A 72,089-nucleotide genomic window follows, 5' to 3' on the forward strand; every position below is an offset into this window, starting at 1 on the left:
GGTGCTGCCCTTTGGGGTTACAATAGCCCCCTCTGTCTTACTGTTGTAGCCACTCCTCTCCGGAGGAACAGCATCCATATATTCTCTTAGATGACAGGATGATAAAGAGTTCCTCGAACAGCAGTGCTGGGCTCGGACCACTATATACCTCCTTCACTCTCTATGTTTTACCATTAATACCACAAAGTCCCACCTCAAGCCTATTCAAGTGCAGCCTTTCTTGGGGGAGTAGTCTAATCTGTCACTGCGAAGGCCTACCACAGCATATCAAAGGTGCAAGCTTTCAAATTGCTGCTTCCCCTTTCTCATCTAGATCATCAAGTAACAGGAAGGCTATGCATCTCCTTGGCATGCCTCTTGTATTACCATAGTTCTCTTTGCCCCGGCTACACAAACGCCAGTTGCATGAGTTCCTAGCTGCACAGTGGTCACAAGCACAAGGTCACTGAGAGGATCTAGTGTTGATCTGAGGCTGCACTCATCACTCTCTGAATTTGTGGAATCGCAACATCCTGTTTGAAGGTCCACCATTTAATAACCAGTACCCCAAGTGGCCATCACCAGGGGTGCTTCCCTCACCAGGTGGAGGCGCAGCTAAAGGATTTGACAGTTCAAGGGATGTGGACACCTTATCAACAGAGTCTCCACATCAACTTCCTGGAGCTGCTGGCCAACCATCTAGCCCTCAAGGCATTCTTCTCTCACATCAAATAGAAGGCTAAGAAGGATGTGAGTTATACCATCCTATATATAGAAAAACTTGAACAGCTTCCCTTCATGGCAGTGGAAACTCATTCAGTGGTTTGGTTAATACACAGGGTTATCTTGTTGCCCATCTCAATGTTTCAATTTACTTCTTGCATGAAACACTTCCTTATAGGTAGATATGAACCTCTTGGGAGCAGTTACATACATGAGTTATGGTCCCTACCTTTTACATATCATTGTCAACGGGCAGAAAGAGAAGTTGTTCTTGCAGGAGAAATATGCGACTCCACTGCTGGTCATTCCCTTGTCAGTCAATGAGTAAGCATCTGCAGCGTCTGTAATGTTTCTGCACCTAATCTGGCTTGTTATTTCAAAGGAACTTCAGTTCCTGCAACTATTCCCACCCTCAGATTGCTTCCAAACCTCAGTTATCTTGTTCTTAATAATCATGACTGTTGCGGTCTGCGGGCGGGAATCTTGTACGTAGTGTCTGTTTCTTAGTTATTTACTTGTTGCAACAACATTCTGTTTCCTCCTCCACATAGGAGTGTAGATAGTTTGTTGTGGCCTTCAATTTTAACCCTGAAAATAGATTTCAATAAGCTATGCAGACTCAAAGTGCTATATTTTCAACAAGAAGTGTCTCTCACTTCACACGCAAGACCTTCGAATTGCAGGTGGCATGAACGTCTAGTGAAATACAATCAATACTGAACACAAATCTTCCCCTGCATTTTGGAGAATTGATATATCAAATATTTAATGCGTCTGATACCATGGGCCTGGCACACTATTTTAAACATTTAGCAAGTACTGGGCACACGTGTGAGATAAACAGTATAGTTACTCAGGATTAAATACAAGGGTATGTTTATGAAAAAGAAAGAAACCTACATAAAACAACTTGTTTTTATACCACCGGTGTCGACCTTACAATCTTGTATTTAATCCTGAGTAACTATACTGTTTATCTCACACGTGTGCCCAGTACCTGCTAAATATTTGTCTGGCACCAGGGATCCTCATCTTTGGCGCCTTGAGGGGTTTTTAGGGTATTGCCCCATACTGGCTGCACCGAGAAAATTCCGTCTATCTTATGACTCATTGATTGATCATTCACACATCTGTTTGAGCGCCAACGTCCTGTTCTTCCCCAAACCCTACACAGCCTTACACTATTTTAAACAAGTGAGCTTCGGCCTCGTGACTTCTATTCAAACTATTTTTGGAGTGATCCCAGCTTTTATACAGTTTATTTTTTCTAACGTATTTGTTGTGTCCCCGCTGCTGCTCATCATGATTTTCGGCATCATCGTGCTGTTCCTTCTATTCTGCAATAGCTGCTCCATCTGTAGTCCTGCATGGACAGGCAATGTTGCAGCTGTACCATGAGCAAATGCTACAATGTTTTAGAATGGCGCCTCTAGAAGTAGAATTTTGTCTGACTTTCCAATGTGCTTACTTCACCTGTGTGCCACCTGTGTTTCATTGCATCCGGTGCCCCTTTCAGTGGGTCCTGGATATCTGCTAGGCTATCCTGGATTTCGAACTGTGGATCGGTCTCTTAGTGGCCCATAAGCTGGACTGCTCCTTGGATATACAGTTTGTATACAATCCAGTGTTGGGGCCAGTGGCCGGAGGTGGGCCCTATGCAACTGCACAGCGTCGCCTGTATCTCAGTTTCATTGAAGTCCACACAGGTTCTCCTTGAATGGTTCTATCTAAAACTGGAAATGAGGAGCATGTTTGTTTCTTTGCCCTGCTCAATTGGATTGCAACTATTTTTCAATTTGGGAGGCTCGGATATCTTACTAGAGTTAATGTCATTCCATTTGGCTTCTTACATCTTGGGTCCTGGCGATATGCTGTAATTGGATATGTTTTTGTGCACCAAACGTTCCATTATATTCAGCAATACTGTTTCAGACATTCTTGACCTGCAATGGCTTACGCACTGTGGTTCTGCTTATCATCTGATTTCTGCCTTCATTCAGTGCTACTATCAAGACCAACGGGAGGGTGGCACATGTCCCCTGTGGAAACATAATTTCCAACCTGAGCAACGCTAGAGGATATAAGTGTCCATATCAATAACACCCTTTTCCAAATCGTAAAGTTTTCGTTTCTTCTTTATTATTCCAAGTTCATGTATTTTCTATAATGTATCATTTCATAGTTCAGTCCAACCACAGGGTACAAATCATAAGGAATTCTTCAGCACTAGAAAAAGCCAACAGATTTTGCCATCACGTGTTTCGTCTGGCTTATATGCCAATGACTTCGTCAGGGCTGAAAGCAAACATTAAATAACCTTAGATTCATATTGATACAGACCATGAGAAATTCACATGAATGGTTATTAAGAAACTAAAAGAGAAGAACTTACAGGGAAAGGTGCTTAGTAAAAGTCGCTTCCCAAGTGAAAACCACAAACACTATCACAAAATTTAAACCAATATTAAAAATAAATAAAATTAAGAGAGAAAGAAGTAAGAGAAGTAGAGAAAAAACACACCTCTAGTGCCTTAAGTGCCAGGATGCATAGGCCAACCAATACAAAAAAGTGAATACATATAAACGGAAGGAAAATGCCCCATATAAGTTTGCAAGATATTCTGCGCTTTCACTGTGCCTAAAATTAAGAACCAAATCAACTTACCAATAAATTATATTAGAGCAATGGCAACGCAACGAAAGTGAAAAAATCCAAAGGTCAACTGAACAAATCAATTCAAAGACCTAAGAAGAGGGAAAATTCACAATACATTATTCGCCATTCAAAAATCATCATACGTATTCTCAATTGAAGCAATAATCTATATATTGCGTCAATAATTAATATGTATTTCAGAGTAAGACATCTGCAAAGTTACAAGGCTACACATCAAGACCAAAGGGAGGGTGGCACATGTCCCCTGTGGGCCCATTGTCGTTTTCCCTATGTTAGCATGAGCACATTGCAAATGTCCTCTGCTTTGCGCATGTTACTCTGCAGTCATATTTTGCTTAGTGCCACACTGTACTTTCACACAGAACATGCTGTTGTTTTTGCATTCTGTTCTTTTCTGGGATTTAATCTAAACATGTAGACAAGGTCAAACAACAATGCCCCTTTTCATTCTGTTCTGGTCAGACCTTAGCACCTAGACAAAACACGCTAATGCAGCTGTTGTTTGGGACCTCATACTTTAGTCATATAGGTATGCACATATAGGTAACACCCACACTTGGAAAGGACATTTTCCAGGGAAAATATTTTGACAGAACCTGAGGTGTAGAACATTTATCTGTGCATACTAAGGTACCGGGTCTGCTGCTAACACCTAGGGATTTTCTGATAAATAGTCATTTTGCTTCTGTAGAAGGGAAGGGTAGTTAGGCTACACTGTTGTATATAATGACAGCTCCATTTATGATTTATGGAGTACTTGCTATGCTAACCATATTTGTGTTGGGTATTCTCCAACTTGCTGTGGCACATATACTGCATACTAGAGCACATAGCTAAAAAAGCATTTTAAACCTTCCTTGTATCTTTGTCTGAACTTATTGTGGACTATTATGAGTGTGAAAGCGAGAGGGTGTCTCCTGCAACTGCCATTCTCAGACGGTCAGGAATGTTGTGTTCTGGGGTGTCTAATCATTTGGTTCTCTGTGAGTGTTTTGTGGGGAGTCTACTCATGCACAGAACTGTGCACAGGAACCCAGGACCTCAGTTAATTGTGGTGTTCCAAAAACTCACCTCAGTACCCAGAACCCCTAACCGACTAACATCAGTGTCTCATTAGCTCTCCGTCCTACAGCGAAGCTACCAATGATTAGACAACCCAGTACATGCGACTTAGGGTACTCTCGAGAATGGTGGGAATCAAGAGCACTCTTTCGTTTTTATTTTCATACAGTCCACAACGTGAGTAATTAGAGACATGGAAATGTTTAAAATGTTTATTTTAACAACGTGCTCTAAGATGCAGTATTTTTGCTACCATAAGTAGGCGTATGATTAAAAATAATACAATCAGCATTGTTACAATTGCATAAACCACAAAGGAAGAAGTCATGTTATAATGATAGCGGAAACAGGTCCTATAGCACCTTGTGAACCACCTTTCCCTGCTAGGAACTAGGTTTTATAATAATAGAAGGTCTCTTAAGCTTAAATGGGGAACCCCATACCTCCAAGATCATCAGAAGTGAATTACATCACAGGATCAGCAACGCTCTCTCTCACTGGAAAATGTTTTCTCCAAGTGCCCAAATCATGCATGCAGTGCAATATTAAAGGCACTAGAATTTCAGTTAGCTGCAGCTGTGTTCATGTTGTGTCGAGAGCGTGGGACGATCAACCCGAATAACAGCATACATTGTTATGGTGAACTTGAAGGCTTCGGCACGCAGTGTGCAGACTAAGGTTGCAATGTAAGTCTAGGGATGTTAAAAACAAGCCATTCTCATGCGAGAAAAATCATGCAGTTTAACTTACAACAACAGTTATATGTAGTTTTGTGTGCAAAAGCTGCAAAGTGGTATTTAAACTTCTAACAAGCTTATGCTAATATAGCAATGTATGCAAGCAGGGCCCTGTCTTCACTATCCCCTTCCCTGATCGGAACACGTACAAGAAGGGAGGCAGTTTTAGGAACGCAGAGTTCAAGTTCGAGTGAGATAGAACCAAGTTCAAAAATGGCCAAACTGGATAATTGGAAGTAATAAGTTCGAAATAGTAAGGAAAAAATAAAAAAAACAAGAAGGGGCGGTATACTGCCCATAATCGAAATGGAAAGTAATATAATTATTGTTTTTTTCTCTAGTACATTAAGCGTTGACGCTGGACATATGCCAAGTCAATCCATCAGCGTATAGGCACAGAACGTTGCAACTGTCTCCGAGAGGAAGTCGTTATCATCAGAAAACAATTCATCCATCCAATTTAACAATGTGAAGGAACATACATGTTCTTTGATAGCTGGAACCTCTAGCACCATCAGAGGACAACTTGAGTGTTCTGATATAACTGCGTGCCAGGAAGTCATGTGCAGCCGCACATATATTCCAATTCCCTAGGACTCCATGCGTCGCTGCACAGGCCATAATCCCGATACACGAACAGTCCATCTCATGAGCTACTAAGAGACTTATTAGTTGATCATAATCGGGGTTAGGAGACACCGTATTGCAGAGACACAAATCCAGAGCCCATTCAAAACAGCAATCCAGGCAATGAACAACAGGCTGCATGCATGTAAAGTACGAAAACCGGAAAGATAATCCATAGGCTACATTCAAGGTGACCAGAGGAAGCGTTCCATAGTATTCAGGCATCCGGTTGCGAAACTGGAGCAGCCATGGCAGCCTGTCTTGTAACACAGAGTGTGCAGCCTCTCTTTAGTAAGCAAAGCAACAGTAGTACACCGGTAGCCAAGGCGAGAATTAACTGTAAACTGCCGAAGATGCTGGAAAAAGTATAATGAACAAAAGCCACTATCACACCAAATATAGTTTGGAATGAAGTCACAAGGCCAGAGCTTACTACTTTAAAAAAATGTGCCAAGCCAGTGGTCGACGAGGCATTGAATATAGTGTGAATCAAAGCACCGAAATGCAGGGGGAGATCAGTATTTAAAAGCGCATGCATCTCGGTGCGGGTGTTTGCCACGTGAAGGACAAATGTTTCACGGGAAGAAGCAAGGGCAACTTCTTTCTGGGACAATAGAGCCCTTATTCAACTCATCTTGTTGAAGGCCAGATGGACACATCAAGCTTCCCATTCGGAGGCAGGAAAAACACATTTTACAGCAGACTACACGGTGGGAGAAGGTCACAATGTACGAAATCACTGCCAATGTACCGCAGAAATCTTTCTTATTTAAAAGTAAATAGCTACCGTTAGCTAGCAACGTGAAAGTTGGTGTTATTGTTGGGACAGGAATACCCTTTAAAATGCAGGTTAAGTTCGGAGCTTGCTTGTTACACGAGCCATGCAATTGTATGTTCTTGCAAACCAGTGAGTGATCAGGTGTAGAATTGCACTCCTCTCCCATTAAATAAACTTCTTTACCCTCCATCAGGCATCTATAGGTGAATGGCAGAGACCAAACGTCATGGAGAGAGGCGCTTCCCAATGGTTCATATCTGCGTATGGCATAGTGTTTCATACATGAACTGAATTTAAACAACGGAAAGGGCAGTGTTATTAACCCATGAATGAGCCATACAGCTGAATTAGATTCGGCAACAGAAAAAGGTAAAGGATCCAACTTTTCAATGTGCAAAAGTGAATATGCAGCATCCTTCATAGACATAAATTGTTGTTTTTCCATCGAATTAAACGATAGAGAAGAGGTATTCATGTAGTCCCAAGGCACTTTCTGAGATTTTAAAGCTCAAGCAAACTGCATTATGGAACATAATTGATTTTGACCATGGTACAAAACAGACACTTCATCCTGCAAAATATAAACAACAGATGAAACAATATTATCTAATGTGTATATTCGGGAAGAAAGAGTATTGATACTATTGCAAGCACTTTTTCTAAATTAGCTTGATCAATAGCTCTTAATCTAGAAGCAGCTTCAATTTGAGACTGTTTCCAAACCTCGAGGTAAATAGCATATATCCATCTTTTTGACCTGCCTCCTACAGTCCCTTTAACAAAGTCAATCAAATCAACCTCGTCAGTCAATTTGGACAAAAGATGTTTATCTGACGCTAAAGTGGAATGCCTAAGCCAGTTCAGACATAATTTGCCTACTAATTAGGTAGTAACAGAATGGGCGTTTTCAAAACGGGGATCCACCCTAACCTGTGGATAGCCAGGGGCCAGACCCAGAAAGCGATGTTGGCATGAATCTGAACTTTTTTGCCATAATAACCAACCTTGGGGATCCAAGCTGGAAATATTAATGGAGGAATTTATTAATAGGAACTGCAATTCATCAATGGACCTATCGGTGTGATTGTACCATGGAGGGTATTCCCCTAAATCAGGAATGCAAGGGGCATTCAATTTTTTAGATGTAGCCAATCCAAAGAAAGTAGTTTGTGAAATAGTCAAGTTCAAAAACAACATATGGTACAGGATGAGACATGCACGATGCAAAGCTTCAGTGCCTTGCACTTGTCAGCTTTTAGAACTCCAAACAGATTTCCGATCAATAGTATCTTTCCACAGCTCATAGCCCCCTATAGCTAATTGATCGATAAAGGACTTCGGAAGAGGACTTAGTAGTCATCTTAAAATAAAAGGCATCACGATTGGATCGATTCAAATCAGTAAAATAAGTAAACTTTTTCAAAAGAGTTTTTGAGCTGCTGTCAATGGGAGCTGGACAATGTTCCCATTGTGTATAATTAACAACATTTCTAAATGTGTTTGCTTTATGCAGAAAAGGATTGCCATAGTGTTGGTGGCAGAATAAGTCTACATAATTAGCTGAGTCTAAGTACAAATCTTCAGCATAAAAAGCTGTATAATATTTCAAATCAGAAAAAGAGCCTCTACGGCTTGGACATCACAATTGTCAGAGCATATGTTTTGTTTTACAACGTCCCCCATTGAAACATGAAGTACATTGGGGACATTTATAACCTCTGTAGGGCCGTGTATTTTAGATTTAACTGCATCCCACACTATCCCATTCAATACAGGCCAAGCTGTGATGATGACAAAAGTCTGATCCCTCTTCATGATGTGGGATGAGGAGTGGGTTGCCAAAGTTCCATCTATTAACCTAATTGAAGATCGTTATTTAACATAATGTCCATTTACTAGATGAAAAAACACAACCACAAATCCAATTGACAAGAATAAAAAAATTGAAAAACGCACCAGCCAAATGTAAGTCCATGGGGGTATCAAAAAATGTCTTTTAAACCAAACAGCAAAAATAGACATTTTTGATTGGGTACTCGATGTTGTAGAGTTAGTGTCAAATGAAAAGCGTGACTGACTAACAGCATCTGTGTGCACACCAGGCAACAACACTGTCATATGCTGAACAGAAGTTAACCACCCTCGTAAATCCGGATACAGCAGGAGCGATGTCTGATGCTTGTTTCCTACCTCCCCTGTCTGAAATACCTCCTGCGAGTAATGCAAACAACTCTAACAAGGGTATCACAACCGGGGGAAGGGGAAAAGTGGAGAAAGAAACCATAAAGTAGCAGCAGTGTAAATCAGCAGGTCTGGGTGGTATTGAAGACGTTAGAATCACTCCTTCCTAACCAGGACCCTGTAAGGACAAGAGAACAGGTCACACACACACACATACACCCTCTATGGATTCTATCAATCAAACTATGTGTGAAGATAACTTACTTTTGAACACTGCCACAGTTGCTATTACCACAAATCACAAAAATAGAAAAATAAAGAAAAGGTAAAAGAAAAAACACAAGAGTAATTTCTACTTCTTTGAAGCAGTTTGTGATTACTGTAAGGAGAAGATATGGCCACACTTCATTTGTTTAGAGTACTTATCTGGACCCGATAGCTATCTTGGTCTGCGAGTAACCAGCTCCTCAATTCCTTTGAGCGGTCCTGCAGCACAAACAAATGGCACGAATGCTGGCGGCTTTGGTACAACTCCCAAATCCTGCACAGTTCTCCTTTGAACACACGTTCAGATAACGCGAAGCAGAGCCTATCTAATCCAGCGCGGCATGCGCTTTCCTAACTAGAGTCCAGTCTCTGTGTCAGCGCGAACAAAACGCCACCTAAACAACTTAGTCCTCGCATTTCAGGTACATGCGCAACCTTCTAAACTTCGGAATTGCAAATACTTTAATCTTCCCTGCTGAATGCAGTTCCAGAATCCAGCGCGTATGTGCGCTACTGCATCAGAGGTGAGAAAAACAACTTTAACGATCAGGCTCTCCTAAAACACGAGTTTCTCCAAATGGGTCCACAGATCAATCAGGTGACAAGCCCCCGCATCCAGGAAGGCAGAGTCTATGTAGCCATGGAAAGAGAAGAAAGAGTGGGAAAGCCTAGCCCTATGAATTCTGGGACATGTAGTTCATCATGCATACCACACACATTACAGGGCGGATTGTGACAGAACCCCCCTCACTATGACCGACGTCCCGGCGGTCCACCAGGCTTCCCTGGAAACCGTGCGTGGAAACGCCGCAGTAAAGCCAGGCAACGCAGGTCGGATCGAGGTTCCCAGGAACGATCCTCAGGTCCATACCCTTTCCAGTCCACTAGATACAACACCCTCCTTCTCAATCTTTTGGAATTGAGGATGACCCTTACTTCATACTCCAACTCCCCTTCCACTACAAAGTGGCAGGGCCTCAAAGACAACCTAGCACGAGAATTACAAGGTTTTAAAAGGGAAACATGGAACACCGGATGGATATGCCAGGAAGAAGGAAGAGCGAGTTTCATCGCCACAGGATTCACAATGCTTTGGATAGCATATGGCCCTACATATTTGGGTTGCAGTCTGGTGTTTCCCTTGAACTTCAGGTGTTTCGTACTAAGCCACACCTTGTCTCCTATTTGATAGGATGGCTCTTCCTTTCTCTTTCTGTCAGCATATAATGTATCCCTATCTCGGGAATCACTCAAATGTTGCTTAGCTTCCTTCAAGACCGATCTAAGATGTTCATGGTGACCCTGTATTGTAGGATGAGAGGAAGTAATAGGTTGATCAATAGCAACATGTTAGGGTGATAGCCGTTTAAGCAAAAGAAGGAGGAACAACCCAAAGAAGAATGTGTGGCATTGTTATATGCGAATTCGGCAGTCCATAATAGAGTGCTCCATTCTTCACTATGCTGGATGGTAAAACATCGAAGATATTGTTCTAAGGTTTGGTTCAACCTCTCCGTTTTGCCGTCGGTTTGGGGGTGATAACTCGTAGACAGACGAGCATCGATCTTCATGCTGGTACAAAGAGCCTTCCAAAACCTGGATGTGAATTGCGTACCCCTGACAGTAATCAGGACCGAAGCCAGTCCATGTAATCTTACCACATGTTGCAAGAATATTGTAGCTAATTCTCCTGAGGTGGGCAATTTACTCAAGGCTACAAAATGCCCCATCTTAGTTAAATGGTCAATGATGACAAGAATGGTGGTATAACTTCTAGAGATGGGCATTTCAACAATAAAATCCATAGAAACTGTGTGCCATGGTGATGGAGGCACAGGGATCTGCCGTAATAACCCTACGGGGGATTGATGGCTGGTCTTGGCTTGAGCGCAAATGGAGCATTGGGTTACATATTCCATCGTGTCCTTCTTCATTGACACCCACCAAAAATAACGAGACAAATTCTGCAATGTCTTTTGTTGCCCCAGATGGCCCCCTAATGGAGAATCATGTGTCCATTGTAATACCAATTGACGTAAAGGACCCGAAGGGATGTATAACTGCTTATCATGAAACAGCATTTCATCTTTCATACTGTGATCTAAAGGATCTGCAGCCAACCATGCTTGTTCATCTGGGACATCGCACTGTTCTTTCACCTCATCCAAAAAGGTTTCGGTTGTTGTCACAGCTGGGATATCGGTTTGGAACGAAGCCTTGTGTAAAATAGAAGGAGGCTCTTCAGTCAGCAAAGGAGAATCAGTATTAGGCACTGGTCTAGACAGGGCATCCGCCTTCCCATTCTGAGGTCCAGGTCGGTATTTAATAACAAAGTCGAAATCAGCAAAAAACAGAGACCATCGGAGTTGCCTGGGTGTCAAGGCCTTAGAGCTTTTAAAAAACAGGAGATGGTCTGTAAAGATATCAACTACGTGTTTAGCCCCCATCAAATGGTGGCTCCATTCTTCGCATTCGCGTTTTATTGCGAGCAGTTCTTTATCCGTGATGCTGTAGTTGGTTTCTGAGGGAGACCGTTTCTTCGAATAATACGCAACGGGATGAATCTGCCCGGTATCAGGGTGCCTTTGAGAAAGGACTCCACCCAAAGCATAGTTCGAAACATCTGTTTCCAACACAAACGGTTGTTCTGGGTCAGGATGCCGCAGAATAGGAGCACTGGTAAAACACCTTTTTAACGTCTGAAAGGCTGTTTCTGCTGAATCATTCCATAGAAAAGGGGTTCCTTTGCGCAGGAGCACCGTCATGGGTTGAATAATGGAGGAGAACCCCTTGATAAATCTCCTATAAAAATTGGAGAACCCAAGAAAGCTTTGCAGACTTTTCACACTAGTGGGGGATGGCCAACTGATGATGGCGTCAATTTTCTTTTTATCCATGCAAATGCCCCCTGGGCCAATCACTTACCCCAAGAACTCCACCTCACTGGCGTGGAACAAACACTTCTCAAGCTTGACAAACAACGTATGTTGCTGCAGTCGTTGCAACACGGCCTTCACATGTTGTACATGTAGATCTTCAGTCTTGGAGTATATTAAATTATCATCAATATAGACAATACATGATACGTCCAGCAATCCTCTCAGTACTTCGTCCATAAAGAACTGGAAGGCGGCGGGGGCTTTGCACAGGCCGAAAGGCATGACTCTGTACTCGTACAATCCATATTTTGTACGGAAGGCTGTCTTCCACTCGTCCCCTCTTTTGATCCTTACCAGGTGGTATGCTCCTCTTAGGTCTAATTTAGTGAACACCTTGGCACCCTTTAACTGGTCCATCAACACTGGTATCAAGGGAAGAGGATACCTGTTCTTCTTTGTCACTTTATTGATCGCTCTAAAATCAATGCAAGCCCTTAAGCCGCCTTCACGCTTCGGAATAAGAAAAAGCGGCGACGATGCGGGTGATGAGGAAGGGCGTATGAACCCAGAGGCCAACAACTTCTGTAAATACGATTACAAGTAGGTGTTCTCAGCTTCCGTGAGTGCATATATTCGGCTACAAGGGATACTTGCGCCTGGTTCTAATTCAATGACGCTATCGTACTCCCTATGAGGAGGCAGCCTGCTTGCTTCCTGTTCGCTGAATACGTCCGCGAATTCAGAATACATTTCAGGTAACGATGAGACCAGACACACACTCTGCGCCTTGCATCCAAATGCCAACAACACAGCGGGATTGTCCTGTATAATATTGGCTGCTGTATTTCTTTCTTTTGTACAATTCTCAGCACAAAACGAGGAATTCATTTCGATGGTCCTTGCGGCCCACTGCACATGAGGATTGTATAGTCAGCCAAGGCATACCTAATATTAGTTTGAAATTCGAGGCATCGATAAGATCGAATTGAATGTGTTCAAAATGCGTCAATCCCATCTGCATAGGAATAGGGTGTGTATGATAACATACTGGTCCTGAAGTCAGCTCCGTGCCATCTACTGCCTTTACTGGTTCTGGCCTTAACTTCTGAATACAAGATATGCCCAATTCATGAGCATACTGCTGGTCAATAAAATTTCCAGTGGCCCCACAATCCAAAAGTGCATGAACCAATTCGACCTTTCCTGCTGACACTTCCAAGGTTACACACACATTCATGTGAGCCACAGAATTTTGTATGGTGTTGATTAATGCGGGAGAGACCTCACTTTTCTCCAACCTCAAACAAGGAGTCTCCGTCATGTTTGAGGACTTTAGTTTCCCGCCGGCTCATCCATCCATTCCACCACAGACACTTTCTTCCCTTCCTGCTTCTCTTTATAGGGGAATTTGGTTTTAGCGGTGCAGTTCTTTATGAAATGACCAGCCCTTCCACAATACATGCACAGTTTCAGCTGCCTCCTTCCTTGCCTTTCTTCTGTGCTAATGGGACCACGTATACCGCCAACTTGCATCGGTTCGGTGCCATCAGCGGAGGTGGTATGTTCATCTACCATCTGACGTGGTCTGGTAAAGAAGAGTCTAGAATCACCACGCTGTTTGTCTCCCTTTCTCTTCAGCAAACGATGATCCAACTGGACAGTCAAATCAATCAGTTCATCACAGGTATCGGGCATATGAACAACCTGTGCCAACACATCCTTTAATTCACTGCGTAGCCCTTGATAGAACAATGAAGTACGTTTCTTCAATGGCCACTCAGTTTCTATGACTAATCGGTTGAAATTAGTGATATATGTCATAAGGTCTTGTGTTCCTTGTCTCAATGTAATGAGTTCTCTATCTAATGACAGCGAATGAGCCTTCCTATCAAAAAGTTTCCTCATCTCTTCACAAAAATCAGAGAAGTTCAACAGGACTGGGTCATTCCTTTCTATCAATGGAAAGGACCAGGTGGCAGCGTTGCCTCCCCAAATTGGACATGGCAAATGCGGTCTTTGCCTGGTCATTTGGAAAGACAGCAGACTTACACATGAAGTGCAATTTGCACTGCCCCAAAAATATGCCAAACTTTTTTGGATCCCCATAAAATCTTTCAGGAGGAGAGAGAGGTAATTGGAGCGGCTGAATGACCTGGATAGTGGAAGGGCTAGCTCCCTCACTCTGAACCTGTGTAGGGTCCCTAGCGGCAGGAGGAGGGAGTGTCCAGTTTCTGATGTAGGAACCCCCTTGTGTTCCAGAAGGACCACCCCGGTCCTCCCTCCTCATTGTGACCATTTCATTACGAAGTTCAGTGTTTTCCCCTCTAAAGGCATCTACTTCCTTTCGCAGGGCCGTTAATGATTCCAAAACGGTTGTCAAAACAGTGTTAGTATCCATCGCTCAGGCTGTAATATACCGTGGGCTTGTCACTCTGTCATATGCTGAACAGAAGTTAACCAACCTCGTAAATCTGGATACATCAGGAGCGATGTCTGATGCTTGTTTCCTACCTCCCCTGTGTGAAATACCTCCTGCGAGTAATGCAAACAACTCTAACAAGGGTATCACAACCGGGGGAAGGGGAAAAGTGGAGAAAGAAACCATAAAGTAGCAGCAGTGTAAATCAGCAGGTCTGGGTGGTATTGAAGACGTTAGAATCACTCCTTCCTAACCAGGACCCTGTAAGGACAAGAGAACAGGTCAGGCACACATACGCCCTCTATGGATTCTATCAATCAAACTATGTGTGAAGATAACTTACTTTTGAACACTGCCACAGTTGCTATTATCACAAATCACAAAAATAGAAAAATAAAGAAAAGGTAAAAGAAAAAACACGGAGTAATTTCTACTTCTTTGAAGCAGTTCGTGATTACTGTAAGGAGAAGATATGGCCACACTTAATTCGTTTAGAGTACTTATCTGGACCCGATAGCTATCTGGGTCTGCGAGTAACCAGCTCCTCAATTCCTTCGAGCGGTCCTGCAGCACAAACAAATGGCACGAATGCTCGCGGCTTTAGTACAACTCCCAAATCCTGCACAGTTCTCCTTTGAACACACGTTCAGATAACGCAAAGCAGAGCCTATCTAATCCAGCGCGGCATGCGCTTTCCTAACTAGAGTCCAGTCTCTGTTTCAGCGCGAACAAAACGCCACCTAAACAACTTAGTTCTCGCGTTTCAGGTACACGAGCAACCTTCTAAACTTCGGAATTGCAAATACTTTAATCTTCCTTGCTGAATGAAGTTCCAGAATCCAGCGTGTATGTGCGCTACAGCATCAGAGGTGAGAAAAACTACTTTAACGATCAGGCTCTCCTAAAACACGAGTTTCTCCAAATGGGTCCACAGAGAAATCAGGTGACAAGCACCCGCATCCAGGAAGGCAGTCTATGGAGCCATTGAAAGAGAAGAAAGAGTGGGAAAGCCTAGCCCTATGAATTCTGGGACATGTAGTTCATCATGCATACCACACACATTACAGGGCGGATTGTGACAGACACATATGTGGGATAAGTATACTCAGTATCTTCATTGGGATCACCAGTCGGTGAATTCAATTATGGATTAGTAACTGTATGCATCTCGATGGCAATGTCAGGCCTGTTAGTACTCGCCGTAGCCAAAACAGAATTTCGCAGCATTGCAGGACAAGAGACTGCTGGTGTTATACTAAGAAGAATCGGCCACTCATTGTAATTTGACATTGTCAATGGAGATGTACCTGTTATCCTTGCGACCAGGAAGTGGAGAGAAAATGACTTTTCTTGTACCCAGCACGCCAAGCACAGGAACTGGTGCACAATATGAGGAGCCAAACTCCTTCTTGTTCTCCACCTTCTCAGGGACCAGGTCACCGATTCGGGGTATCCAGCCAACTACCAGAATCTGAAGTGAGCATCAGCTGTGGAGGGCAAGTGTTCCTTTGCAAGACTGTCACAAGTCTCTTGTAGGTATCTCTAATACAACAGAATGATCATCTACGTCAAAGGGTGCCGCAGACGCTGCCATGTCTAGACCCTCAAGGTCCGGGACAAACATTTTGATGCCAAAAAGCATTTCGTATGGGGTCCGGCCACCCAGAGACCTTCTAGGGAGATTATTAAGTGCACGTTGAACACTATACAGATGGCCCAGCCAGTTCCTGCCAGTACCTAAAATCCTAGCTGTCAAGATTTGCTTTAAGTCAAGGTTCATGCGCTCCACAACTGAATTCTTCGCGCCAGGATACTCCGGCAGTAATTGAGCACGTTACAAAACAGCAGAAATAAATAAATAAATAAATTGCCCTCAGGCCTGTATGGAGACAAAAATTTGACCTGCACCCCTAGAGACCTCACTGCATCCTTGCACGCCTTGGAGGCGAATGCTGGAACCTGGTCCGAATGGAGGGTGGCACATGCAGAAATTCCCACAAAGAGACGCAAATCCCTTACGACAGTTCGAGCATCAGCACTACGTTGCGGCGAGAGCCAAATAAAGAGTGTGCACGAATCCACTGCAACTAAGATGTACTTATACGCAGTATCTGGGGAGAAAGGACCGCAGTGATCTCAATAAATACACCCATGTCGTTTATTAGATCTGTACAACTGTATTTGTGGTGGACGTGCAGCAGTTGAAGGTTTGATCTGCTGGCAAATGTCACAATGCAGGACATATTTATGCGTCTGTTTGCACAATCCGCGCCACCAGTAACGCTGCTGTAAGATAGAGACAGCTGCTGAAACGCCAGCATGCGCCGAGGCCATGCCCTCATGAGCGGCTGTTATCAGGGATTGCCTGAAGTCTGCGTTGGGAATCAATCTGTCACCAACTACGTTAATTCTCACATAGGGAACTTTATCAGGACTTAAATGATAAGAGTATTTAGAAGGGAAACCTCTAGGGTAATTACCTCCCTTCTCTGTTGCAGCAATGGCTGCCAAGATATCATCATCAATCTTACTTTTGGAATGTGTAGCTGCTGCTACTACATATGTTGCTACTGCTGTTTTTGCTGCTTCGTCAGCAAGACAGGTACCAATAGCGTGTACTCCTAGGCGCTGGTGACTAAGACTATGAATTACATTCACTAGAGGCAGACGCTCTTTAAGTTCTGTCACTCGAACCCAAAGCATTTTGTGTTTGATTGTGCTACCTTTGGAATCATGATATTAATTTTGAGTCCAAAAGAATAAATTGTCATTGAAAGACTGATAGTAGTAAGAGTCACTTACAATAAGAGTAGTCACATGAGGGTCAGCATACTCCAGTGCAAGCACCAGAGCATGTAGCCCTGCCAACTGGGCTGTACAGTCCCCTAATGTCTTTGTGTGCACGACATCAGACTTAAACTCTCCATTCACCATGGCACCCACCACTATTGCACACGCTGCTGAATAAGCATGCTTAGATTCTGTTGCTGGTTGCGCCAAACCGTCAGTGTAAATGGTACAATGGTCCATCAACACTGGTATCAAGGGAAGAGGATACCTGTTCAAAGGAACCAGATGAACAAATTCATAATGCAAGTACTCCTGATTCTGCAAAGAGGAATCAAAAATGAACGTGACATCCGGAGCAGTCAAGGATGTGGCCCATTGTATCCAACGTGGATTTAAAGCTTTAGAGTTTGGTAAATTGGCTTTCGTCACTGCCTCAAGGGCAGGATAAGGTGTAACTACCAACATGCGTTTCCCCTGCGACAGCGCTCTCTCTTTTAGAATCGCCATCTGCTCTGCAGTCAAAACTTTTTCAACAGAAGAAAATCGCATTTCAGCCGAAGTGTACAAGTGTGACTTGTAATAGGAACTGTGTCTGGCACATTTCTGATTACTAGGTTTGTGTGGTTGTCATGAGTCAGTAAGTATTTAGATTGAAGAAGATCAGACTGCAAAGAATGCAGTATAACTGAATAATCGGGCAGCCAGCAAGATTGGGTAAAAGTAGGTTGTATCAAGGCATATAGCAGCTGTGCATATTCAGGAATTTACATACGCCCGAAATAAAAAAAAACAAGCAAAGATTGTAGTTTTTCAGAGTTCTTGGAGCGCGCAACTGTGCGCGCTTCTCCAAGTAGTGAGGTGCGAAACTTCTACCTTCGTTGTTGAGCTCATAGTTCAGGAACAACACTGTGTACTCTTCAATGTGTGATTTTGCAAAGTTAAATTTGCAACCGAAGTATGCAAACATAACAATGATGCGTTCAACACGACACAGATGCGGCCACAATTCGTCGTCTGTGCGGTAAATATCATCAACATACGAGCACGCGTCAGGATCGAATCTCTCTAACAGCGAGACTACAAGAGCGGCAAAGACGCCGGGGCTGTTTTTGTAGGCCATGGCTAATCTTTTGAACTATTTTTCTTTGCCACCAGAAGTGTAAGCTGTCCATTGACTACTGGCTAAAAAAGACATTTGATATGTCAAGTGTGGCCTCAAACCTTTTTCTCACAAGACTATCCACAAGGGCAGAACTGTGAGTATTCTGTACCGCGAATGTCCGACAATGAGAGTTCAAATGTTGGTAATCCAATACCAGGCGGTACGACCCATCAGGTTTGGTCACAGTAAAAAGAGGATTATTCATTAGTGACACACATGTTTCAATCACACCTTGATATTCCAATTGTTAACCCCTTCGACGCTCATGACGAGCTCAGCTCGTCATGGAGTTTCTATTGATTTCAATGGAAATTGGTAGTAAATCTTTCCAGGGCCTTAGCATCCAAGTGGTTAAAGGATTTCTGCCATGGGAGCTTTTGCTTCACGCTGCATGGGATATTGAGGTTGAGGCTGTGGCATAGACCGCAATGGAATCTCATGTCTGGGCAAAATTTTGTCCCATCCACATTGAGTATGGTACAAAGCCGGTGCAAGCACCTTAGCCCACTCTTCTGCAAAATTCTGTGCCTGCTCCTTCGGCACAGCGTGTGCGAAACTAGGGAGGATCACCTCCTCCCCTCTCGGAGCGGCCAAAAGGAAAGGCGGGGACCAGTCTGCCTCCGCTAACAAGATGTCATAAGTAGAGGTCATATTTTCCCCCCAAATCCCTTTTATTTTACGCTGTATGGTACCTTCAGTTAAAAGGACTATCTCATATAGTCTGTCAGGTGGAGCCACTTTAGTGTCAGCTGTCTCTACAGTGATGAATGTCTCAGTTGCTGTCACCTTCGGACATGGACGCAGTGCTTGCCGCACTACTGTAACCTCCGCTTCACTGTCGAGATGTGTTAGCGCCCAGGTTATGAAGCTGTGTTCTCACTATCCATGGCATATCTCGCGGTTAAAGCAGCAACCTTCTTTTTCTGAAGCTGAGGGCATTGACATTGGAAGTCGTCCTGCTTGCCTTTACCATCCGTCTGGCGGGGCTGTTCACATCCTTGTAGGGCACCCCGGCTTCTGCCGCGTTCTCCACCGGTTCATTGCACCGATGTTTCCTGCAAAGAATGAGGAGAACGTTGATCAGGAACCTGAAATCGATCAGGTGACTTAATACTCATGGGGTCGTGCAAATCATATGTGCGCTCAGTAGACACAGGTATCGGTGACGCAGGACTCAATCCTTGTTTCTTTTGCTGCTTCCCCTGTTTTTTAGATTTCCAATTTTGTTTAGGAAAAACTGGATGGTTGTCTTTATTAGACTTAGCCATCTGAGTATGCGGATGAGCTGCTACTTTGGCAAAAGGCTTAACACCCAAACTATTGCGGCCAATGGTCTTTTAAGCCTCCGCAATTATTTTTGGTAACTGCCGGGGTTTATCGGCATCAAAGACATTGCACAAAGCATTAGACACCTGAAAGTTTACTGCATCCCCCTTAACATTAGCAAGGATGAGTTTTTAAACTACGTCAAACACTCCAACAAGTCTCATTCCCAATTCCACAGCCATCTCCGTACTGTGTTGATCCTGTATTGATCCTGAACACGCTTGATCACGGAGGGAATGACAGTCATTGACGCTGTGCCGAAGCACTTCACATAGACCACTGCAAATACTTTACCCGAGGTCTCGCAATCTGTTACCTCTGGTACTAAATCTTTCTGCAAACTTTCTGCAAACTAATGGTCAGAACCCTGTGTTTCTCAACAGGAAATACTGCTTCCAGTCGGTCAAATTTCTCTGCAAGCCAAAAAGGCATATCGTCCTTATCTTGGGGGCGCTTGCCCATACCCGAATTAATCATGACAGGACACATTTTTATTCCGGCCGGTCCAACTGGTTGCTCCACAGCTCCAGGTGCCCCCACCTGGATGTTGCGGGAAGCGTATTGCACTAAAGCCCTATGTACTCCAATGATGGAGGCATAGAGTAATCGTAACTCAGCTATAGTGACTGTCATATAGCGTGGATGCGGTGTGAACCCGGCCAAGACTGACCACGTGGCCCCAGGAATAGACAAGGGACCTATCCAAACCAGCGTGACGGAGTTGGGAAGGGCCCCATCAAACCAAAGTTGATGCTGCGAAGCCGAAAGTGGAATCTCCTGTGTCCTATATGATGCATAGGCCACAAGCACCACTGTGTGGGTGTACTTATGAAAAGTACCATCATCCGCATTAGCAGCAGGAAAAGTAACCCAAGAGTAGAAAAGCTCAAATGGGTGCGCTGCATCTGCACTAAACACAAAGAGCACCGCCATACCTTCATAGGTTACCCCATACTGAAATAAGTGATTCCGAAGTGGCACGCGACTATGCTGAGCCATGTCAACGTCACCCATAAGGACACAGTAGGAAAAACAATTTAAATGACTTGTAGCACAAATGGGTAATAATTCAAAGTACAAACCTTTTTAAAATATCAAACTTGAATGAACCTATAATTAATTCATATAGGTAGGTTAATCCGTCACCACTGTCAACTGGAAACAGGAGTGAGGGTGTTGTGGGCTCTTATAAGCACTACTCGAGAGTCTCAAATATAAGACCTAACGTTAGGTGCGCCATGCTGCAGGGATTCTGCTCATGCCCAGAACTGTGCACAGGTACCCAGGACCTCATTGAATTGTGGTGTACCAAAAACACACCTCAGTACCCAGAATCCCTAACCCACTAGCATCAGTGTCTCCCTAGTTCTCCCTCCTACAGCGAAGCTACCAATGATTAGACAACCCAAAACATGCACCTTAGGGTACTCTTTCATTTTTATTCTCATACCAGTCCAGAACGTGAGTAATTAGAGACACGGAAAAGTTTAAAATGTTTATTTTAACGACGTGCTTTAAGATGCAGTATTTTTGCTAACATAAGCAGGCACATGATTACAAATAATACGATCAGCATTGTTACAATTCCATAAAACACAAAGGGAAAAATCGTGTTATAATGATAGTGGAAACAGGTCCTATACCACCTTGCGAACTCCCTTCCCTGCTACGAACTAGGTTTTATAATAATAGAAGGTCACTTAGGCTTGAATGTCGTGTTTTGGCAGCTCCTGAGTTAGCGTTTAGCACAGCTACACGGTCTTTTCGTTAACTTGACCAAAACGAACGGGGGCCATTTTGAATCCTTCTGGCTTCCATTTTCTATGAACACACTGCCTCGTGGTCAGTGTGCCCTTTCGTCCTTCCTCGATACCCATGGTCACCTATTCTGCTCGGCAACAGGCTATTTTTAGTACTGGTCAAGCGCACATGCGCACTATGCATCAACTGGTCACTCTTTAGGAATGTTAGCACTAACTGACCAGTGCTATTGAACTCCTCCCACATGCTGGCTGTGTTCCAAAAATGACCTTATATGTACCGAAAATGTGTAACTTGTAACCGCCTATCTTTTTATTGCTATTAAACTGTATAGAAGAGGTCGCGCACCGATGTTCGGTGTGCTACTTCTTACATTGCCGAAGGGTGCTGTAGGAATGTATCACCACCCCATGGGGTCTTAATAAACTTGTCTTTTGCCTTTTCCAGTGTCCGTGCCAACTTCTATACTAGGTGTTCGAGAGTTTAGCAGAGTATGTAGGCCTGATTTGAACCCAACACCACATGAATAGGAAACTCCATACCTCCAAGATCAGCAGAAGTGAATTACATCACGGGATCAGCAACACTCTCTCTCACTGGAAAAGGCTTTCTCCAAGGGCCCAAATCATGCATGCAGTGCAATATTAAAGGCACTCGAATTTCAGGTAGCTGCAGCTGTGTTCTTGTTGTGGCTAGAGCACGGGCCGATCAACCTGAATAACAGCATACATTGTTGTGGTGACCTTGAAGGCTTCTGCATGCAGTGTACAGACTAAGATCACAATGTAAGTCTAGGGACAAGCCTTCTCATGCAAGAAAAATCAAGCAGTTTAACTTACAACAACAGTTACATGAAGAGTTGTGTGCAAAAGCTGAAAAGTGGCAAAATGGCATTTAAACTTCAAATAAGCTGATGCTAACATAGCAATGTGTGCAAGCAGGGCCCTGTCTTCACTACAAGTGAGTAGGAGGGCAAATGAAACACTAAAGCTAGTTGGTCCTGGGCTCATGGATACTCAGGTGGTAGGATGACTCAGTCCCTGCCTACTAGGGTCCCATAATCCCAGGCATAGTTGTGTGACTCTGCAGAATCCCTTCAAAAGTGACAGGCAAACATAGAGTCTTGGACCCTGCGTAGAGCTCTGACATGGAAGGTTTTGCCCTAGCATATGTGGATATCACAATGTTGAGTCTAATGAAAGGAACTGGCCTGTTTTTAGGTAGTTCCCAGGTACCCATAGATCACACTCTGTCAGGTCACAGGCTGGACATGAGGCCTATCCAAGGCACTAGAGTTGAGAATTCACTTGTGAGTTGATTGCTGGTGGCATGACACAGTAAACTAGCAACTGGTATTTCTATTATTTGGTTGACCTGTGGTCAGAAGTAACCTAACGTTGGGTTCTCAGGGATACTGTCATAGCCAAAGAAATGAGAAAAAGCATATCCTGTGGAAAAAACAACACTGCTTTGGGCATCTCATAAATGATCATTGAAAATGAACACGTTTCATTTTTTTGCACAATGCTGTTTTCCTAGATGTTTTTCCAATGTAATTAATATAATATTACTTATTAAGCGTTTTGTTTTTACTTTGGGGAAAGCCCCAGTATCCTGTCTAATGTTTTAAAGTAGAAGTCACAGTTTGCTTTGTCCTGCTTTGTTTTGCTTTTTTCAAGTTTTCCATAATCAGGCCTTGACACTTGTTGCTTCCGTACCTGATTCACTCTAACTCCCTGAGTCCTTGCATGCAAAGAGATTTAGGGTTGTCATGTCAAACAGTACTCCACACCAAATGCTTCCACTCAACACTACTTCAGGGATGATAACATGTGTTGCACAAATATATGTGACTGCTATAAAACATGGCCATTGGTTACATTAATCTGCCAGGGGAGTGGAAGTGTGATCATGCATGCTGTTATCCGAATACCGTTACGATTGATCCTTGCTTCAACTTTAGGCCCTCACAACCTCCTATTTGTAGATAAGGGGATGGGAACTGGGAGGAATGGAAACTACAGAAAGAAAAAAGAATTCTTAGAGACCTCTTTACTTCTTATACTTGCTTTCATGACCCTTTGGATCATGTAGAACAAGACCAGTGCCAGTGGTAGCAAATAGCAAGCCAGGAGCAGCCGGTGGTGTGGTACCCCTGGTTACCCCAATTTAATGTACTTTGTGCTAAGTACTGCCCTGGTCTTTTTTTGTCCTTTTACAGCACTGTATTAGATCATGCTCAGCATTTGTCTGTGTTGCAATTCACATTTGGGAATGTTGTGCCACTGTACCATGTGTTATGTTATATTACAGTATTTATAGAGCACAAACTGGTACCCAAATGGGCACGTTGGCGCAAAAATATATATTGAAAAAACATTTGTCAACTTTATACAGATTACTCAAAATAGAATTGTTTTGGGGGATTTTCTGAAGGGAGAGGTAAGACCTGAATCCCTTTATCTCCAGAGGTAGCACATGCAAGGCTTTTGCAGCTAGCAAGCTAAATTACTTAAATCCATGACATGCCCAACTGAAGCAAAATATTTTGAGATTGTTGTTAATGGCAGACCAAAGGCAGTGCACAGGACAGCGTACCTGCAATCTGACCTTGAGATAGAATGAGACCGTATTCTATTTTTCATGGTGTGCCAGGCACAGTGTTTTAGAGGTAATCCACCCATATTCTCCTATGGGAGGAGAAGGATCAAATTTTAGAAAGTCTGAAGACCATCCGCACCCCCTAATTCTGTAAAATGATTTGCTTCTTAACCTCAGACTTGTTTACGCCTTAATGAAGCCTATTACAATAGTCCTATCTTCATAGAAACAGTGCCTGAACTACCAGGTTCCGCCCCTCCAAAGGAAGCACAGGAGGAATTATCGTTATCAGTCTGAGATACAACAGAAGTCAATATCACATAGTTTACCAGAAAGATAGGCTGTCGTCAAGGTAAACCACCACATCATTGATTACTGTCTTAGGGGGGTCCAGATAGAGCCAATGAGTGGGGGCCATCAAGTGTCAGACCATATTTCCTCTTCTGGAGAGAAGACCACTGCCAAATCTCATGAGAGTTAACCCCTTCGCTGCTAGGCCTTTTCCCCTCCTGTGCTGAGGCTTTTTTTGGCGTTTTGGAGTAGTGCGCGCTTAGGCCCTTGTAACATTTTGACCACATAAGGTATCCACGCCAAATTTGCGTCCTTTTCTTCCAACATCATGTGGATTCTAAAGGCACCCAGGGTTTGTGGATTCCCTTGGAGGGGTCCCATAAATTAACCAAAATATAGTGATTTTTTTGTTTTTTTCAGAAAAATGGGAAAAACGGGCTGCAAATGAAAGCCTCTGGGTTTTCCCTGAAAATGGTATCACAAAAGGGTTTGTGGGGCTGAAATATCCATTATCTCAGCTTTCAGGGAATGACAGACTTTTGTCAGAGAACCGAAATTTTTCACTCAGTTTTGGCATTTTTCTGGGACATAGCCTATTTTTGCTATTTTTAGAGCTTTCCACCTCCTTCCAGTTAATGGTAGAAATGAGTTTGAAAGCAATAATGGATCCTGGAAAGCTTTACATTTTCGAAAAGTAGACAACATTCTGAATTCAGAAAGGGGTCATTTGTCTAAATCCATGAAGGTTTCGTTATAGAAACTAACAGTTAGATATTGGAATATTTGAAATTATGTTGAAAAAAACAGCCTTTGTCTCAACGTTTTCACCTATAACTTTTTCTAATTTCAACAGCTCTTGGAAAGCAATATACCGTTACATTCGTTAGACCTTCCTGGTTGTGGGGATATATAGGACTTGTAGTTTCATCAAGAACCTGACGAACCCAGATCCAAAAACTGAGCAGCAACTTGCAATGGTATTTTTTCATTTACTAGGTATAGTGCACTTTGTCTTGGAAAATGTATACATGGAATAATCTGTATGAAAGACACCTATGTGTTTCTGAATTGGGTACAAATTATAGAGTTCAGAAACAGTATATAATTGCACATTTTCAAAGTTGGGAATACTCATACTAGCATGAGAATTATTGGTTATTTTTCATAAAGATTTTTTTTTTACACAATGTCTTTCATTCAAAGGGAGAAATGCATGAAAGCTCAATTGGTAATAACAGTTGATTTACAAATCTGAATTACCCCAAGTGTCCCGATAAAAACGGTACCTCACTTGTGTGGGTCGGCCTTGTGCCTGCGACAGGAAACGGCGCAAAATGCAACGTGGTCACACCTAAATTTAGCAGTTACAAATTGACCCTTTTTTGGCAAAGTGTCTACCTGTAGTTTTTTCACCCTAGCTCTGCCGGCACCTAGGGAAACCTAGCAAACCTATACATTTTTGAAAAGTAGACACCCAGGGGAATTCAGGATGGGGTGACTCGACTGCCTACCCCCAGGTTTTGTTACCCAGAATCCCTTGCAAAGCTAAGATTTTGACAAAATAAACACATTTTCCTCACATTTCTGTGGTGGAAAGTTCAGGAATCTAAGTGGATCAACAAATTTCCACCCACCCAGCGTTCCCCCAGGTCTCCCGATAAAAACAGTACCTCACTTGTGTGGGTCGGCCTTGTGCCTACGACAGGAAACGGCACAAAATGCAACGTGGTCGCACCTCAATTTCCCAGTGAAATTTTATGTTCTTTGGACAAAGAGACTACCTTTTGTTTTTGAGCCGTAGCTCTGCCAGCACCTAGGTAAACCTAGGAAACCTATACATATTTGAAAACTAGACACCCAGGGAAATTCAGGATGGGGTGAATCGTCTGCCTACGCCCAGGTTTTGTTACCCAGAATCCCTTGCAAACATAAACATTTGACCAAAAAAACACATTTTCCTCACATTTCTGTGGTGGAAAGTTCTGGAGTCTGCGTGGATCAACAAATTTCCACCCACCCAGCGTGCCCCCAGGTCTCCCGAAAAAAATGGTACCTCACTTGCGTGGGTAGGCATAGTGGCTGCGACATGAAACAGCGCAAAACGCAGCATGGTCGCACCTCAATTTCCCAGTGAAATTTAGCACGATTCGGACAAAAAGACTACCTTTTTTTTTGCGCCGTAGCTCTGCCAGCACCTAGGGAAACCTAGCAAACCTATACATTTTTTAAAACTAGACACCCAGGGCAATTCAGGATGGGGTGACTCGTCTGCCTACCCCCAGGTTTTGTTACCCAGAATCCCTTGCAAACATAAAAATGTGACCAAAAAAACACATTTTCCTCACATTTCTGTGGTGGAAAGTTCTGGAATCTGCGTGGATCAACAAATTTCCACCCACCCAGTGTGCCCCCAGGTCTCCCGAAAAAAATGGTACCTCACTTGCGTGGGTAGGCATAGTGGCTGCGACATGAAACAGCCCAAAACGCAGCATGGTCGCACCTCAATTTCCCAGTGAAATTTAGCACGATTCGGACAAAAAGACTACCTTTTGTTTTTGCACCGTAGCTCTGCCAGCACCTAGGGAAACCTAGCAAACCTATACATTTTTGAAAACTAGACACCCAGGGCAAATCAGGATGGGGTGACTCGTCTGCCTACCCCCAGGTTTTGTTACCCAGAATCCCTGGCAAACATAAACATTTGACCAAAAAAACACATTTTCCTCACATTTCTGTGGTGGAAAGTTCTGGAATCTGCGTGGATCAACAAATTTCCACCCACCCATCGTGCCCCCAGGTCTCCCGAAAAAAATGGTACCTCACTTGCGTGGGTAGGCATAGTGGCTGCGACATGAAACAGCGCAAAACGCAGCATGGTCGCACCTCAATTTCCCAGTGAAATTTAGCACGATTCGGACAAAAAGACTACCTTTTGTTTTTGCGCCGTAGCTCTGCCAGAACCTAGGGAAACCTAGCAAACCTATACATTTTTGAAAACTAGACACCCAGGGCAATTCAGGATGGGGTGACTCGTCTGCCTACCCCCAGGTTTTGTTACCCAGAATCCCTGGCAAACATAAACATTTGACCAAAAAAACACATTTTCCTCACATTTCTGTGGTGGAAAGTTCTGGAATCTGCGTGGATCAACAAATTTCTACCCACCCAGCGTGCCCCAAGGTCTCCCGAAAAAAATGGTACCTCACTTGCGTGGGTAGGCATAGTGGCTGCGACATGAAACAGCGCAAAACGCAGCATGGTCGCACCTCAATTTCCCAGTGAAATTTAGCACGATTCGGACAAAAAGACTATCTTTTGTTTTTGTGCCGTAGCTCTGCCAGCACCTAGGGAAACCTAGCAAACCTATACATTTTTGAAAACTAGACACCCAGGGAAATTCAGGATGGGGTGACTCGTCTGCCTACCCCCAGGTTTTGTTACCCAGAATCCCTGGCAAACATAAAAATTTGACCAAAAAAACACATTTTCCTCACATTTCTGTGGTGGAAAGTTCTGGAATCTGCGTGGATCAACAAATTTCCACCCACCCAGCGTGCCCCCAGGTCTCCCAAAAAAAATGGTACCTCACTTGCGTGGGTAGGCATAGTGGCTGCGACATGAAACAGCGCAAAACGCAGCATGGTCGCACCTCAATTTCCCAGTGAAATTTAGCACGATTCGGACAAAAAGACTACCTTTTGTTTTTGCGCCGTAGCTCTGCCAGCACCTAGGGAAACCTAGCAAACCTATACATTTTTAAAAACTAGACACCCAGGGCAATTCAGGATGGGGTGACTCGTCTGCCTACCCCCAGGTTTTGTTACCCAGAATCCCTTGCAAACATAAACATTTGACCAAAAAAACACATTTTCCTCACATTTCTGTGGTGGAAAGTTCTGGAATCTGCGTGGATCAACAAATTTCCACCCACCCAGCGTGCTCCCAGGTCTCCCGAAAAAAATGGTACCTCACTTGCGTGGGTAGGCATAGTGGCTGCGACATGAAACAGCGCAAAACGCAGCATGGTCGCACCTCAATTTCCCAGTGAAATTTAGCACGATTCGGACAAAAAGACTACCTTTTGTTTTTGCGCCGTAGCTCTGCCAGCACCTAGGGAAACCTAGCAAACCTATACATTTTTGAAAACTAGACACCCAGGGCAATTCAGGATGGGTTGACTCGTCTGCCTACCCCCTTGGTTTTGTTACCCAGAATCCCTTGAAAACATAAAATGTTGACCAAATAAACACATTTTCCTCACATTTCTGTGGTGGAAAGTTCTGGAATCTGCGTGGATCAACAAATTTCCACCCACCCAGCGTGCCCCCAGGTCTCCCGAAAAAATGGTACCTCACTTGCGTGGGTAGGCATAGTGGCTGCGACATGAAACAGCGCAAAACGCAGCATGGTCGCACCTCAGTTTCCCAGTGAAATTTAGCACGATTCGGACAAAAAGACTACCTTTTGTTTTTGCGCCGTAGCTCTGCCAGCACCTAGGGAAACCTAGCAAACCTATACATTTTTGAAAACTAGACACCCAGGGCAATTCAGGATGGGGTGACTCGTCTGCCTACCCCCAGGTTTTGTTACCCAGAATCCCTTGCAAACATAAAAATTTGACCAAAAAAACACATTTTCCTCACATTTCTGTGGTGGAAAGTTCTGGAATCTGCGTGGATCAACAAATTTCTACCCACCCAGCGTGCCCCCAGGTCTCCCAAAAAAAATGGTACCTCACTTGCGTGGGTAGGCATAGTGGCTGCGACATGAAACAGCGCAAAACGCAGCATGGTCGCACCTCAATTTCCCAGTGAAATTTAGCACGATTCGGACAAAAAGACTACCTTTTGTTTTTGCGCCGTAGCTCTGCCAGCACCTAGGGAAACCTAGCAAACCTATACATTTTTAAAAACTAGACACCCAGGGCAATACAGGATGGGGTGACTCGTCTGCCTACCCCCAGGGTTTGTTACCCAGAATCCCTTGCAAACATAAAAATTTGACCAAAAAAACACATTTTCCTCACATTTCTGTGGTGGAAAGTTCTGGAATCTGCGTGGATCAACAAATTTCCACCCACCCAGCGTGCTCCCAGGTCTCCCAAAAAAAATGGTACCTCACTTGCGTGGGTAGGCATAGTGGCTGCGACATGAAACAGCGCAAAACGCAGCATGGTCGCACCTCAATTTCCCAGGGAAATTTAGCACGATTCGGACAAAAAGACTACCTTTTGTTTTTGCGCCGTAGCTCTGCCAGCACCTAGGGAAACCTAGCAAACCTATACATTTTTGAAAACTAGACACCCAGGGCAATTCAGGATGGGGTGACTCGTCTGCCTACCCCCAGGTTTTGTTACCCAGAATCCCTTGAAAACATAAAATTTTGACCAAATAAACACATTTTCCTCACATTTCTGTGGTGGAAAGTTCTGGAATCTGTGTGGATCAACAAATTTCCACCCACCCAGCGTGCCCCCAGGTCTCCCGAAAAAAATGGTACCTCACTTGCGTGGGTAGGCATAGTGGCTGCGACATGAAACAGCGCAAAACGCTGCATTGTCGCACCTCAATTTCCCAGTGAAATTTAGCACGATTCGGACCAAAAGACTACCTTTTGTTTTTGCGCCGTAGCTCTGCCAGCACCTAGGGAAACCTAGCAAACCTATACATTTTTGAAAACTAGACACCCAGGGCAAATTAGGATGGGGTGACTCGTCTGCCTACCCCCAGGTTTTGTTACCCAGAATCCCTTGCAAACATAAAAATTTGACCAAAAAAACACATTTTCCTCACATTTCTGTGGTGGAAAGTTCTGGAATCTGCGTGGATCAACAAATTTCCACCCACCCAGCGTGCCCCCAGGTCTCCAGAGAAAAATGGTACCTCACTTGCGTGGGTAGGCATAGTGGCTGCGACATGAAAAAGCGCAAAACGCAGCATGGTCGCACCTCAATTTCCCAACAAAATTTAGCACGATTCGGACAAAAAGACTACCTTTTGTTTTTGCGCCGTAGCTCTGCCAGCACCTAGGGAATCCTAGCAAACCTATACATTTTTGAAAACTAGACACCCAGGGCAATTCAGGATGGGGTGACTCGTCTGCCTACTCCCAGGTTTTGTTACCCAGAATCCCTTGCAAACATAAAAATTTGACCAAAAAAACTAATTTTCCTCACATTTCTGTGGTGGAAAGTTCTGGAATCTGCGTGGATCAACAAATTTCCACGCACCCAGCATGCCCCCAGGTCTCCCAAAAAAAATGGTACCTCACTTGCGTGGGTAGGCATAGTGGCTGCGACATGAAACAGCGCAAAACGCAGCATGGTCGCACCTCAATTTCCCAGTGAAATTTAGCACGATTCGGACAAAAAGACTACCTTTTGTTTTTGCGCCGTAGCTCTGCCAGCACCTAGGGAAACCTAGCAAACCTATACATTTTTGAAAACTAGACACCCAGGGCAATTCAGGATGGGGTGACTCGTCTGCCTACCCCCAGGTTTTGTTACCCAGAATCCCTTGCAAACATAAAAATGTGACCAAAAAACACATTTTCCTCACATTTCTGTGGTGGAAAGTTCTGGAATCCGCGTGGATCAACAAATTTCCACCCACCCAGCGTGCCCCCAGGTCTCCCGAAAACAATGGTACCTCACTTGCGTGGGTAGGCATAGTGGCTGCGACATGAAACAGCGCAAAACGCAGCATGGTCGCACCTCAATTTCCCAGTGAAATTTAGCACGATTCGGACAAAAAGACTACCTTTTGTTTTTGCGCCGTAGCTCTGCCAGCACCTAGGGAAACCTAGCAAACCTATACATTTTTAAAAACTAGACACCCAGGGCAATTTAGGATGGGGTGACTCGTCTGCCTACCCCCAGGTTTTGTTACCCAGAATCCCTTGAAAACATAAAATTTTGACCAAAAAAACACATTTTCCTCACATTTCTGTGGTGGAAAGTTCTGGAATCTGTGTGGATCAACAAATTTCCACCCACCCAGCGTGCCCCCAGGTCTCCCGAAAAAAATGGTACCTCACTTGCGTGGGTAGGCATAGTGGCTGCGACATGAAACAGCGCAAAACGCAGCATGGTCGCACCTCAATTCCCCAGTGAAATTTAGCACGATTCGGACAAAAAGACTACCTTTTGTTTTTGCGCCGTAGCTCTGCCAGCACCTAGGGAAACCTAGCAAACCTATACATTTTTGAAAACTAGACACCCAGGGCAATTCAGGATGGGGTGACTTGTCTGCCTACCCCCAGGTTTTGTTGCCCAGAATCCCGTGCAAACATAAAAATTTGACCAAAAAAACACATTTTCCTCACATTTCTGTGGTGGAAAGTTCTGGAATCTGCGTGGATCAACAAATTTCCACCCTCCCAGCGTGCCCCCAGGTCTCCCGAAAAAAATGGTACCTCACTTGCGTGGGTAGACATAGTGGCTGCAACAGGAAACGGTTCAAATCGTACGGTGGTGAATTTACATTACCTCATTGCAAAACTACCTTGATTTTGGGGGGGGGGCACCTGAGTTTTTGGCCCGGGGCTGGGTGGTATTCTTTGGAAAGTAGCAAACCCAAACAGTTCTGAAAACTAGACACCCGGGAGAGTCCAGGGAGGTATGGCATGTGTGGGTCCCCCAATGTTTTCCTACCCAGAACTCTTTGCAAACCTTAAAAATAGGTAAAAATAGCACTTTTCCAAACATTTTGGCGTGGGATCGCCGTGCCGGCAAAAATGTCCTACCACCCTGCGTTCCCCTTGTTCTCCCGAGTAAAAGGATACCTCACTTGTGTGGGTGCCCCAAAGCAGAACACGCCAAAAATGTATTTTGAAAAAAGTAGTTTTTAGTCATATTTAAGTTTTACAAATTAAGCACCCCAGCCTGAGTCACATGCCTTTGGCCCACCCACACAAGTGAGGTATCATTTTACTCGGGAGAACAAGGGAAACGCTGGGTGGTAGGACATTTGTTCCGGCAGCGAGATCCCACCCAAAAAAGTATGGAAAAGTGCGTTTTTGGACCAAAATTTCAGGTTTGCAGGGGTTTCTGGGTAGGAAAACATTGGGGGACCCACGCATGCCATACCTCCCTGGACTCCCCCGGGTGTCTAGTTCTCAGAACTGTTTGGGATTGGTAGCTTCCAAAGATGCCTGCCAAGCCCCGGGCCAAAAGCTCAGGTGACCCCCTCAAAAAATAAGATTATTTGGCTAAAGGTAATGTTTTGGTCTCCACAGTATGAATTGGGCCTTTTCCTAAAGCAGCCGCTATGCCTACCCACGCAAGTGAGGTACCATTTTTATCGGGAGACCTTGGGGAACGCTGGGTGGGAGGTAATTTGTGTGAGCCCAGTGATGCCACGCTTTCCCACACTAAAACGTGTGAAAAAACTGATTTTTTCCAAGCAAAAAATGAGGTTTGCAAGGGATTCTGGGTAAAGGAACGTTGGAGGATCCACGCAAGCCATACCTCCTTGGAAGCCCCCGGGTGTCTACTTTTCAGAAATGTGTGGGATTGGTAGGTTTCCCTAGATGGCTGTCTCGCACGGGGCCAAAAACCCAGGTAACCCCTCTTGCAAAAGCTGGTGGACTTAACATTTTCACCATTGTTAAATTCACCAGCTTTTGCAAGAGGGGTTACCTGAGTTTTTGGCCCCGTCAATAAATAAATGCATAAAAACTGAACCAGTGACTCGCAACTCATGAGCTGTAAAGCCACGACAAGGCACCAACCGTTTTACAGGCCATTCACGCACCTTTCATACCTGATACAAACCAGACCATTGACACCATCCGAATGGAAAAGCAACACATAACAACAATCACAATAAGGGGCAAGGTACACCCTACTGCAGAAAGAGAAAAAAAACAATTATTACTGCACACCCATCTAATCCGCAAGCACACACACATACTGGTTGGATTTGGCACGAGGGTGAGTGATGATTCAGTACATACAATTGGATACGCAAGTAATTTCATCAAAAATGAAATACACTGCGTATAATTGAACGTATGATAAACTGAACCACTGACTCACAGCTCGTGAGCTGTAAAGCCAGTCACTCAACTAGCAGTGTGTGTATTGACCAACAGAAAGTAACTACTCACACACCACCTGCCGAGCGCCAGTCCACCCACACCACCATCCAAGCACCAGACCATGCACACTGCCAGCCAAACACCACTCAGGGCACACCGACAGCCAACTACCACTCCACACACACCACCAGCCAAGCATCACTCCACGCACACCACCAGCCAAGTGCCACTCCACAAACACAACACCAGCCAAGCACCACTCCACACACACCGCCAGCCAAGCGCCACTCCACAAACACAACACCATGCAAGCACCACTCCACACACGCCGCCAGCCAAGCACCACTCCACACACCGCCAGCCAAGCACCACTCCACACACCGCCAGCCAAGCACCACTCCACTCACACCGCCAGCCAAGCACCTAACCATGCACTCCGCCAGCCAAGCAAAAATCCACGCACCCCCCAGCACAACTCCAATCCCTGCACTATGCCAGCCAAGCACCAGACCACGCACACCACCAGCCAAGCGCCATCCACTCACACCACAAGCCAAGCACCTAACCATGCACTCCGCCAGCCAAGCAAAAATCCACTCACCCCCCCAGCACAACTCCAATCCATGCACTATGCCAGCCAAGCACCAGACCACGCACACCACCAGCCAAGCGCCAGTCCACGCACACCAACAATACAAGCACAATCCTGCACACACCACCATCGAAATTAGAATTTTTTAAAGAAATACCACAAATCAAATGTAGAAACCTACAAATCTGCTAACACAAATTCAAAAACTAAATGCTTTGCACTAATGCAAACCTAAAAGCAAACTAAAAAATATTACAGAAAACAGACCAGACAGTACACTTACAAGCTCAATGAAACTCCCAAAACTTCTTTTGTGTGTGGTACGATTTAAAACAAGCTGGCACACACAATCCAGGATTTAAAGGACAGTCAGGACAGTGCATACGAGACTCCCTCCGCACTTCTCTTCGCCAACAGACTCTACATCTTTTAGTGGGATTGTCTTTTGCAGTTGTGGGAGGAATGTATTCTGGAAAGTGGCGATCTTTCAGTCTAGCCACTTCCTCCACCACTCCAAATCTTGGCACACTTGCCTGTTCCACTAGTACAAGGCTGCCTATTATAGTCTCCTGAAACTTAACAAAAGGCATCTTTGACTCAGGACAAGATTTCTGGAAAACAACAAAAGCATTAAAGGATGCCAAGTGGAAAAGATGGATAGCCAACTTCTTGTACCAAACGTAAGCCTTTCGAAGAGCAGAATAAGGTTCCAACCTCTGATCTACTCTGTCAACACCACCCATGTGCCTATTATAGTCTAAAATGCACACAGGTTTACGCACTTCAGCAGTCTCACCCCGAACTGGCAGAGCTTCAGTGCTTTCGTCATGGATAGTAGTCAGCATGTAAACATCTCTCCTGTCTGAAAACTTCACAGCTAGAAGCTTCCCACATCGCAATGCAGTAGACTGTCCCCGCACAAGCCTTTTGCAAACAAGTTCTATTGGGAAACCTTTCCGGTTACTGCGCATCGTGCCACATGCAACAGTGCCCACTTTGGCCAACTCCTTGAACAAACGCACACTAGTGTAGAAGTTATCTACATATAAATGGTGGCCTTTGTTAAACAATCGTCTACCTAGTTCCCACACAATTTTCTCAGTCACTCCAAAAGTGGACGGACAAGCAGAAGTGTTAATGCTGGAATCCTTACCGGTGTACACCCTGAAATTATAAACATATCCAGTCTCACTGTCACACAGCATATACAGTTTGATGCCATAGCGTGCCCTCTTACTAGGAATGTATTGCCTAAAAACCAAGCGGCCCTTGAACAATACCAAAGACTCGTCCACAGCTATTTCTCTTCCAGGTGCAAAGATCTCAGGAAAACGATCAACAAAGTGATCAAGGACAGGCCGAATCTTAAAAAGACGGTCACAATCAGGGTGATCGCGTGGCAACGCTAAATCATTATCAACAAAATGCATCATGCGAAGAAGAAGCATATATCGATCACGAGTCATAACTGCTGGAAATATAGATGTTGCCATCAAGGGACTAGTGGACCAATAAGAAGACATTGATGGCTTCCTTAGCAAGCCCATCAAAAAAGTTAATCCCAAAAACTTCTTCATCTCTTCAACATATGTGGGAGACCAATGGGTAGCTCTAGAATGGGGCTTAAGGCTGGCACTGTGGTCCCTCAAATACTGCTCTGCATACAAATTAGTTTGCTCCACAATCTCCTGCAAAAACTCATCGTCAAAAAACAACTGAAAAAATTGAATTGGCAAAAAATTGTCAGTATTCAATCTACACCCTGGAACACCAGTGAAGTCTGGCAATTCCGGCTGCACCATGCCAGGGGCAACCCAGACGTCATCACTAACATGAGGAGAAGAAGCCACCCTAGCCTGCAGGCCAGATGCCTCTTGCTGCACTACATCAACGGGAACACTAGCATCCCCAGATGCCTCTTGCATCACTACACCAACAGGAATACTAGCATCCCCAGATACATTTTGCATCTCTTCACCAACAGGAGAACTCACATCCCCAGCTGCCTCTTGCATCTCAACATCAACAGAAGAACTCGCATCCCCAGATGCCACTTGCTGCTCAACAACAACAGAAAGACTAGCAGCACCAGATGCCTCATGCTGCTCTACAACAGGAAGACTAGCAGCACCAGATAACCTTTGGCGCACCACAGCAATGTGAAACCTTTTGGGCGCAGCCTTTACCACACTTGCCTGTTCCCGACGAGAAAAAAAGGGAAACCTTGAGGACCTAGGCTGCCGCTCACATGGCTCTTGCCTCTCTACCGGCACATCAATGTCCCTCTCTACCACAGGCACTTCATCAGCACTAGAAGAAGAATCATCATCCGATGATACCATGCGAAGAGAAAACTCACTGCCTGAATCTTCTGCACCTACCTCATGCTCCGAATCGGAGTCAGTGTCTGGACCATGGTCAGAGGAAGACTCAAAAAGCAAACTAACAACCTGCTTAGCAGTAATCCTGCGAGCAGCCATTATCCTTACATATCAAGAAGACTACACACACAAGTGAACAACAACCTACACTGTGCAAAGTAAGAAGTAAACAAGGTAGAGTCTTCACACAAAAATCAATACACTCAAAAACAATTCAAATCTAACCAAATATAAGAAGACTCACCAGCACCTACTCTGCTGAAACACAGGAAAAAGAAAGGAAATTCCACTGGAATGAAAAAAAAAGTATAGATTAGACAAAGTACACATCAAGCAGCAATACAAAAAAAGTTAACAATCAAGAAACACAAAGCCACACAAACAGCAATAACTTCACTTTTCATAAAAACACATTTATCTAGGAAAAATAGTACAAAAAACATTTACTTACCAAGCACATGCAACTACACAAGCTGCAAACCCAGCATTAACCGAACCACAACCTACACCAATACAAACAGCAAAAGCCTGGATCAAAAACAAAGAAGAAAAAAAATAATTTAATACATTTCACAAACAACATAACAAATGAATAAACAATACACCAATTTACCCCCAAAATCACATCCACACAGATGGGCCATCAAAAAGGGCAAAACGGACAAAAGTACGGGTTGATTTGCCCACCGGGGGGGAGGCCAGAAAATCTAAATTTAAAATCCGACCCACCTGAAAGCGACCCTTGCCCAATGGGTCACTTCCTACAATCTAAAATAAAATCCCTGGTGCTACTGGGGGCATTTCCACTGCACAATCGCAATGCTGTGCGCGACCGTGAGCCAGAAATGCCCTGCAAAGAGACATCAGAAGAGAGGAAATTCACTTACCTCTCCCCTGATGCCTCTTTGCAAACCCCCCCAAATATCTCAAAACCAACCTAACCCCTCCAGGCGCAGGAAGCAAATGGCTTCCCGACCGCCTGGGAATCCCTGAAGATGTTGGTGCGTGCTGTGCGCGCTGATGTCATCAGGGATTCTCATGGGGAGGGGGACAACAGAATTACTGTGGTTAACTGTGATGCTGGACAGAGGCACTTGCATCCTTGATTTTCACAAGCGCAATCCAAAAACAGTTCCTATGACCAGGAGCTTCTTTCTCCCCATCTGCTGCTCTCATCAGTCTCTGACCATTTATACACATAAGAGGCATGTGAACTCACACAGAAGATCCCCGTTTGGCAACGCCCACCAACTAGCGGAGTGCACCATCTTTCCTAAATTTACCCACTATGATGGACAGCTCACTCAAGGGACCTGTGCACACATTGGTGCGATGGCATAGTAACACACACGGACACTGGAGACAAAGCAAGCGCTCGAGTTGCAGCACAAATTCAGGAAAACATTCATCAGCCCAAAAACATTTGTGACCTTCCCACTATGATGCACAGCTCACACAAGGGACCCCTGCGCACATCTGTGCAATTGCATAGTAACGCACACATGGACACTGGAGACAAAGATGGCGCTCGAGTTGCAGCACAAATTCAGGAAAACAATCATCAGCCCAAAAACATTTGTGAACTTCCCACTATGATGGACAGCTCACTCAAGGGACCCCTGCGCACATCGGTGCAATGGCATAATAACACACACAAAGGTCACTAGAGACAAAGCAGGTGATCGAGTTGCAGCACCAATTCAGTAAAACATTCATCAGCCCAAAAACATTTGTGACCTTTCCACTATGATGGACAGCTCACACAAGGGACCCCTGCGCACATCTGTGCGATTGCATAGTAACGCACACATGGACACTGGAGACAAAGATGGCGCTCGAGTTGCAGCACAAACTCAGGAAAGCAATCATCAGCCCAAAAACATTTGTGACCTTCCCACTATGATGGACAGCTCACACAAGGGACCCCTGCGCACATCTGTGCAATTGCATAGTAACGCACACATGGACACTGGAGACAAAGATGGTGCTCGAGTTGCAGCACAAACTCAGGAAAACAATCATCAACACAAAAACATTTGTGAGCTTCCCACTATGATGGACAGCTCACTCAAGGGACCCCTGCGCACATCGGTGCAATGGCATAATAACACACACAAAGGTCACTAGAGACAAAGCAGGTGATCGAGTTGCAGCACAAATTCAGGAAATCATTCATCAGCCCAAAAACATTTGTGACCTTTCCACTATGAAGGACAGCTCACACAAGGGACCCCTGCGCACATTTGTGCGATTGCATAGTAACGCACACATGGTCAATGGAGACAAAGATGGCGCTCGAGTTGCAGCACAAATTCAGGAAACAATCATCAGCCCAAAAACATTTGTGAGCTTCCCACTATGATGGACAGCTCACTCAAGGGACCCCTTCGCACATGGCATAGTAACACACACATGGTCACTGGAGACAAAGCATGTGTTTGAAAAGCAGCACACAAAAAAAAACATTCATCAGCCCAAAAACACTAGTGAGCTTTGCCTAGGCAGCACAGGTGTGTTTTTCAGCCACTTCAGGTACACAAAAAATAAAAGAGATGAAGGACAGAGGCACTTGCATCCTTCAATAAAATCAGCACTACATTCACATTTTGGAAATGACCCCATCTGTTTTTTTTTTGCAACAAATCAACATTTTTTCATACCAGAGGCATGAAAACAATTCAAAATTAATGTTACCCCAAAAAGGGGAGCGACCCTTCCCCAAGGGGCCGCTCCCCGAACAACGAAATTGTCCACAAAAGAAAAAAAGAAAAAAACTCCCTACCATTCCAGCTGCGCGATCGCACGATCGTGCAGCAGGAATGCTCTAAACTTGCAACGAGTGAAAGGAAAAGCCTTTCCTTTCACTCGATGGCCTTTTCTAAACTTTCTCCCCTGCCCCAGCCGCAAAACTAACCTCTGAATCCTCCGACGCGCAGGAAGCAAATGGCTTCCCTGCGCGTCGGTAAACAACAGGAACCCCCAGTGACGTCAGCGTGCCTCGCGCGCTGACGTCATTGATGACGCGGGCGGGGAGGGCGGGGGGAGGCAGGGGACGGTCTTCCCCTGCCATCCCAGCCGAAAACCTAACGATCGGACAGACTCGGTGGGAGCGCTGGCGCTTCCCCCGAGGGTGGGGCTCATGACGAGCTGGGCTCGTCATCAGCGTGCGAGCGCCCTACTCCATGACGAGCCCAGCTCGTCATCAGCCCCGAAGGGGTTAAGCTTTAGTGTATTTTCTCTCATCTCTCTTATTGTCTTTAACGTTCACATTTTAAAAATGTAGCATTAGGATTTTGATCACCATCAATCATCCTCATATATTTCATAGATTAATACCGGTACGATCCTATGAGTTTTGCCAGAGGAGTTACAGAGGTTTTAAAAGTGTGGGACCTAAAGAAGAGCCCTAAGGTACTCCCAATTTACCAAGATATTCCTTTGACAACGAGGAACCCATTTTTACGCTTGGATAACGCTCCTTAAGGAAGAAGGCTATCCACTAGAGTTTCATGACCCCTACCCCAATCTCTCTTAATCTACCTCTGGTTCTGAATCCTGATTGAGCCTGATACAGTGCTAGTTGGAAGTCAAGGAATTATGTAAGTCTGATGTTTACTGCTTTGTTTAGCAGTTGTCCACAAGATCACTGGGAATAATACTCAACAAGAACCTCACCATGCAAGAAAACATCAGCACAGCCACCAGAGGAGCAAACTTTCATATGAGCATTCTCAGAAAACTAAAACCCTTCCACAACAACGGCGACCCGAAAGCAGCCGTACAAGCTCTAGTGAATCCCAGAATAGACTATGGGAACACAACCCGATACGGCTTGCCGAGATCCAAACTGGTTCCACTAAGAGCCTCACTCAACGCGGCTGCAAGACTCGTCACCGACGGTTCACTGATAGAATATTGACGCCCAAAATATACTCATTCACAAATATCGAGGTGTAAATATCGATGTAAAAAATATCAACATCCTATATTGATAATTGTAAGTATCTGCACACAAGGGCCGTGCTGCATCATACCTGTCAACAGCTCGGGTGACGGGCTCCCTGTTTCCTCTACTCCAGCCGCCGCAAGTCCATCCCAGTGGCCGCAAGAGGAGCGAGGAGGACTCCAGGCACCAGGCTCCCTAGCGGCAGCGGCCGCCACCACCGCAGCCAACCACGCGACAGGAGGCGCTAGAAATTTCAGGTGTCCCTCGGCGGAGCGGGGGCACTATCTGCACACATGGGGCCGTGCTGCATCATACCTGTCAGCAGCTCGGGTGATGGGCTCCCTGTTTCCTCTACTCCAGCCGCCGCAAGCCCATCCCAGCGGCCGCAGGAGGAGCGAGGAGGACTCCAGGCACCAGGCTCACTAGCGGTAGCGGCCGCCACCACCGCCACACACCACGCGCCAGGAGGCGCTAGAAATTTCAGCTGTCCCTCGGCGGAGCGGGGGCACTATCTGCACACAAGGGGCCGTGCTGCATCATACCTGTCAGCAGCTCGGGTGACGGGCTCCCTGTTTCCTCTACTCCAGCCACCGCAAGCCCATCCCAGCAGCCGCAGGAGGAGCGAGGAGGACTCCAGGCACCAGGCTCCCTAGCGGCAGCGGCCGCCACCACCGCAGCCAACCACGCGCCAGGAGGCGCTAGAAATTTCAGCTGTCCCTCGGTGGAGCGGGGGCACTATCTGCACACAAGAGACCGTGCTGCATCATACCTGTCAGCAGCTCGGGTGACGGGCTCCCTGTTTCCTCTACTCCAGCCGCCGCAAGCCCATCCCAGCAGCGTCAGGAGGAGCGAGGAGGACTCCAGGCACCAGGCTCCCTAGCGGCAGTGGCCGCCACCACCGCGGCCAACCACGCGCCAGGAGGCGCTAGAAATTTCAGCTGTCCCTCGGCGGAGCGGGGGCACTATCTGCACACAAGGGGCCGTGCTGCATCATACCTGTCAGCAGCTCGGGTGGCGGGCTCCCTGTTTCCTCTACTCCAGCCGCCGCAAGCCCATCCCAGTGGCCGCAGGAGGAGCGAGGAGGACTCCAGGCACCAGGCTCCCTAGCGGCAGGGGCCGCCACCACCGCAGCTAACCATGCGCCAGGAGGCGCTAGAAATTTCAGCTGTCCCTCAGCGGAGCGGGGGCACTATCTGCACACAAGGGGCCGTGCTGCATCATACGTGTCAGCAGCTCGGGTGACGGGCTCCCTCTTTCCTCTACTCCAGCTGCCGTAAGCCCATCCCAGCGGCCGCAGGAGGAGCGAGGAGGACTCCAGGCACCAGGCTCCCTAGCGGCAGCGGCCGCCACCACCGAAGCCAACTACGCGCCAGGAGGTGCTAGAAATTTCAGCTGTCCCTCCACGTCGTGGGACGCGCGCGGGGTCGCGCCGGGGCTAAGCCCGGGCAAAGGGCGGGCCGTCTGTGGCCGTCCGTGGACGGCTGAGGACGGGACGGGCCACATTTTGTTAAGGAAGCTGGGCGTGTCATACCAACGCGAAAGGTACAGTGCGTACTGCGACCCACATACATTCAGCTGTGTGGGAACTACAACCTGTTGTGAGTGGGGATGGGCAAACGTACATCCATGGAAGGAGGGGGGGCTATTGAGGCAGCCAAACGCCAAAAATGGTGTAAGAAGAAGAAAGCAAAGGGATCACCCAAACATGCGGCGATGAACTGCATCATGGACAAAATTGACACTATCATTGTTGATTGCCAGGACATATTATCTGCTGAAGTGGGGCCCCCAGAGGCCACGGAGGTGGCCAGGGTGGTAGGGGGTCCAAACCCTATTGTACAAGAGGTGGTCGGTCCAACTACTATAATCCCCGAAATGTTCAGAGTCAGTGCTAAGCAAAGGGCGGCTGCCTTAAAGCAGCAAGGGCAAGAAGGTCGTCCAATGGGGGTAAGGGCAAACACGCTCCTTAGCGATGTGAGTGTGCAAAATCCCCCGGTCACACCTATTACAGCTACTGATCCAATCTCATGTTCTAACAGGTTCACTGTACTGGAAGAGATTCAGCAGGAGCTAGAAGGAGAAATTCCTAGTAGTGGCACCAATAGCTCCCCTCCACAAGGTATAATTTCTTTCTTTTTTTTTTTATTAAATTTTTATTGAAATAACAACAAGAAACACAACAAACATCACAAGGCATTAATGACAATTGAGCAGTCGGTCATGGGTCCGTGCAGAAGGCGCTACGGCATATATCATACAGTCAGTAACCATAAGAAAAGGGGGCGAGGAGGGCAGCGAGGAGACAAGCAATAATACCTGAAAAGTCAATTAGTGGAATGTCAATCATGGGGACAAAGCGACATCAGGAAGTAAAGCATGTGGGGGGGTGCAAACATCCCCACGATAGGAGTTCCACTGCGACCACATTCTACTCCATTTCTTGGGTCGACCCCGTGACAGATAAACAGTTTTCTCCCTAAACATGCACCAGTCCATGTTCTCCTTCCAGGAAAATACAGTAGGCGGCCTGTTGGAACCCCACAGCTGTGCAATGTCTCTTTTCGCAATCATATTGCCCAGGGTCGCCCAGGTGGTCTGAGCCGTATTATAGTCAGTGGGCTCCCAGACATTAAGGAGACAATGCCTGGCTTCGGGAGGTAATGCAACACCAGTCACCCTTTCCATTACAGCATGTACTCAGGACCAAAAGTCACACACCACCGGGCATTCCCACAGAATATGGAGAAAGGTACCAATCATGCCGCATCCACGCTTACACTGATCATCCATAGAATAACCCATTCGAACCAGACTCGGACCAGTGACGTACACACGATGGAGGATCTTGAGTTGAACGAATTGAAGGCGAGCTGGTATGGCGACCTCCTTAGGCGAGGACAAGGCGGACTGCCAGTCCTCATCGTCCAATTCTAGACCATCAGCGGTCCACGAGGGCCTGAGGCGCACAAGTAGGTCAGCCCTATTGTTTATGAGCTTCTTTAAATCAGAGAAATTGTGCTATCGGGTACATGACCATCAAGGATACGATCCTCGAGGGGAGAGGACTCAGGAAGATCAGTACCCAAGGTGAAGACTGACAATAGGGCATGCCGGACCTGGGCATATCGGAAATATTCCCCATCCCCCAGGTCGTACTCAGCCTGTAGCACCGCAAAGGACTTAACGTACCCTTTGGACCAGAGATCCCCCACCTTGCTGATACCAATCATGTCCCATTTATCAAAACCTTTCGTCCGCCACAGATTACCCAAACATTCAGAATCATACAGGATGGTCGCACGGGTGAATCTGTCATTCCATCCAAGAGCCACAGTCGCATCACGCCACACTCGTACCGCAATTTTAGTGGGTCCTGTAAGCGATTTACAGAGCCTCCAGGAATAAAGCACCCTGTTGAAGTTTCCCCCCGGCAAAAGGTGCTTATCCATTGCAAAGGCCGGGGCCGGACCGGGGGCATATGTCGTGTGGTTAACCGCACTCAGCTGGGAAGCCCAATAGTAGCGCCTAATGTCAGGGAGGGCGATACCTCCGTCGTACCACGGTAATGTGAGTTTAGACAAAGCAATGCGTACACGCCCATCCCAGACAACTCGCCTTTGTAGACCCTCCACCTCACAAAAGTATCGAGAGGGAACAAGATCAAACGAGTTCTGGAGGGCGTACAGAAATCTGGGCAGCGACATTATTTTAAAAAGGGCCGCACGACCCAGCGGGGACAACGTCAACTGACGCCAGCGAGCGACATCTAACTTCAGCCTCTGAAGAGGAGGTAGCAAGTTACGTTCATAACGAACGGCGATATCCAAGGAGATGTAGATCCCCAGGTATTTAAAGCCGGTCTCAGTCACTTGAATTGGACATCTACGAGGCAATGGGGGGAGTCCCCTGGCCAAAGCGTAGACACAAGATTTAGTCCAATTAATAACGAGACCCGAGTTCTTCCCAAAGGAGGTCAGAACATCGAAAAGCACATTGAGAGATTTCCGAGGGGAGGTAACGTACAGGAGGATGTCATCCGCGTAAAGCGAGATACGGTCCTCAAAGTCGGGAGTCCACCGAATGCCCCTCATGGAAGGCTCCCAACGGAGCCACTCAGCCAGCGGTTCCAAAGCGAGGGCGAAGAGTAACGGAGACAGCGGGCAGCCCTGCCGGGTACGCCGCCCGAGCGCAAAGGCCCCGGACACGTTACCATTAACCACCACCTGCGCCAGGGGCTTCTCATAAAGGAGTTTAATCCAAGCGATGAACCCAGGGCCGAACCCAAACTTCGAGAGGGCAGCCCAAAGGTAGGGCCACTCAATGGTATCTAAAGCCATCGTAGCGTCAAGGGAAACTAAAATGGCCGACTCAGTGAGAGTCGCAGCCCTCGCGAGAACTCCATGGAGTCTCCGCAGATTAAGGGCGGTATTACGATGAGGAATGAAACCGGACTGATCCGGATGGACCAGGTCCCCGATAACCGTAACCAAGCAGGTAGCCAACAGTTTGGCAAGGATTTTGGGTTCGGCATTAAGCAATGAAATGGGTCTATACGAGGCACAACGATCACAAGGTTTACCCTCCTTGTGGAGAACCACAATGGTAGCAAGCCGCTGATCCGCGGGCAAGGAACCAGAGTCCAAAGCCTCCAGGAACATTCCCTTTAAATAGGGTGCCACGGTGTCGGGTCGTAGCTTATACAATTCGATGGGTAAGCCATTGGGGCCCATCGCTTTACCAGAGCGGAGGGAGCGGATAGCACCCGCAATCTCGTCTACCGTGATGGGCGCGTCCATGAGGTCTCTGTCGTCCTCTGAAAGACAGGGCAACGCAATGTCCCGAAGAAGTAACCGGGAATCATCCTCGTCTCTGACAGAGACCGAGGCATACACAGTCTGAAAGTGGTCAACAAAGCAATCAACAATCCCAACAGGATCAATCAATCAATCAATCAAAGCATTTATATAGCGCACTACTCACCCGGAGGGTCTCAAGGCGCTAGGGGAGGGGGGGTCTGCTACTGCTCGAACAGCCAGGTCTTGAGCTGCTTCCTGAAGGCAAGGTGGTCCAGGGTCAGGCGGAGGTGGGTCGGGAGGGAGTTCCAAGTCTTGGCGGCCAGGTAGGAGAAGGACCTTCCTCCTGTGGTGGCTCTTCGGATGTGGGGGACGGCGGCGAGGGCGTGGCCGGTCGATCGAAGCTGGCGTGTGGGAGCGTAGAAGTTGAGGCGGCTGTTGAGGTATCCTGGGCCTTGGTTGTGAAGGGCTTTGTGTGCATGGGTGAGGAGACGGAAGGTGATTCTCTTGTTAACCGGGAGCCAGTGCAGATCTCTCAGGTGTCCGGTGATGTGGCTGCGACGGGGGATGTCCAGGATGAGTCGTGCTGAGGCGTTCTGAATCCGCTGGAGTCTCTTCTGGAGTTTGGCGGTGGTTCCGGCGTAGAGAGAGTTGCCGTAGTCCAGACGGCTGGTGACGAGGGCCTGGGTGACCGTTTTCCTGGTCTCAGTGGGGATCCACCGGAAGATCTTACGTAGCATGCGCAGGATGTTGAAGCACGACGAGGAGACGGCGTTGACTTGTCTGGTCATGGAGAGGGAGGAGTCCAGGATGAAGCCCAGGTTGCGTGCGTGGTCTGTTGGTTTGGGTGCGCTGCCCAGGGCGGGGGGCCACCAGGAGTTGTCCCAGGCGGAGGGTGAAGATCCCAGGATGAGGACTTCCGTCTTGTCCGAGTTCAGTTTCAGGCGGCTGTTCGTCATCCACTTGGCTACGTCTGTCATCCCTTCGTGTAGGTTGGCTCTGGCGGTGGCGGGGTCGTTGGTGAGGGAGAGGATCAGCTGGGTGTCGTCGGCGTAGGAGATGATGTTGAGGTTGTGTTGGCGTGCGATGGCTGCAAGAGGTCTCATGTAGACTTTGAAGAGGGTTGGGCTGAGCGAGGAGCCTTGAGGAACGCCGCAGATGACTCCGGTGGCTTCTGATCTGAACGGGGGAGGCGGACTCTCTGTGTTCTTCCGGCGAGGAACGAGATGATCCATTCCAGTGCCTTCTCCTGGATTCCGACATTGCTGAGGCGCCGCACTAGGGCACGGTGGCAGACAGTGTCGAAGGCCGCGGAGAGGTCTAGGAGGATGAGGGCCGCTGTTTCTCCATTGTCGAGCAGGGCTCGGATGTCATCGGTGGCTGCGATCAGGGCGGTCTCGGTGCTGTGGTTGGCCCGGAAGCCAGACTGCGACAGGTCGAGGGATCCGTTCGTCTCGAGGAAGGCGGCCAGCTGCTTGTTGACGGTCTTCTCGATGACTTTTGCCGGAAACAGGAGCAACGAGATGGGTCGGCTGATGGCTTCTTATGTAGAGCGCTGAGTTCGGCGTGCTTCCAGCTCTCCGGGAAGGTAGCGGTGTCGAAGGAGGTATTGATGATGTCCCGCAGGTGGGGTGCGATGACAGCGTCGGCCTTGTTGAAGACGTGGTGAGGGCAGGGGTCGGTCGGAGATCCGGAGTGGATGGAGTTCATCGTGTGGATGGTATCTTCGGTGCTGATTGGGGTCCAGGCGCGGAGGGTGGTGGTGGGGGGCGGTGGTTCAGTCGTGGCGTGCGTTGGTTGAGTGCTGAAGCTGTTGTGTATGTCCGTGATCTTGTTGTGGAAGTAGGAGGCGAGGGAGTTGCAGAGGTCTTGCGAAGGGGTGATGTCGTTGTTTCCGGCGTTGGGGTTGGAGAGCTCTTTAATGATGTTGAAGAGTTCCTTGCTGTTGTGTGCGTTGTTGTCCAGTCGTTCCTTGAATGGAGTTTTCTTGGTGGCGTGGATCAGTTGGTGGTGTTTTCGGGTGGCGAGCTTGAGGGCAGCCCTGTTGTTCGGTGTCGGGTCTCTGCGCCAGGCTTTCTCGAGTGCTCGGCAGTTCTTCTTGGAGCTCTTGAGTTCGTCGGTGAACCATGGGGCTTTCTTGCTGCCGGGTCTGCTGGGCTGGGTCTTCAGAGGGGCGAGGTCGTCTGCGCAGGTGCTGATCCACTTCGCGAGGTTGGTGGCCGCCTGGCTTGGGTTTGTTGCGCTGGTGGGAGGGTTCATGCTCTGGTGGGAGGGTAACACGCTCACCATCCAGCCTCTCGATCACAGGGACAACACGATTCTCTCTCTCTTTCCTATCCAGCCATGCAATCAATTTACCAGCCTTGTCCCCCACGTCATACAGCCGGCCCTGTTGCTCACTGTACATCACCTTAGCCGCATCAGTAACGAGGGCTTTGTAATCAGCCTGCTTCAAACTGAGGGAATGCGATGCCAAACGTGTCACCCCAGAACCGAGATCATTCTCAAGCGCAGTGATATCAGTTTCAATCCACACAATTTCCTCATTTTTAGCCGTCTTTGCAGCAGCAATAAGTTACAGTGACTGCCCACGGATAACCGTCTTGAAAGCCTCCCACAGCGAAACAGAAGAAGAAACAGACCCCACATTGTCATTGAAGTAGTGGTCAATAGCTTTAACAATTTCAGAACGGGTCTTAGGATTACGGAAATACAAAGGGTTGATGGGGGCCATCCTACCTGCACTGCCAACTCCGACCCGAACCCGAAGCCACAAAGGAGAATGGTCCGATATACCCCTGGGAAGATGACGAACCTCATCAATGAGGGAAGATTGGGCAGAGGGCATCAAAAAATAATCTAGCCTGGAGAGACTACCATGTGCCCCAGAGTGGAAGGTGTACTGAAGCTGTGTGGGATGCATCAGTCTCCAGCTATCAATGAACCCAAAAGTTTCCAGCAGATCACTTAGCCACATCTGAGATCTGACCAACTCCCGGGGCGGAAAACGGTCAGCAGTACCAGAAACAACGGAGTTAAAGTCCCCACCAAGGATAAGAAAACCCTTGGGCAACCCTAGCACAACCTTACCCACATCAGCATAAGTAGGGACCTGTAGGCCCGGAGGGACATAGATCGAGAGAATGGAGAGAGTCTTCCCCTCCCATCTACCCGTGAGGGCAGCATAGCGCCCCCTATCATCAAGTATCACCTCATCGATCTCGAAAGGGAGGGATGACCGGATGAGAATGCCCAGTCCCCGGGAGCCAGAAGTGAAACCAGAGTGAGCGACTAAGCGATAACCACGCCTATTCAAGGCTTGACAGACGTTACCAATCAGATGTGTCTCCTGTAGGAGAACAACATCGGGAGAATGGCGTCTGAGGAACTGCAAGACCACCCCCCGCTTTATTCTGTCTCGCAACCCATTAACATTCCAGGACAACAGTTTCAACTCACCACCCCCCATCCCCGAGAATGAAGCAGGGCACCCCACACACGAACCCAGATGACACGAGCAGAAAGAAAAATCAATATGAAGCCTTGTGACAAGAAAAAGACACACACAGTCCCGCCCACCACCCCCCAACTGAAACCCGTTACAACGCCCCCCACCCTGCACCCCTGCGTACGACTCAGAAGCCACCCCAACTTGCAGTGTGCCTGTCGCCCCATAGTGAAACTACTCTACACAAAGAACCCAGGAGGAGAAAGAGTCCCCAGTAACCCCCGCCACCCTCAGGCCTAAGCAATAAAATAAAAACAAAAGAACCAAAGTCCAGACTCAGCCGAGAGAGTAGAGAAGTTCAGACGCCAGGGCCCACAGCATCATTCCTGCTCCGACAAGCCACCTTCAGCACCACCAGGGTGCTCAGTTCGATCATCACTTTTGGGCAAAGAGTCAAGCCAGTCACTGACACTGTCCGGGCGATCAAAGAAAAATGTTCGTTCACCACGTTCCACACGAAGTCTGGCCGGAAACAGCATGGCATATTTGAGTCCCAGGTCCCGCAACCGTCTCTTAACTCCCTGAAACCCCATCCTCTGCCGCTGTACAAATGGAGTAAAGTCGGGATAGAAGTTCACAGTAGAATTTTCGAACTTCACCGGGCCTTTGTCCCGGAAGGCTTGCAGGATAGCGTCTCTGTCCCTGAAGTGGAACAATCTGGCAACAATGGGTCTCGGGGGAGCCCCGGGCTGAGCCTTCCCTCCCGGAACCCTGTGAGCTCGCTCAACCGTAAAGAATTTTGTAAGCCCGGGGGGGAGCAAGACAATTCGAGACCAGATCTTCCACTAGGAGTTCAGTAGCAGAGGGCTCGGGAGTCTCTGGAACACCAATAATGCGCACGTTATTGCGACGGGACCAATATTCGTAATCCTCCAGACGACGTGCCATCATGTCACGAGAGGAACGCAGGTTCCCGATCTCCGTTTGGATCTCTGTAACATCAGTAGTCAGACTGGAAGTCTTCAAATTCAACTCCTTAACCCTCTCATTGGTCTTCACCAAGTCCGCTCTGATCAACGTAACATCCACAGCCACCGTGTCTATCTTGGAGGCATGCGCCTCATATTGCTGTCCCATGGAGGTCTGAAGGCCGGTGATGGCGCCCATGACATCCTGCAACGATATTTCCGGTACAGCCTTAGGATCGTCAGGCGAACGGCTAGCACTGCCAGGGGATCCCTTTAGTTGAGAATAATGGTCCATAATATTCGTCTGGGATTGGCCCCCATGAAGCGGTGCCTTGGTCTTACGTTTCTCCGGCTCGTGTCTAGCGGCCATACTGGAATAGGGACCCCGGAGGGGCCCGCGCGACCTGGTGAAAATGGCCGAATGCGATAAGGCCAAAAAGCCACGAAACTGGACCAAATGGGCGCAAATGCCAACAACGTTGAGGACACGGTAGTCAAATGGAGTGGCTGGAAACAGTGCTGCTAGACCAGGCTGGAGCAGGAGTCAATCTGAGCCGTAGTCCAGTCAATCCGCGCCGGGAGTAGGAAGTGAAACCGAAAGTTAGACAGAGGCCGTCCAGGGGGAGAAACCCCTTCGGCCGATGTTGTTCAACTACTCCCCGGCCAGCAAATCAACTGACCCCCGGTGTCACCTCGGGGCGGGCCGAGAAAGGTCCAGACGATGTAGAAATGGACCCAAGCGACCGATTTCGATTTTTCGAAGAATGTTGAAGTCAGCCAGAGTCTGCCTTCAAAAGCCCATCGGTAAAATCAGGATTTAGAAAGAATAGATGCAAAGGGCGGCGCGGGTCTCGGGAGCTCCTCACTCACGCGACCATCTTGGATGCCTGCGAAGCTCCTCCCCCCACAAGGTATAATTGATGGTTGTGATTACTAAGCATGAGCGTAAAATCCGTTACACTCGCGGATTTTGCGAACTTTCGGTAAATTCGCGATCCGCGAACTCCCGCGAATTTACCGCGAATTCGCGAATCCGCGAGCGGCGGATTCCGGGGGCAAAAGTTCAAGCCTTGCTGGCCTGTTGTAACTAATTTACGATGGCGCCGGCAAGCTGCCAGCGCCATCCTAAGATAGTTACTAAATTAGCTTCAACAGGAAGCTCTAATAGATAAGATAAAGCAGGTCATCGAGCGCCTGCTTTATTTTATCTATTCGAGCTTCCTGTTGAAGCTAATTTAGTAACTATTTTAGGATGGCGCTGGCAGCTTGCCGGCGCCATCGTAAATTAGTTACAACAGGCACAAAACGGTGGCTTCTTCTTGAATAAATATGAAGGGCAGGGTTCATTCTGGCACGACGGTCCTGGCACAAAAATTAAACCTCAACCGCAAGCACTTACAGATATCGATTAAGCATGTGCCCTAGTTGAAGCTTAAATTCAGTGACTCATTCATCGGCCCAAAAACAATCGTGAGCGTTGTCAAGGCTGGGCAGATGTGCCTTCTTCCCTAATATACCATCAAAAATCAGCTGTGATGCTGGACAGAGGCCTTTGCATCCTTGACTTTCACGAGCGCAATCCTCGTGCTGTTCCTGTGGCCAGGAGCTTCTGTATCTTCATCTGTTGCTCTGATCGGTCTCTGACCTTTAATGCACACAAGAGGCATGTGCACTCGCATGGAAGCCCCGTCCGTTTGGCCCCGCCCACACACTCGCGGTGTGCACCGTCTTCCCGCCATTTACCCACTATGATGGACAGCTCACTCAAGGGACCCCTGCGCCCTTCGGCGCCATTGCATAGTAACACACACCTGGTCGCTGTAGACAACTCTCTGGCACTTTAGGCGTTAAGTGTGAGCGGTGTATTTATTGAAGTTCAGCATGTACATCTTCGAGGATACATCAGGGCCCAAGGGAACCCATCAATTGACTTTACATTCAAATACAAGCACACAAATTCCACAGTACAACGAACACACAACCAATCATATGACTGGAACCTATACATCATAGAGGTGCATCATGCATGCACAGAAAGTAAAGACCAAGAGAGCCTGCAGGATGACAACATGCAGAATGCCACAATCCGTTTGATAGCAAAATTCATGCGCTTCCGTTTAGCTCCTGATGTTTTATTTTAGAATTATATGCCAAAAATAGGTCTCCTCGTGTGCAATTTTTTACCGCAATCGAACAAAGTGCATAATTGTATCAGATCTGCATAGACCGAATTCACACTTATCAGTTCTGTTTACCTGCTTGTTCCAAACTGTGATAAATGAAAGAACTTGGAGAGTTCCTAGTCTGAATTTTATGTACATGTATCTTTTAATTTTTCAAGGGACGCCTTTTATGAGAGAAATTGTTTTATTAATCTGAACTGTCTGAGCTGGACCCTCCTTTCATTGAGTCGCGCCTTCTCATGAATGCCCGGCATTGGGTCTTTATTACCGTCCTATTTCCAGATGTTAAGCTCTCAGGGTGGGTCCATATCTCCTGGCAGTATATGTATTTTAGCAACATCTGAACAAATGAACAGATTCATAGGCGTATTCCTGGGTAAATCATGCAAAGCTTTCAAATAGACTGAAAAGGCTGGTTTCGATCAAAGGCGTGGCCAACGAGGTAGCACTTACTGATTATCTAGTAGAAAGTACTCCAGTTGAGTAGAGGTATGGCACAAAACGGTGGCGTCTTCTTGAATAAATATGAAGGGCAGGGTTCAATCTGGCACGATGATCCTGGCATGGAAGCCCCGCCCCAAATCCGCCGATCCGCAAAATCCGCGGATTTTGCGGATCCACGATCCGTGAATACGCAAATCCGCGAATCGTGGATCCGCAAAATCCGCCCATGCTTAGTGATTACTCAATCTTAAGAGACATCCCGGGAACCATTAGAGATCTGGTTAATCTAGTTTCTTTACTTAGAGACGAGATAGACGGCATGAAAAAACTAATTATAAATCTAACTGCAGTTCCAAATGCCAATTTGTGTGTCCCCTGGCACCAACCTGGGGCGTCCTCTAAGACAACTATCGCTTATCCAATTAAATCCCAAGGTACCCTCCCAACAGCAGGGAAAAATGCTGCTACTAGTAGTAAGTGCCTCTGGGTTGCCCCCGAAGAAGGGGGCGCAACTAGTATAGGCACGGTGCCTACTTCAATCACTAATAGGTTGGTCCGACCCGTGATGGAAACTAGGGCAGCAAGTAAGTTTAGTGCTAGCACCCAGAGGACTCAGAGGGGGCCTATAGGGGGGAGAGGACCGTTAGGACCACCACCATGCAAAGGGTTAGGAATGTTATTAGGGGCCCAGCTCCATGGTTCTCCAACAACCATTAAAGGGCCGCCAAGCTATAGGCTAGAGCCCTCCAGGAACCAAGCACACACAAAGGGTAACTTTGCCTCGAACACAATATACATGACTAATGTGCCTAAGTGCCAAGCGTGAATTAATGGCCCAAGGGAAGAGGTAGACTCCTTGACAAACAAGGCCATTCATTGGCGTAGGCACGTTAGAGGGTGCCGATCAGTTATTAGGGATGACATAGTCAAAGTAAGGAAAATGAGCCATCCTGGGGCTAGGCATGATGCTATTGAACTAACTCTGTTGTCTGACAACCTAGCTGAGAACTTATTTATGCTAGAATTCAGATCAAGCCCCCCCATCCACTCTGGTATCCAGTAGAAGAAAATGCCCCCATCACCATTTTCGCTCACCACAGTTATGTCTTTAAGGGACATTGGGCAGGGGTGCAATAGGACCAGGCTTAATTCAATTGAATGACTATATCATAGGGGGCCAGGTGAAATGACTATTGACCAACTGGGGCCCAGAGGTAGGGACCACCGAACGATACGTAGTAGGGTAGAGGGGGTTGAATATTCGGGTTTGGTAGGCTCTCCCCTGGCAGAGGTTGAAATAGCCAGTGTCGATGGTGGGCTGGAACCTGGTGTCTCCAACACAGAGGTAGCGGGAGGCCAGGATTCCTCAAGTACACATGGCCCAAAGGACCTGTCTATAGCCCCCGCAGTACTGTGGCTTGAATCTAGTAGGGCTGGGGAAGAATAGTCTCATGGAATATAGCAGGATTGGGTTCTAGAATGCACTCACCCGAATGGGTGTCCTTTATAAACGACTTTGACATTTGACGTGGGCCTGTGAGCCCCTGTTCCTCTTGGGTTTTCTTAATTTCTCTGTACCAGCCCTCAAGGGCCCCAAGGGTAGGCCGAAAGGGGGTCTAACCATCTGGGCCCGGCAGGCACTCTTTGACAGAGTAGTAGAGCTCACATCTGGTAACAATGACATCCAGTTGATTAGGATAAGCATGGTTTTGGGGGAGCCCTTAGACATCTATAACTTGTACGTCAGAGGGCCAGATGGAGGGAAATCCCAGGTTCTGGCAGCGCTCGATCATCTGATTGGCACTCAGCCAAGCGAGAACAATATATTAATTGCTGGGGACCTGAATATGACCTTTGAGCCTCTTTCTGTAGGTGACTGGCACTCGGGAGAGGATGTAGACTCTGAGTGTGGGATCCCTAATCTGGATTTAAAACCTGTAAGTAGATGGTCAGCAGGTATAATCCAGATGAATGCTTTATGCAGCGAAAGGGGGCTCAGAGCTTTGAATGGAAGGACAGTGAGTGACGGCCAAGGGGCCAACACCTTTGATAATGGTCACTCGCAAAGACGGATAGATTATGTCATTCGTAACCTGGCAATTTGACATTTGATGAGCGACTTGCAGGTGTTTAGTAGACAGGAGAGTGACCACAACCCCCTATGTATTACTCATCTCCTGTGGGGGGGGGACTTAGAGGGGCAAAATAATGTGGAAGAAGCTGTAGCGGAGATTGTTCAGACGAATGATATGAGGCGGGTCAAGTGGTCCCAAATTACAATGAATAATGAGGTGTTAGAAAGCATTGGCAAATACTTGGATAGTACTACTTCTGCTATGGAAGAAATATTGAAGAAGGGATCCGGGAGTGGATCCGATCTGGAAAAAGTTACCAACTTGCACTGTGAATTCTTCGGTTTAATAAAGGGTAATTTCTACAAGGTGGTTCGCCTGCAGTCGGGCAAGAATAATCGCTCACATCCAGCGGGGTGGTATAACGCGGCGTGTAGGATGGCCAGAACTACTCTGGGAACGGCCATTAAAAATAAAGATCCAGTAGCCGTCAGGGAAGCAAGACAGAAGTACAAGGCCAGTATAACCATAGCTAAGAAGCAATGGGACGAGCAGCACTGGCAAGATCTCAAAGCTGCCAGTTCTGCCAAGGATTCCAGATTATTTTGGAACATCATCAAGTGGGGGAAAGGAGGCCTCCCAGAACCACCTTCAACCCACGTCTCTCAGAATAGCTGGTTAGACTATTTTGGTCCCCATTACATGTGCCGCCCTGAGGACAAGACCAGGGAGTCTGTAGTCACCGCTATATTTTCAGCCCCTCCTTTTAACAATGCTTATGTAGCAGTGGCTCTGGACTCAGTCTCTATGGGGAAAGCTCCCGGACCCGATGGGGTCCCCGCGGATGTCTTCCTCCATGAGAAATCACGATGGGGCAGGTATATTCTGAAGCTGGCTAATGCGGTAGCGTTAGGTGCTCCGGTACCGAAGTCTTGGCTGGGGGCTGTAATAATCCCCGTGTGCAAAAAAGGTGACAAAACGTTACCGGGGAATTACAGGCCCATTAGCCTAATAGACACGGTACAAAAGGTGATAGGTAAATTGACCCTAGCGAAAATCATGGTCTGGGTAGAAGAAAATAATGTCCTATCTCCTTATCAAGCCGGATTCCGCAAATTAACCAGCACCATAGACCAGTTATTCTGGTTTATGTTGCTGCACTGGAAGGTAGTGCAGTTGGGGAAAAGCAGTCTTTATGCTGCCTTTATTGATTTACGAGCAGCTTTTGACTTAGTCCCTCGCTCCTTGCTATGGAAAGTCCTAGCTGAGATGGGCATGCCACTGGAAATCCTATCGCTAGCAATGAGGCTGCACGAGTCAAATTACGCAAAAATTCAGTGGGGGAGGCATGGGCAAGTCACTGCTGAGTTTGCGGTAGAGCGAGGTGTACGCCAAGGCTGTGCCATGGCCCCCACGCTCTTCTCATTGTATATTAATGGTGTAGTTGAGCGTATGTTGTCTAGTTCTGTAGACGATCCGACCCTGGATGGAGTGAAAACGCCAATCCTACTATTTGCAGACGACACGCTCATAATATCTAAAACCCCTAGTGGCCTGCAGCGTGCCTTGAAGATCTTTGAGGGCTTCTGTGTTGATCGTGGGCTTGAAGTAAACGTAGCTAAAACAAAGCTCATGACATTCAATCCTCATGCCAGTTTCAAAGGGAATTTCTTTATGGATGGTCAAAGGGTGGAAATTGTCTCCGATTTTGTTTACCTGGGAATTCATATAGCAAAGGGCGTGAAGTGGGGGAAACATACTGAAATGGCGGCCCTCAAACTCCACCAAAACGCTGGTGCTATAAGTGCTGAGCACAAAAAGTATTTGACCAAACCAATCTTGCCAGCACTCCAGGTGTATGAGGCCAAAGCCGTCGGCTCAGCGCTTTACGGCGCAGAGCTTTGGGGCTTTGACAATTTGACATCATTAACGCTTGTTGAAAACAAATTCCTGCGAAACCTCATTGGCCTCCCTAAAAGTACACCCATGAAGCCACTGCACTGCGAGCTAGGCAGGAAAGCCATATCAGATATGGCTAGATTACGACCCATTTTATATTGGCGGCGTATTTGGGTCACCCCTGAACTCGCCCATTACGCGAGGGTCTTCCTGGATGCAAATAATTCCGATAAATTTCACAAGATAGGCTGGCTAAAGGATTTGTGCAGAACACTAGGGATAATGGGCATGAAGGAGTTATGGGAGAATCCAGAGCAGGCCCAGTTCCCGGCCAAAGACATCATAAAAACAAGGTATTGGGAAATGGTAGAACGCCGGAACTGGAATGATGCAGATCCCTCCTCTTTGGAAAGACGCTTTTTGGAAGTAAAAGCTTCCCTATCCCTGGAGCCCTATTGGGTCATCATAGCTAAGCCTCAGGACAGGAAGCTTTACTTCCAACTTAGAGTGGGGTCTCTCCCAATTAGATCGTTAACAGGAAGATGGGCAGAAGCTAATTCTAATGTTTACCCAGCTTGTAACATCTACACCGAGACCATTGCCCACCTTCTCTTTGTTTGTGGGGCCTACTCAATCCCCTGAGGTGTCTGGCTGAGGGCGATGTGCAAACAGCTTGGCACGAGAGAGGGCAAGGTGGCTTTAAGAATTATCTGCACCAGCTCTCTGCCAACCATTTCTGTGGCGGTTGCCAAATTCTTGGGATGGGCATGGGCTGTTAGAAGGAAATTTCTTGTGCAATAGTAGGTCGGTTGAGACGGTTCTTCCCACCAGTTAAAAGGAATGTTTTTGACCTTGTATTTTGGACTTATACTGGTTTTATAACTATATGAACTTTGATGTTTTATTGTTGGTTCTTGCAAAAAACACAGTAGATGGACAGAATGTAGAACAATGTCATACATTCACCCCAGTACAAGGATCTGGGCCTAAATCCATTGTTTTTTTTGCACTCCACACCACCCTGGGTTAGACACTGGCTATATGCAAATCAGCTCTGACCCTGTGCCTCATGGGAACAGTCCAGTCCGAACTACCAAGCCATGTCTTTCCCAGACCGGAATCAAGCATCCAAGGACCGGTTTCTGGCTATCAGCCTTCATCAGCCTGGATAGCTTGACTCCAGTGGTGTGGAGAGCCTGGGATTCACGTGTGAGCATCCCCAGCACACTCGGGGTGAAAATTGCAAAAAACACAGTAGATGGACAGAATGTAGAACAATGTCATACATTCACCCCAGTACAAGGATCTGAGCCTAAATCCATCGTTTTTTGCACTCCACACCACCCTGGGTTAGACACTGGCTATATGCAAATCAGCTCTGACCCTGTGCCTCATGGGAACAGTCCAGTCCGAACTACCAAGCCATGTCTTTCCCAGACCGGAATCAAGCATCCAAGGACCGGTTTCTGGCTATCAGCCTTCATCAGCCTGGATAGCTTGACTCCAGTGGTGTGGAGAGCCTGGGACTCACGTCTGAGCATCCCCAGCACACTCGGGGTGAAAATTGCAAAAAACACAGTAGATGGACAGAATGTAGAACAATGTCATACATTCACCCCAGTACAAGGATCTGGGCCTAAATCCATCGTTTTTTTGCACTCCACACCACCCTGGGTTAGACACTGGCTATATGCAAATCAGCTCTGACCCTGTGCCTCATGGGAACAGTCCAGTCCGAACTACCAAGCCATGTCTTTCCCAGACCGGAATCAAGCATCCAAGGACCGGTTTCTGGCTATCAGCCTTCATCAGCCTGGATAGCTTGACTCCAGTGGTGTGGAGAGCCTGGGACTCACGTCTGAGCATCCCCAGCACAATTGGGGGTGAAAATTGCAAAAAACACAGTAGATGGACAGAATGTAGAACAATGTCATACATTCACCCCAGTACAAGGATCTGGGCCTAAATCCATCTTTTTTTGCACTCCACACCACCCTGGGTTAGACACTGGCTATATGCAAATCAGCTCTGACCCTGTGCCTCATGGGAACAGTCCAGTCCGAACTACCAAGCCATGTCTTTCCCAGACCGGAATCAAGCATCCAAGGACCGGTTTCTGGCTATCAGCCTTCATCAGCCTGGATAGCTTGACTCCAGTGGTGTGGAGAGCCTGGGACTCACGTCTGAGCATCCCCAGCACACTCGGGGTGAAAATTGCAAAAAACACAGTAGATGGACAGAATGTAGAACAATGTCATACATTCACCCCAGTACAAGGATCTGGGCCTAAATCCATCGTTTTTTTGCACTCCACACCTTCCTGGGTTAGACACTGGCTATATGCAAATCAGCTCTGACCCTGTGCCTCATGGGAACAGTCCAGTCCGAACTACCAAGCCATGTCTTTCCCAGACCGGAATCAAGCATCCAAGGACCGGTTTCTGGCTATCAGCCTTCATCAGCCTGGATAGCTTGACTCCAGTGGTGTGGAGAGCCTGGGACTCACGTCTGAGCATCCCCAGCACACTCGGGGTGAAAATTGCAAAAAACACAGTAGATGGACAGAATGTAGAACAATGTCATACATTCACCCCAGTACAAGGATCGGGGCCTAAATCCATCTTTTTTTGCACTCCACACCACCCTGGGTTAGACACTGGCTATATGCAAATCAGCTCTGACCCTGTGCCTCATGGGAACAGTCCAGTCCGAACTACCAAGCCATGTCTTTCCCAGACCGGAATCAAGCATCCAAGGACCGGTTTCTGGCTATCAGGATAGCTTGACTCCAGTGGTGTGGAGAGCCTGGGACTCACGTCTGAGCATCCCCAGCACACTCGGGGTGAAAATTGCAAAAAACACAGTAGATGGACAGAATGTAGAACAATGTCATACATTCACCCCAGTACAAGGATCTGGGCCTAAATCCATCGTTTTTTTGCACTCCACACCTTCCTGGGTTAGACACTGGCTATATGCAAATCAGCTCTGACCCTGTGCCTCATGGGAACAGTCCAGTCCGAACTACCAAGCCATGTCTTTCCCAGACCGGAATCAAGCATCCAAGGACCGGTTTCTGGCTATCAGCCTTCATCAGCCTGGATAGCTTGACTCCAGTGGTGTGGAGAGCCTGGGACTTACGTCTGAGCATCCCCAGCACACTCGGGGTGAAAATTGCAAAAACACAGTAGATGGACAGAATGTAGAACAATGTCATACATTCACCCCAGTACAAGGATCTGGGCCTAAATCCATCGTTTTTTTGCACTCCACACCACCCTGGGTTAGACAAGGCTATATGCAAATCAGCCCTGACCCGGTGCCTCATGGGAACAGTCCAGTCCGAACTACCAAGCCATGTCTTCCCCAGACCGGAATCAAGCATCCAAGGACCGGTTTCTGGCTATCAGCCTTCATCAGCCTGGATAGCTTGACTCCAGTGGTGTGGAGAGCCTGGGACTCACGTCTGAGCATCCCCAGCACACTCGGGGTGAAAATTGCAAAAAACACAGTAGATGGACAGAATGTAAAACAATGTCATACATTCACCCCAGTACAAGGATCTGGGCCTAAATCCATCGTTTTTTTGCACTCCACACCACCCTGGGTTAGACACTGGCTATATGCAAATCAGCTCTGACCTTGTGCCTCATGGGAACAGTCCAGTCCGAACTACCAAGCCATGTCTTTCCCAGACCGGAATCAAGCATCCAAGGACCGGTTTCTGGCTATCAGCCTTCATCAGCCTGGATAGCTTGACTCCAGTGGTGTGGAGAGCCTGGGACTCACGTCTGAGCATCCCCAGCACACTCGGGGTGAAAATTGCAAAAAACACAGTAGATGGACAGAATGTAGAACAATGTCATACATTCACCCCAGTACAAGGATCTGGGCCTAAATCCATCGTTTTTTTGCACTCCACACCACCCTGGGTTAGACACTGGCTATATGCAAATCAGCTCTGACCCTGTGCCTCATGGGAACAGTCCAGTCCGAACTTCCAAGCCATGTCTTTCCCAGACCGGAATCAAGCATCCAAGGACCGGTTTCTGGCTATCAGCCTTCATCAGCTTGGATAGCTTGACTCCAGTGGTGTGGAGAGCCTGGGACTCACGTCTGAGCATCCCCAGCACACTCGGGGTGAAAATTGCAAAAAACACAGTAGATGGACAGAATGTAGAACAATGTCATACATTCACCCCAGTACAAGGATCTGGGCCTAAATCCATCGTTTTTTTGCACTCCACACCACCCTGGGTTAGACACTGGCTATATGCAAATCAGCTCTGACCCTGTGCCTCATGGGAACAGTCCAGTCCGAACTACCAAGCCATGTCTTTCCCAGACCGGAATCAAGCATCCAAGGACCGGTTTCTGGCTATCAGCCTTCATCAGCCTGGATAGCTTGACTCCAGTGGTGTGGAGAGCCTGGGACTCACGTCTGAGCATCCCCAGCACACTCGGGGTGAAAATTGCAAAAAACACAGTAGATGGACAGAATGTAGAACAATGTCATACATTCACCCCAGTACAAGGATCTGGGCCTAAATCCATCGTTTTTTTGCACTCCACACCACCCTGGGTTAGACACTGGCTATATGCAAATCAGCTCTGACCCTGTGCCTCATGGGAACAGTCCAGTCCGAACTACCAAGCCATATCTTTCCCAGACCGGAATCAAGCATCCAAGGACCGGTTTCTGGCTATCAGCCTTCATCAGCCTGGATAGCGTGACTCCAGTGGTGTGGAGAGCCTGGGACTCACGTCTGAGCATCCCCAGCACACTCGGGGTGAAAATTGCAAAAAACACAGTAGATGGACAGAATGTAGAACAATGTCATACATTCACCCCAGTACAAGGATCTGGGCCTAAATCCATAGTTTTTTTGCACTCCACACCACCCTGGGTTAGACACTGGCTATATGCAAATCAGCTCTGACCCTGTGCCCCATGGGAACAGTCCAGTCAGAACTACCAAGCCATGTCTTTCCCAGACCGGAATCAAGCATCCAAGTCCCGGTTTCTGGCTATCAGCCTTCATCAGCCTGGATAGCTTGACTCCAGTGGTGTGGAGAGCCTGGGACTCACGTCTGAGCATCCCCAGCACACTCGGGGTGAAAATTGCAAAAAACACAGTAGATGGACAGAATGTAGAACAATGTCATACATTCACCCCAGTACAAGGATCTGGGCCTAAATCCATCTTTTTTTGCACTCCACACCACCCTGGGTTAGACACTGGCTATATGCAAATCAGCTCTGACCCTGTGCCTCATGGGAATAGTCCAGTCCGAACTACCAAGCCATGTCTTTCCCAGACCGGAATCAAGCATCCAAGGACCGGTTTCTGGCTATCAGCCTTCATCAGCCTGGATAGCTTGACTCCAGTGGCGTGGAGAGCCTGGGACTCACGTCTGAGCATCCCCAGCACACTCAGGGTGAAAATTGCAAAAAACACAGTAGATGGACAGAATGTAGAACAATGTCATATATTCACCCCAGTACAAGGATCTGGGCCTAAATCCATCGTTTTTTTGCACTCCACACCACCCTGGGTTAGACACTGGCTATATGCAAATCAGCTCTGACCCTGTGCCTCATGGGAACAGTCCAGTCCGAACTACCAAGCCATGTCTTTCCCAGACCGGAATCAAGCATCCAAGGACCGGTTTCTGGCTATCAGCCTTCATCACCCTGGATAGCTTGACTCCAGTGGTGTGGAGAGCCTGGGATTCACGTGTGAGCATCCCCAGCACACTCGGGGTGAAAATTGCAAAAAACACAGTAGATGGACAGAATATAGAACAATGTCATACATTCACCCCAGTACAAGGATCTGAGCCTAAATCCATCGTTTTTTGCACTCCACACCACCCTGGGTTAGACACTGGCTATATGCAAATCAGCTCTGACCCTGTGCCTCATGGGAACAGTCCAGTCCGAACTACCAAGCCATGTCTTTCCCAGACCGGAATCAAGCATCCAAGGACCGGTTTCTGGCTATCAGCCTTCATCAGCCTGGATAGCTTGACTCCAGTGGTGTGGAGAGCCTGGGACTCACGTCTGAGCATCCCCAGCACACTCGGGGTGAAAATTGCAAAAAACACAGTAGATGGACAGAATGTAGAACAATGTCATACATTCACCCCAGTACAAGGATCTGGGCCTAAATCCATCGTTTTTTTGCACTCCACACCACCCTGGGTTAGACACTGGCTATATGCAAATCAGCTCTGACCCTGTGCCTCATGGGAACAGTCCAGTCCGAACTACCAAGCCATGTCTTTCCCAGACCGGAATCAAGCATCCAAGGACCGGTTTCTGGCTATCAGCCTTCATCAGCCTGGATAGCTTGACTCCAGTGGTGTGGAGAGCCTGGGACTCACGTCTGAGCATCCCCAGCACAATTGGGGGTGAAAATTGCAAAAAACACAGTAGATGGACAGAATGTAGAACAATGTCATACATTCACCCCAGTACAAGGATCTGGGCCTAAATCCATCTTTTTTTGCACTCCACACCACCCTGGGTTAGACACTGGCTATATGCAAATCAGCTCTGACCCTGTGCCTCATGGGAACAGTCCAGTCCGAACTACCAAGCCATGTCTTTCCCAGACCGGAATCAAGCATCCAAGGACCGGTTTCTGGCTATCAGCCTTCATCAGCCTGGATAGCTTGACTCCAGTGGTGTGGAGAGCCTGGGACTCACGTCTGAGCATCCCCAGCACACTCGGGGTGAAAATTGCAAAAAACACAGTAGATGGACAGAATGTAGAACAATGTCATACATTCACCCCAGTACAAGGATCTGGGCCTAAATCCATCGTTTTTTTGCACTCCACACCTTCCTGGGTTAGACACTGGCTATATGCAAATCAGCTCTGACCCTGTGCCTCATGGGAACAGTCCAGTCCGAACTACCAAGCCATGTCTTTCCCAGACCGGAATCAAGCATCCAAGGACCGGTTTCTGGCTATCAGCCTTCATCAGCCTGGATAGCTTGACTCCAGTGGTGTGGAGAGCCTGGGACTCACGTCTGAGCATCCCCAGCACACTCGGGGTGAAAATTGCAAAAAACACAGTAGATGGACAGAATGTAGAACAATGTCATACATTCACCCCAGTACAAGGATCGGGGCCTAAATCCATCTTTTTTTGCACTCCACACCACCCTGGGTTAGACACTGGCTATATGCAAATCAGCTCTGACCCTGTGCCTCATGGGAACAGTCCAGTCCGAACTACCAAGCCATGTCTTTCCCAGACCGGAATCAAGCATCCAAGGACCGGTTTCTGGCTATCAGGATAGCTTGACTCCAGTGGTGTGGAGAGCCTGGGACTCACGTCTGAGCATCCCCAGCACACTCGGGGTGAAAATTGCAAAAAACACAGTAGATGGACAGAATGTAGAACAATGTCATACATTCACCCCAGTACAAGGATCTGGGCCTAAATCCATCGTTTTTTTGCACTCCACACCTTCCTGGGTTAGACACTGGCTATATGCAAATCAGCTCTGACCCTGTGCCTCATGGGAACAGTCCAGTCCGAACTACCAAGCCATGTCTTTCCCAGACCGGAATCAAGCATCCAAGGACCGGTTTCTGGCTATCAGCCTTCATCAGCCTGGATAGCTTGACTCCAGTGGTGTGGAGAGCCTGGGACTTACGTCTGAGCATCCCCAGCACACTCGGGGTGAAAATTGCAAAAACACAGTAGATGGACAGAATGTAGAACAATGTCATACATTCACCCCAGTACAAGGATCTGGGCCTAAATCCATCGTTTTTTTGCACTCCACACCACCCTGGGTTAGACAAGGCTATATGCAAATCAGCCCTGACCCGGTGCCTCATGGGAACAGTCCAGTCCGAACTACCAAGCCATGTCTTCCCCAGACCGGAATCAAGCATCCAAGGACCGGTTTCTGGCTATCAGCCTTCATCAGCCTGGATAGCTTGACTCCAGTGGTGTGGAGAGCCTGGGACTCACGTCTGAGCATCCCCAGCACACTCGGGGTGAAAATTGCAAAAAACACAGTAGATGGACAGAATGTAAAACAATGTCATACATTCACCCCAGTACAAGGATCTGGGCCTAAATCCATCGTTTTTTTGCACTCCACACCACCCTGGGTTAGACACTGGCTATATGCAAATCAGCTCTGACCTTGTGCCTCATGGGAACAGTCCAGTCCGAACTACCAAGCCATGTCTTTCCCAGACCGGAATCAAGCATCCAAGGACCGGTTTCTGGCTATCAGCCTTCATCAGCCTGGATAGCTTGACTCCAGTGGTGTGGAGAGCCTGGGACTCACGTCTGAGCATCCCCAGCACACTCGGGGTGAAAATTGCAAAAAACACAGTAGATGGACAGAATGTAGAACAATGTCATACATTCACCCCAGTACAAGGATCTGGGCCTAAATCCATCGTTTTTTTGCACTCCACACCACCCTGGGTTAGACACTGGCTATATGCAAATCAGCTCTGACCCTGTGCCTCATGGGAACAGTCCAGTCCGAACTTCCAAGCCATGTCTTTCCCAGACCGGAATCAAGCATCCAAGGACCGGTTTCTGGCTATCAGCCTTCATCAGCTTGGATAGCTTGACTCCAGTGGTGTGGAGAGCCTGGGACTCACGTCTGAGCATCCCCAGCACACTCGGGGTGAAAATTGCAAAAAACACAGTAGATGGACAGAATGTAGAACAATGTCATACATTCACCCCAGTACAAGGATCTGGGCCTAAATCCATCGTTTTTTTGCACTCCACACCACCCTGGGTTAGACACTGGCTATATGCAAATCAGCTCTGACCCTGTGCCTCATGGGAACAGTCCAGTCCGAACTACCAAGCCATGTCTTTCCCAGACCGGAATCAAGCATCCAAGGACCGGTTTCTGGCTATCAGCCTTCATCAGCCTGGATAGCTTGACTCCAGTGGTGTGGAGAGCCTGGGACTCACGTCTGAGCATCCCCAGCACACTCGGGGTGAAAATTGCAAAAAACACAGTAGATGGACAGAATGTAGAACAATGTCATACATTCACCCCAGTACAAGGATCTGGGCCTAAATCCATCGTTTTTTTGCACTCCACACCACCCTGGGTTAGACACTGGCTATATGCAAATCAGCTCTGACCCTGTGCCTCATGGGAACAGTCCAGTCCGAACTACCAAGCCATATCTTTCCCAGACCGGAATCAAGCATCCAAGGACCGGTTTCTGGCTATCAGCCTTCATCAGCCTGGATAGCGTGACTCCAGTGGTGTGGAGAGCCTGGGACTCACGTCTGAGCATCCCCAGCACACTCGGGGTGAAAATTGCAAAAAACACAGTAGATGGACAGAATGTAGAACAATGTCATACATTCACCCCAGTACAAGGATCTGGGCCTAAATCCATAGTTTTTTTGCACTCCACACCACCCTGGGTTAGACACTGGCTATATGCAAATCAGCTCTGACCCTGTGCCTCATGGGAACAGTCCAGTCAGAACTACCAAGCCATGTCTTTCCCAGACCGGAATCAAGCATCCAAGTCCCGGTTTCTGGCTATCAGCCTTCATCAGCCTGGATAGCTTGACTCCAGTGGTGTGGAGAGCCTGGGACTCACGTCTGAGCATCCCCAGCACACTCGGGGTGAAAATTGCAAAAAACACAGTAGATGGACAGAATGTAGAACAATGTCATACATTCACCTCAGTACAAGGATCTGGGCCTAAATCCATCGTTTTTTTGCACTCCACACCACCCTGGGTTAGACACTGGCTATATGCAAATCAGCTCTGACCCTGTGCCTCATGGGAACAGTCCAGTCCGAACTACCAAGCCATGTCTTTCCCAGACCGGAATCAAGCATCCAAGGACCGGTTTCTGGCTATCAGCCTTCATCAGCCTGGATAGCTTGACTCCAGTGGTGTGGAGAGCCTGGGACTCACGTCTGAGCATCCCCAGCACACTCGGGGTGAAAATTGCAAAAAACACAGTAGATGGACAGAATGTAGAACAATGTCATACATTCACCCCAGTACAAGGATCTGGGCCTAAATCCATCTTTTTTTGCACTCCACACCACCCTGGGTTAGACACTGGCTATATGCAAATCAGCTCTGACCCTGTGCCTCATGGGAACAGTCCAGTCCGAACTACCAAGCCATGTCTTTCCCAGACCGGAATCAAGCATCCAAGGACCGGTTTCTGGCTATCAGCCTTCATCAGCCTGGATAGCTTGACTCCAGTGGCGTGGAGAGCCTGGGACTCACGTCTGAGCATCCCCAGCACACTCAGGGTGAAAATTGCAAAAAACACAGTAGATGGACAGAATGTAGAACAATGTCATATATTCACCCCAGTACAAGGATCTGGGCCTAAATCCATCGTTTTTTTGCACTCCACACCACCCTGGGTTAGACACTGGCTATATGCAAATCAGCTCTGACCCTGTGCCTCATGGGAACAGTCCAGTCCGAACTACCAAGCCATGTCTTTCCCAGACCGGAATCAAGCATCCAAGGACCGGTTTCTGGCTATCAGCCTTCATCAGCCTGGATAGCTTGACTCCAGTGGTGTGGAGAGCCTGGGACTCACGTCTGAGCATTCCCAGCACACTCGGGGTGAAAATTGCAAAAAACACAGTAGATGGACAGAATGTAGAATAATGTCATACATTCACCCCAGTACAAGGATCTGGGCCTAAATCCATCGTTTTTTTGCACTCCACACCACCCTGGGTTAGACACTGGCTATATGCAAATCAGCTCTGACCCTGTGCCTCATGGGAACAGTCCAGTCCGAACTACCAAGCCATGTCTTTCCCAGACCGGAATCAAGCATCCAAGGACCGGTTTCTGGCTATCAGCCTTCATCAGCCTGGATAGCTTGACTCCAGTGGTGTGGAGAGCCTGGGACTCACGTCTGAGCATCCCCAGCACACTCGGGGTGAAAATTGCAAAAAACACAGTAGATGGACAGAATGTAGAACAATGTCATACATTCACCCCAGTACAAGGATCTGGGCCTAAATCCATCGTTTTTTTGCACTCCACACCACCCTGGGTTAGACACTGGCTATATGCAAATCAGCTCTGACCCTGTGCCTCATGGGAACAGTCCAGTCCGAACTACCAAGCCATGTCTTTCCCAGACCGGAATCAAGCATCCAAGGACCGGTTTCTGGCTATCAGCCTTCATCAGCCTGGATAGCTTGACTCCAGTGGTGTGGTTCTTAGCACTAGAGAAGTCATGATGCTTTATTCTTTTAAATTTTAAAAAATCTTTATGTTCTAGTATCGCTTCTTTTTTCTTCTACTATGGATAAAAAAGGAAAAGTTTTGGAGGTTGTAATCAAATGTTATACCCAATATTGTGGATCTAATGGTTTTAGATGTATCATGCTTATAAGAGTTGTTATCGCGAATAAAGCAAATTTGACTTGTAAGTATAAAAATATCGAAAAGAAAATATCGATGTAAAAAATACAGATGTACAAAATATTGATTTTAATATATATATATATGTATATATATATATATATATATATATATATATATTACCTACTGGCGGTCGCCAGTAGGTATATATAGTTAGGATTTTTTCTCTATGGGTTTTTTGAAAATTCTATGTCTAATAACTTTGGCGTTTGTGGACGGAATCGGCTGAAATTTTCAGGAAAATGGCACATTTTGTTTCTGAGCAGCCCTTGAAAATTTGGGGGGGGTTCGTCCAGTGGGGGCCGAGAAAAAAGGGGGGTCCCAAAACGTGTTTTTAACATTGAGTTTTCCATAGGGCGGTTGGCCTCACTTTTAGCCCGAACGGCTGAATGGATTTGCACGAAACTTGGCAAAATTGTAGGGACTGGTAGCCCGATGTGCCTTTTGTAGGTCTCAATATATGTGCTCCAGTGGATTTTGAGAAATTAACGTTTAAAAAAAGATATATATCTGTAACAGCGGACCGGTTAGCGCTCTGGTTCGCGGACTTTTCGCGCAACGGAGCTTTGTGAAGCGAAGCTGATTGGTTCTCCGGCGTCTGTCAACATTCCAAACAGTCCGTAGCGGCCGCCATCTTGTCTCTCGGTAGGATCGAGAGACAAGAGGAGGTCAAAACAAAGGGGGAAATAACTATAAGGGGGCATAGTAGATCCTCGCTGACCCCCTAGGTTTGATGTGGAGGTTTTAAAAGGGCCCCGCGGGGCAAAAAAAAAAAATAATAATAATAATCGAACGGCTGAATGGATTTGCACGAAACTTGGCAAAATTGTAGGGACTGGTAGCCCGATGTGCCTTTGCTAGGTCTCAATATATGTGCTTCAGTGGATTTTGAGAAATTAACGTTCAAAAAAAGATATATATCTGTAACAGCGCACCGCTTCGCGTACTTTTCGCGTTACGGAGCTTTGCGAAGCGAAGCTGATTGGCTCTCCGGTGTCTGTAAACATTCCAAACAGTACGTAGCGGCCGCCATCTTGTCTCTCGGTAGGATCGAGAGACAAGAGGAGGCCAAAGCGAAGGGGCAAATGACCATAAGGGGGCATAGTAGATCCTCGCTGACCCCCTAGGTTTGATGTGGAGGTTTTAAAAGGGCCCCGCGGGGCAAAAAAAAAAATAATAATAATAATCGAACGGCTGATGACCATAAGGGGGCATAGTAGATCCTCGCTGACCCCCTAGGTTTGATGTGGAGGTTTTAAAAGGGCCCCGCGGGGCAAAAAAAAATAATAATAATAATAATCGAACGGCTGAATGGATTTGCACGAAACTTGGTAAAATATTAGGGACTGGTAGCCCGATGTGCCTTTGCTATGTCTCAATATATGTGCTTCAGTGCATTTTGAGAAATTAACGTTCAAAAACAAGATATATATCTGTAACAGCGCTCCGCTTCGCGGAGATAAAATTATATGTGTATTACCTAGCTGTTGCTAACACCAGTTAGCGACGGCTAGTAGGAGATAGCGACCATCTTGGGTCCCACTTTGCATGTGAGTGATATTTATCACTAATGACATGCAAAGTGGGCATGCCAAGATGTTAGCGACTGGAAACAGTCGCTAACATCGCTATCTCCTATTATCAACTTTTGGAAATATTCGAGATAAGCGCGAATATCTCCAAAAAGTAACAGCTGCCCTGAGCAGTTCTTAGCCATGTTATCCAATGGGAGGTGGATAACATGGCTAAGAGCATTAGCTCGGTAATGCATGAATATCGCGGAGTTTTCAGCGACATTAATGCATTGCGCTCGTTTTTTATCGTATTTGCGATAAACCTTGATAATAGCAAGGTTTATCTGCGATAATTTCTGACGGTAAAAAAATCGTTGCTAAGCATCGTTAGGGATAAATATCGCTTAACCTTGGTAATATGCCCCAACGTCTGTTAACGTTCGATTCGAAGGAAATCAGGAATTGTTGAAAAACATTGTGTGCGCCATCTTGTCTTTTTTCAAATGCCACACTTTTGTCGTGCACGGCAGCCATTTTAGATGCCTTGACCAGATCCACTCTGTGAACGCTGTCGATCCTTAGCATGGCTCCCCACCCTCGCAAGCATCTCCCCCAGGCAGTGGTCACCCCCGCTCTCTGTTTTATGCATGGGTAATAAACCTCCCCCCATCTGCGCTGTTCTTCCCTGAGAATCACACCCTGTGCCCGCCCGACACCTCCCTTTCGCCCTATTCACTACCGCACCCTCTGACACTCCTTTTCCTCTGTGTCCGATTGTCCAGGCCGGTCCTAGGCTATCAGCTAGCCCTGCAGATGTAGTTTATGGCCACAGCTGTAAAGAATCACCCGTCTTCAAAGGAGTTATAGTAGATCAAGGCCCACACTCGATGAGATCCGTCACAGCAGAAGCGTTGCTATTATCTGAAAACCATTCTGTATTGTGATTGGGGAGGGGACCGAGCGTGAAGCGGAAGATTCCAGGGATGACTCTTTGTACATCAAAGTTTTTACAATTATGTGTCACATTAAAAATATATAGCACTCCGACAAAGTAGTAAGATTATAAAACTTTAATAATTTATAAATATATACAAGAAAACAAAAATAGTAATAACATATAAACATTTTTAGAGAAAAACAACGAAGTAGCGGTCGGCTGTGCGAATAGTCCCAACGCAGCACAACGTCCAGATTTCCGGCGTGGGGCGTCGCGGGGGGTGGGTGATCAGTAGCAAACTGTTGTGCGAATAGTTCCAAGGCAGCAGAACGCGCCGAAATCTAGATGACACAAAAGTGATGTCTAGTAAGTTGCCACCCAGCAAATAACGGCGTGGGGCGTCGCGGGGGGTGGGTCATCAGTAGCAAACTGTTGTGCGAATAGTTCCAAGGCAGCAGAACGATGGCACCAAGGTGATGTCCAGTAAGTTGCCGCACTGGTTTTGGTATCCTACAATGCTGCTCCGAATAACGGCGTGGGGCGCCCCGGGGGAGGCGGCGTGAACGGGCCTCTCCAGGTGGAGTCTCGTCTGTTGTAGTGGGGCGCCCCTTTACCGTTTCAGTTGCCATTCCGTCCGCTTTTGGTCCACTGTGTCAAAATCCGCCATTCAGCTGAGTTGTGCCCACTCTTGCGGTGCAGCGATAGGCGGCTGTCACAGGACTCTCAAAATGGCGGCAGGCTGTTTCCTTTTTGGGCCTGGTCCACTGAAATGGCCCTGGGACACCTTGGAAATCGGACGCTTGTCTGCTAGGTCTTGGACCCCATTCTCGAAAGCGTCCCCTCCGCCTTGAGAATTCATCAAAAGTTTTGGGGGCCCCGACTCCTGCAGGCTTCTGGTGGGGAGCGGCTGCCATGATTGCTCGCGGAATGACCACGACGGAGCTACGAGATGGTGGTGCTCTCATGGTGACGCCAGCTTCAGTCTGAAACATCCAGAAACAAGGTGGGGCTTTCATCGTTTGGGGGAAAAAAAAAGTTTTCATCCAATGAAAAGTGTTGTTTTTAGGTCATATGATCAAGCCTTCCATCATTAGGAAACCAAAAGTAAAATGAACCAATGAAAAGTTTTATAAACAAGTCACATGACCTGTTATGCGGCATAGGGTATAAAATGCGGAGAAAATACGTTGGCACGTGAGGCGGCGTCAGTAGCGGACCGATGTGCGAATAGGCCGAAGGCAATACAACGCGCCAAGATCCGGATGGCATCGAGGTGGTGTCATAGTTGAGAGTTCTGAGCAGCGGTTGTAACACTGTCTGAAGCTTATTTGCAGCTGCTGCAGCTTCACTACGCGCCAAGATCCGGATGGCACCGAGGTGGTGTGTAGGAAGTTGCCGCACTGGTGTGGCCATCCTACAATGCTGAAAGTCGGCGTGGGGCGCCCCGTTGGCCTGTGAGTTTGCGTCAGTAGCGGACCGATGTGCGAATAGGCCGAAGGCAGCACAACGCGCCAAGATCCGGATGGCACCGAGGTGGTGTCTAGTAAGTTGTCGCACTTCTGTGGCCATCCTACAATGTTGAAAGTCGGCGTGGGGCACCCCGTTGGCCTGTGAGATGGTGTCAGTAGCGGACTGATGTGTGAATGGGGCCAAAGGCAGCGCAACAATATTTTCTACTATATTTCCGGTGTAGAAGAGACCACAAGGCGCTGAGATGCCAAGATCCGGATGGCACCGAGGTGGTGTCTTGCAAGTTGTGGTACTGGTGTGGCCATCCTACAATGCTGAAAGTCGGCGTGGGGCGCCCCGTTGGCCTGTGAGATGGCGTCAGTAGCGGACCGATGTGCGAATAGGCCGAAGGCAGCACAACAATATTTTCTGACTGACACCACAAGGCGCTGAGATGCCAAGATCCGGATGGCACCGAGGTGATGTCTAAGTTGCGGACTGATGTGCGAATGGGGCCAAAGGCAGCGTAACAATATTTTTTGTATGGAAGATACCACTAGGCGTTGAGATGCCAAGATTCGGATGGCACTGAGGTGATGTCTAGCAAGTTGGTGTGGTCATCCTACAATGCTGAAACTCGGCGTGGGTCACCCCATTAGCCTGTGAGATGGCGTCAGTAGCGGACCGATGTGCGAATAGGCCGAAGGCAGCACAACGCGCCAAGATCC

This window comes from Lissotriton helveticus, chromosome 7, assembly GCF_964261635.1.
Source record: "Lissotriton helveticus chromosome 7, aLisHel1.1, whole genome shotgun sequence".
NCBI lineage: Eukaryota > Metazoa > Chordata > Amphibia > Caudata > Salamandridae > Lissotriton > Lissotriton helveticus.